We start from the raw sequence: 71,672 nt of genomic DNA, 5'->3' as shown, positions 1-71,672 counted from the left end.
ACTCAAAAAGTGTCCGTAGGTGTGAGCGTGTGAGTGAATGTGTGTGTGTCTGTGTTGCCCTGTGTTGCCCTGTGAAAGACTTGCGCCCCCTCCAGGGTGTATTCTCACCTTGCGGCCATTGATTCCAGGTAGGCTCTAGACCCACCGTGACCCTGAACTGGATAAGCGGTTACAGATAATGAATGAATGAATGACCAGACGTGCTCATCATATGATGGAGTGGCTAGACCAATGACTCCATTCAAGAAAGTCCTGCAACCTACAGCACAAACATGTTGACCAACCCTGGGCTGGTCTATCTATATGTTATAGAATATTTTACGTTAGGTCTAACAGTTTACACAGCTCATGTGTGAAAGAATGGGTCACTCTCAGAATAGGAAGACACCTGTGCACCTAGTTATGTTAGTTAGTCCAGTTATGGAATTTTCTCACTACTAAATATTCCTGTCAGCTGTCAGTGGTATTATAACAAACTAGAACTGATTGGGTACCACAGCAACTTGGCTGCGAAGTGGTAGTTGTCACGTCCTGTGTTTGTTTTTCTAGCCATGTGCTCGTTTAGCACATGGCTCTGTTTATACTTCCTGTCTCCACCCTAGTCCCGCCTTAGCTCCGCCCTCTCGACAGAGTCTCCTTTGTAGTCCTGCCCTCTCGTTATTGTCCCCGGCTGTTCCTTGTAAGTGCTCTGTGTATATATAGTCCCTTTGTTTCAGTGTTCCCTTGTTGGTTCTTGTGTGTGTACATGTTTCTTGGTCTGCCGTCTTACACATTGCCACCAGTTCACAGTTATGTCCTGTTCTAGTTATGTTCCATTGAGTTCTTGTTTGTTTTCTGTTTGTTGTGGTTGCCTTGGTTTTGTTTTAATAAATCTTCCTTGCGTGTATGTCCACCTCCTCATCCTCCTTCAACTGTGACAGAAGAATCGCCCCCACAAATATGGATGTAGCAAGGAATCCATTTGCTAGGTGTGCGATTAGGCACACACCATTCAGTTCGGGTCCTGGCACTCCAGCAGGGTATGTTGTGGAGGCTAAGGAGTTCTCCACATCCCGTAAACAATGGAGTCGGCGGAAGCAGCGTGCTGGAGTTGTCCCCTTGCCAGAGGAATGCCCCTTCAGGTCCAGGGAGGATTTTGGGGGGGGGGGCGTTGAGGGTTGGTGCTGTTAGCCTCGAACCTCAGTGCAGAAGAGGTGAGGCTAACGGGTGTAATTCATGAGGATCCTTGGTCAAGGGACTTGAATTTCCTCATGAATGTGCCCATTGGACAGCTCAACAGCTCCAGCACCTGCCTCGAGCAGCACGCAGCACAAGCCCCTGCCTCCGTGGACGTCGTCGCAGGTCCCCCTGCCTCCATGGACATCGCTGCAGGATGGTTTAACGCTGCTGCTCCAGAGTGCGCATCGCCTCCAGCCGCTCCTGTCCCTGTGAAGGTGGCGAACCCTGCCGCTCCTGTCCCTGTGAAGGCGGCGAACCCTGCCGCTCCTGTCCCTGTGAAGGCGGCGAACCCAGCCGCTCCTGTCCCTGTGAAGGTGGCGAACCCAGCCGCTCCTGTCCCCGAGAAGGTGGCGAACCCAGCCGCTCCTGTCCCCGAGGAGGCGGCTTCCTCGGCCGCTCCTGTCCCCGAGAAGGCGGCTTCCTCGGCCGCTCCTGTCCCCGAGAAGGCGGCTTCCTCGGCCGCTCCTGTCCCCGAGAAGGCGGCTTCCTCGGCCGCTCCTGTCCCCGAGAAGGCGGCTTCCTCGGCCGCTCCTGTCCCCGAGAAGGCGGCTTCCTCGGCCGCTCCTGTCCCCGAGAAGGCGGCTTCCTCGGCCGCTCCTGTCCCCGAGAAGGCGGCTTCCTCGGCCGCTCCTGTCCCCGAGAAGGCGGCTTCCTCGGCCGCTCCTGTCCCCGAGAAGGCGGCTTCCTCGGCCGCTCCTGTCCCCGAGAAGGCGGCTTCCTCGGCCGCTCCTGTCCTCGAGAAGGCGGCTTCCTCGGCCGCTCCTGCTCCAGAGAAGGTGGCATAGGCTCCTGTGATGGTGGCGTCCCCCGCCGCTTCTGTTGTGCCTGTGGCGTCCCCCGCCGTTTCTGTTCCTGTGCCGGCGGCAACCCCCGCTGTTCTGCTCCTGTGATGGCAGCATTCCTGGCCGCTTCTGCACCCGTGACTGTGGCTCCAGCCGCTTCTGCACCCGTGACTGTGGCTCCGGCCCCAAGGATTCGGGGCCGATCCTCAGAACTGTGCCCAGGCTGGTCCCTCAGACTTCCCCACAGACTTTTGATAGTCCTGGGCATCCCCCAGTTGTTTTGGTTCCCCTGTGTGTCCCTGTCCTGGTTCCTGTACCTGTGTCTGCATTTGTCCCTGTCCCTGTCACTGTGCTTGTATCTGTCCCCGTAAATGTCCTGGTCCCTGTTCCCCTGCCAAGTCCCGTCCAGTCCCCTGTTAATAATCCAGTCCAATCCCCGTTTCAGTCTAGTGTCTTGTCACCAGTCTCTTCTCCTGTTTTGTCTCCAGTTCAGTCCCTGTTTCAACCCTCTGTCCTGTATCAAGTCCTGTCTCCTGTCCAGTCCCAGCACCCAGCCTCAGTCCAGTCAACTGTCCTGTCTCAAGCCTCAGTCCTGTCTCCCGTCCAGTCCTCGTTCCCATCCAGCTGTCCGCCACATCGTCCCTTAGCCAAGTTTCCTTGAAGAACATTAAATTACAGTCCCTGAGCCAGCTCTGTGTGAGGGTCCAGATTTTTAACTCATCCAGCTTCCCCGGCAGCGAGCAAACATTCGCGAGAAAAATGCTAGGTAATGCCGGCCGGTGTGGGTTTAGCCTTAGCTTAGCACGTAAGCCACCGTGCTTACCCCGTCTTTGTTTGCGCTGCCGTTGCCGGAACATAACACCCTTTTAAGGTTTTTCCACCCCGTAATAATGGTTTTCATGCAAGAACAAGTAAACGGTTTTGTCATGGGGCATCATGCTGTTCTAAAACAGAGGGTAACTTTTTTGACAGCTCTTCGGTACAACACTGCGAAGAAAAATTTAGTCAATCACCTTAAATTTCAACATGTACAACATTCCTCGGTCCCACGTCATCATTAGCAACATCCAACATTTGGTTTAAAATCTCAAGAACATAATTGTAAAATTCAGTAAAACTATCAACATTGCCTAGTGAGGAAACGTTTACCCTCCTTCTAATTTATGTGGTATTGAATCTGTCTAAGAGATTTATGATGATATTTGGGTCTACACCATTTCCCATTTGTTCACTTTCATTGTTGGGTGAATGAGGAAAAGCATAATTCAGATCACCCTGATTTTCAACACTAGGGGAAGGGGAATTACTAGTTTCATTATCAAGCATAAAAGAAAAGAATCATATTCGTCATCACGAACAGTACTGGTTGATGAAGTTTCTGAGACTTAAGTTTACCAAGCTATTGTTTAATCTCAAAAGACATTGGTTTAGTTCAAAGAAAAAATCCTGAGACTGTACATTTTCTTTGATATCGTGAGGCGTTGGTATGAGATCTATATATTTTTTGTGTTCATGAGGCACTGACAAACTGTCATTAAGTTAGTCCACAGTATCTATTAGAAAAGGGTTCAACTGAATAGTCTGACCTTGTTCTTGCAGACTGTTTTGCAACCTTGACAGACTTTGGTTTAGTTGACTGAAAATATGCAATCATATAAATTCATCATTCTTAGTGAAAAATTTACGGTTCTTGACTGATTCTTCTAATCACAGAGAGCATTGACCTGATGCTGTCAGAATGGTTCCTGGTGGAATGCATGACTGTAATCTAAAGAAGAACAAAATATCTAATGAGGACACTGAAATATGTATAAAAATATAGAAATCATATTTAAATTTAGGGCGGCATGGTAAAGCAGCAGGTATTGTCGCAGTCACACAGCTCCAGGGACCTGGAGGTTGTGGGTTCGAGTCCTGCTCTGGGTGACTGTCTGTGAGGAGTGTGGTGTGTTCTCTCTGTGTCTGCGTGGGTTTCTTCCAGGTGACTGTCTGTGAGGAGTTTGGTGTGTTCTCCCTGTGTCTGTGTGGGTTTCCTCTGGGTGGCTGTCTGTGAGGAGTGTGGTGTGTTCTCTCTGTGTCTGCATGGGTTTCCTCTGGGTGACTGTCTGTGAGGAGTGTGGTGTGTTCTCTCTGTGTCTGCATGGGTTTCCTCTGGGTGACTGTCTGTGAGGAGTGTGTTGTGTTCTCCCTGTGTCTGTGTGGGTTTCTTCCGGGTGCTCTGGTTTCCTCCCACAGTCCAAAAACACACGTTGGTAAATGGATTGGCGACTCAGAAATGTCCATAGGTGTGAGCGTAAGTGAATGTGAGTGTGTGTGTGTGTGTGTGTGTGTGTGTGTGTGTCGCCCTGTGAAAGACTGGCACCCCCTCCAGGGTGTGTTCCCATCTTGCGCCCAGTGATTCCAAGTAGGCCCTGGACCCACCATGACTCTGAACTGAATATGTGGTTTCAGACAATGAATGAAAGAATTAATGAATGTCTAAATTTACTTACTGAAAGGATTTCTTCTTGGACAGATTTAGAAAAAGTGTCTCATCTTCTTGATTTATTTCTCAATTCTAAATTTAAAATAAATTAAATAATAAATATAAATAAATAAATACAAATAAAAGAGTTAAAACAGAATAATTCAAGACTGTTCTTACCTGATGAATGACGTTCAGTGGTCCAGTCATATTGCAGACAATGACCTGTTTGACAGTAAGTCTACAAATGTCTCTAACCTTTTTTGGTGCGTCAGGGGTGTTGTCCATCGTCTCTCAACTTTGTAGCTTATAAGCTTCTCTTAAATCACTAACTCTTACACTCATACCTTTATTCACACTGTTACCCCACTTAGGAAAGGCGGAGTAACCCTACGTATATGTCTGAATACAAAATTCGATCAATATATTTTGAATTTTAGTTGGGTAAATAATTTGATATTAGTGTTAGAGCAACTTGTGAAGTCGCTTTAACCAGAGTCTTGAGATCTAATCCACCCTGAACACAATCACCGGTTGTGAATACATTCTAAACATTCATACTTCATATCATTGAAACAAAAAATATAATAAAAGTTAAAAAAAAAAAAACAAGATGTTACAAGTCTGTTCTCCACTTTTGAAAAAAGGTACATGAAAAGTTAAGAGTTTCTAATGATTACACATGTAATGTAATGTAATGAGGATGGCGTGTATGGCAGAGATGTTATCTATTCAATACGTATGTGTGATGTGTGATGGGGTGATGGTGCTCATGTTAACTCTGTGTGTGTGCAGAGGATGTTGATGTCTCCCTTCATGTTGATGATATCTCTTCATTGCCTATGTGTGTGTGTGTGTTTTTGTATGTAACGTGTGTGTGTGTGTGTGTGTGGGGGGGGGGGGTTTGCTGGCACTCATGTTAACTCTGTGTGTGCGTATTATGTTGATGTCTCCCTTCTTGTTGATGATATCTATTTGTATGTAACGTGGTGGTGGTGGTGGTTGGGGGGGGGGGTGCTCGTTGATTCAGTGTGTGTGCGATGTATATTGATGCCTGGGAATGGAAAGTGTGGTATCTCTTCATTGCATATATGTGTGTGTGTGTGTGGTGGATGATGATATCTATGTGTTGGCAGATGGGGGGGGGGTGCTCATGATAACGATTAAGATGATGATAATTGATTTGAAAAAACAAACTTTACAAGATCTACAAATGCTTGAAATAGCATTAACACTCAAAAAAAATTCATTTTTGCTTTACAGAATTATTGTTGCTTTGTAACGTTGGAGCTTGCTTGCAGTGTGTTGCGTGAATCCAAGGCACACTTCCCTCAAAATTCACAGCGGTTTCCATAGTAAGCAGGTTGCTTCCAATGGTTACTTCTTTGATCTTTTATCACCACCCAGTCTCCTGTTTCAAGGAGTGTAACTTCCCCTCAGATGGTTAAAGCAGTGAACAGAGCGTAAAGTTCTTAGTAATCTCTCACAATAGATAAACATGTGGTCCTCCAATAGTCCCAGGTCATCCAGGTGACCTGATGGATCCAAACCCCATCTTGGTGGCTTGCCAAACAAAATTTCAGTGGCAGCCCCTGCATCCAATTGAGCCCTGTTTCTGCACAACATTTCTGTAGCTTGCTTTTGATTGTTGCATTTCCTCTTTCCACTGAACCTACACTTTGAGGATGATACACACAAAGCAATTTCACTTATATATCCAATTTCTCCTTGAGCTGAGTTAGTGCTGTACTAATGGAGACTAGTCCGTTGTCACAGCTAATGTGTCAGGGAATACCCCAATGTGGAATAATGTGCACCAAAACTCTTGCTACAGCCTGCACATCTTGCTTTCTAGTACATTCCTCCCATCTGGAGAATGTCCACTATCACCAAATAGTACATTTTTACCTCACACAAAAGTCCATCTGTAAATGTTCAAATAGCTCATTGGATGGAGCATGTGCCCCAGGTGTTACTTTAATCCGTCATGCTGCATCATGCTGGACGCAAATAAGGCACTTCTCACAATATTTCTGAATGGAAATTGAAAATTGAAAAACACAGTTTTTGTGAAAACACATCCATCTTTACATCAAGCAGTATGCATCTGAGGACTGAGAAGTGAGTTCAGTGAGAAAGACGGGCTGGAACACACACTTCCTGTAAGAGAGGAAACAATGTGTCATTTTGAGAGGCATGCTTGGCTGCTGTGTTTGTGAGGGCATTGCCCCTAACAATCTTTGAAGTGTCTTAAGTGTATAGACTATCAGTATATATTAAAAACTCAATTTACACATTAAATCCCTAAATCCCTACCCAGGAGATTAATTGAGCGAAATTTAGAAAACAAAAATGCATTTTTTTTCTGTCTGCAGACTACATCTGTAACCTTGGCCAGACACCCCTATGCTGAGGTCTAACTGAAAAACATGAAGCTTAAAAGTGGTTGCTCATGAATCTACTAAAAGTTAAATTCTATCTTTGCTACTGTCATCTTTATTCTAGACATGGCAACATAAGAAACTTTTTTTTTCAGTTACTTGTTTCCACAGAGCCAACTGAGCCCCTTCCAGTTTACACTCTTCCTTCTTCTTGCTGTTCAAAGTCTTTTCTGCTTGTGCAGCAAACTTCTCCACATAAGCAATGTGTTTCTACATGAGCAGGCAAGTCTCCCATTTGAACTGCCAACACTCTTCAAAGTTCATGTAGACTTGGACGGAAAGTCTCACAGGACTGTCTGAGGCATTTACAGATTTCCGCTTTTATTACAGAAAATGTCCAAGGCCCAAACACTTGTCCTACACATCTCCCATAGGCACTTGCAACATTGGCATGCTGAACTGCTCTATTGCCTCCATCAGCCCAGAACTTCATCTACTGCATCACAGGAATGGAGCTTCATGCTCATTGGTGAGGTTTCTTTCCTTTTTCAGTTTGGGTTGAAGTCTGTTGCAGTCATCTTTGGAAATCTTAACTGTCTCCTTGACAGCCCCTCCTGCATGCTTCAACTGTTGTTGTGGCTGTGTGGTCAGCGTCGGCTGCTGCAGCTGCGTCAGTGGCACTGGATATGCTGTCGACTGCGCTACAGTAGACAGAGGTGCAGGAGGTGGTGCAGGTGAAATTAATTGAGGACACACATCCAGGTCCCAGTCAATCTTCGAATGATGGCCATACTCAGGAGGCACATTCAGAGGAAGCCAGAGCAGGAACCAGAGCATATGGAGAAGTAGAGAAAACATAAAACACACATCAGTTTTTTCTTTTATATTCATTGCTTTTTTTCTAATTTTTGTTCTGTGTCTGAATTCTTTTTCTGACTCACCCTTCCACATCTGTAGTGCTCGCCAGTCCGCTACAAATGGCTCTGGTAGTTTTTTACAACACCCGCAACAGCTAAGCTGAATAGTCTTAGAAACTGTATCAGCCCCAAGTTAATAAACTGCTAGTTTCTCCCTTAGAAACTGCTTTCTGTTTCTCCCATAGAAACTGTTCTTATCTCTCCCATAAAAACAAATCTGACATCACCTATATGTTCCTCTCTAGTGGACTATTTCTAAAGGCACCTTACTCAATAGAATGTCCTGCCCTAGGAGCTTGTCAGCTCTGGAAACATAGACCATAAACCTTACTGCATTTGGAACGGTATTCCCTCCTGGTGTCCTGTGCCAAGTTCAATATCAGTGGCATCGGTGGACCCGCAGCGGAGCCACCTCCCCACTCAGGAGGCTTCTGGTGGTTGGCTGGGTTAAGGTTTTTCAATCCACCTTTTTCTCCACTCTGAGACCTCCAGATGCACAAGACATCCTGGACAACGAACCCTCAAATTGTTATGGCAATTGTCTAGGTGCATCCAGGAAGGAAGACCGATTCTCAGGCCCGAGGAGAAATCAGAGGAATAAAGACACAGAGTCAAGTATTCACTCCAATCTCTAGTTTATTTTAATATTTGACGCAGTATATAAAGGACCCCAGTCACGTACACCCCACCGTCATGTGCCTCTTCTGCACGTACACCAAGCATCATGTGTACCGTTTGGACATTATTACATCATGTCTCATTTCACAAACCCAGACATTCCCTTAATTGGCATGTATGCATCTCAAGCATTGGCATGAGTGACCAAAGGTTTGGCTATAGCCTCCCGGCCGTGTATACTGACCCTGTGGAGCTCCCGACAGACAGTTCTGGTGGAAATGGGAGAGTTGAGGTGCACATTTAATTCTGTCGTGATTTGGGTAGCCGTGGCTTTGTTTTTTGGATATAATCCGGGTCAGCACCCAAACATCCCTTTCAGACCCTTTTCAGTTTCCTCTTGCGTCCACAGTTAATCCTGTTGGATGTGTTTCGTCCTTCTTGGTGGTATGCTGACATTACCCTGGATACCGTGGCACTTGATACATCACAATGACTTGCTGTTTTGGTCACAGATGCGCCAGCAAGACGTGCACCAACAATTTGTCCTCTTTTGGACTCTGGTATGTCACCCACAATGCTGTGTGCATTGCAATATTTTGAGCAAAACTGTGCTCTTACTCTCTGCTAAATGAATCTTCACCTGGAATGGGAATCGAACAGGTCCCTGGATCTGTGTGACTGCGACACTACCTGCTGCGCCACCGTGCTGCCCATCATGGCCCATCATCTATTATCATTATCAATATTACTCATTGGTGTTAGTATGCATTTTCCCACCACACTAACCAGAAGGTCACATGATCAGTTGTTTTGTGATTTTTGTGAAATCAGATGTGCTCTGTCCTGAATGGATTAAAATCCAGCAGCCACACCTGCCATTTGTGGACAAGATTGCCCACCCCTGGTTTACACCCTACATGGCTCACTTTGGACCACAAGAAAGCAGGAAATATATAAAGTACCCTAGGTACCAAGTCGAGTCAGTACCATGCAGTTGAAAAGCACCATATATTTCTAACATTGTGGTGACAGTGTGTGTTCGGCCCTTTCTGGCTCCACCCCGACTGTGCCCCGGTGCACAAAGTGAGGTCCATAAGATATGATTAAATGAGTTCGGTGTGGATGAACTCCAGATTCCACACTGAACTAATCTGAGATGATGATTTGTGGCAAGCCAGTACAGTGAACTATGTCTCCATAAAATGAGCACATGGCTCTGTAAATCTGTATCACATTCCTGTCTGCACGTTATTTAAATTTTCCTGAACATTTTACATAACACCCAAGTTTATAATTATACAAAAAAAACAACGACACATTTCAAAATGGGTTCCCAGGGGCTTTAATGCCTCAATGTAAAGAACGTATGTCATATTATTGAAAGCTGCATGAGGTCATTATGTATACAAGTCAGAATATCACTATTTATCGTGATATATTTATTTCTTTTTTAATCATTTAAAAAATGATAACAGTATTATCAAAATGATACAATAAGGCACTAACTCACACTACACAAGCCATACCATGCTCTGCTTGAGGAGGTGCTCCCAGGCACAGTTCAGTTGGACTGAAGCATGGACCCTGAATGTGACGTCAGTGCGCTGATACTCACTGTAAACACACACAGTGTGTATAATAATCTTACACATGCAACATGGTTAAAGGAAAAATCTTGAACCACACAATCGATAAATCTATAAAGTGTAGACAGTCACTGCAGGCAAAACCACTCCAAATAAGCCACAAAGTACAATTTTGAACGTCACTGTGCTCCAAAACACTGTCTGATGACAAAAGCGTGTTCAGACTCCTGCACGGAAAATTTCTTTCCAAGTGTGAGTACACCTTAAATGCAACTGAAAGAGGCACTGACAAAAAACGGAATAGCAAAATAGCTATATAAATAGGGTCCATCAAGTTAAGTTAGCTTCGTAGCTACAGTGGAAATTGAAGCAAATGTCTGATAATAAACATGTCTTGGCTGATGGATTAAATATGGGGTAAAATAAGGGAAGAGATCTGATTTACTCTCCACCATCACTTTATGACACAAGAGTAGATAGGAAGGCCTTCAAAACATGATTCTTTTTTTTTAATTACAGATGTTTCTAACAAGAGTGTGAGAGTGAGTGTGTGTGTGTGTGTGTGTGTGTGAGAGAGAGAGAGAGAGAGAGAGAGTGTCACGCCCTCGTTTCGTCACCTCTGTTTTCCCCGGTCATGTGCTCTTTTTAGCACATGGCTATGTTTTGTTTATGTTCTTGTCTCCGCCCTTGTCCCGTCTTTGTTCCGCCTCCTCGTCCGTGTCATCTGTTAACCCGTCCTCCTCGTTATCTGTCCAGGTGTGTCTCATTTATGTCTAGCATTTAAGCCCTCTTGTCTCACGTCCTGTTTGTCGTTCATTTTACTTTGTATTGTAATGTTGCCCAGTCATGTCGTGTTTCTACTATGTTCCGAGTCCTGTCGTGTTGTCTCTTTCCCTCTCCTATTCCAGTCGTTTTGTTTTCTAAGTCTTGTTGTTTTGTTTCCTTTCTACCCTGAGTCTAGTCTTTGTTATTTCCCAGTTAAGTCGTTTTCGTTTTGCTTCCTGTTCATGTCGTGTGGTTTCTTTTGTTAAATTAAAGTATTTGTGTTAGCAAGTGCGTCCGCCTCTGTCAGTCCGCCCCGTGATCCGTGACAGAGAGAGAGAGGGTGTATGGGATTGAGAGATGGAGAAGAGGTAAGAGTAAAAGAGAGAGAGAGAGAGAGAGAGAGAGAGAGAAAGAGGCACCAGTTCACTCTGGGCAGCACCAACCTGGAGCACATGATGCAGTACACGTACCTTGGACTGATAATTACTGCATCTGGGAGCATCTGGAGTTTCAATACTGCAGTGAATGCACTAAAGGACAAAGCTCGCAGAGCACTGTTCGCAACCAGGAGGAAATTCTACAACACTGACATTCCCATCTCAGTCTGGTGTAAATTATTCAACAGTGTGATCCAGCCCATTGTGCTGTACGGGAGTGAGGTGTGGGGTCCACTCTGTGAGCACAGCTACACTAAATGGGACAAGCATCCAACAGAAGCCCTGCACACTGAATTCTGTAGATTGGTTCTTAATGTCCAAAGGAAAACCCCAACTAACGCGTGCAGGGCAGAATTAGGCCAATTTCCATTTCGAACAAGCCCTAGAAATCCAGTGGAGGAGGCTTTAAAAACAGCCTCAGAATGGAGTCCACGGCTCCAGCACATGCCCGGCACGGTTCCTTTCCCCCCAACAGAGGACTCGATTAGAAAATCAAGGGATTATTCCAGCGAGAAGCTAAAAGAAGTCCAGGCGAATATGATCCAGTCGCTAATCGAGTCAAGGACTTCAGTTAAGTCGACTCCTGAATTGATTGACTGCTCCTACGGGAGGAATCGAAGAAAGAAGTGTCGGCGAAAGCAACATGCTGGAGTTACCCCGTCGATGTCGGATTACCCCCTCAGGTCCGGGGAAATTTTTTTGGGGGGGGGTTGAGGGTTGGGGCTGTTAGCCTCCATCCTCAGGACAAGAAAGAGGAGGCTAACAGGGGCACATCTCTGGGGGATCCATGGTCGATGACATCCCTCATGAGGGTGCCCGTCAAAACCCCTAAACCCTCTACAGCTCCAACGCGAGCCCGACGAGCAGCACAAACTCCTGTCCTCGTGAGCGCGGCGCCCGCCTCTCCAGTCTCCGTGAGCGTGGCGCCCGCCTCTCCAGTCTCCGTGAGCGCGGCGCCCACCTCTCCAGTCTCCGTGAGCGCGGCGCCCGCCTCTCCAGTCTCCGTGGACGGCGTCACTGCAGGGCCCCGTTTCCATGGACGTCGTCGCAAGGGCCCCAGTTTCCAAGCACCTCTCTGCACTCCCTCCTGACCTCCAAGAGATGCTTGAAATCTTGGCAAGTCTGGAGGCCTCCATGAAAGCGGCGCAGTCGGCCGCTCCTGTCTCTGTGAAAGCAGCGCCTCCGGCCGCTCCTGTCTTCGTGAGCGCGGCGCCTCCGGCCGCTCCTGTCTTCGTGAGCGCGGCGCCTCCGGCCGCTCCTGTCTTCGTGAGCGCGCCGCCTCCGGCCGCTCCTGTCTTCGTGAGCGCGGCGCCTCCGGCTGCGCCTGTCGTCGTGGATGATGTCGCAGATTCCTCTGCCTCCGTGGACGTCATCGCAGTTTCTCCTGTCTCCGTGGACGACGTCGCAGATTCCTCTGCCTCCGTGGACGTTGTCGCAGTTTCTCCTGTCGTCGTGGACGACATCGCAGATTCCTCTGCCTCCGTGGAAGTCGTCGCAGTTTCTCCTGTCTCCGTGGACGTCGTCGCAGGTTCCCCTGTCTCCGTGGACGTCGTCGCAGGTTCCCCTGTCTCCGTGGACGTCGTCGCAGGTTCCCCTGTCTCCGTGGACGTCGCTGCAGGTTCCCCTGTCTCCGTGGACGTCGCTGCAGGTTCCCCTGTCTCCGTGGACGTCGCTGCAGGTTCCCCTGCCTCCGTGGACGACGCTGCAGGTTCCCCTGCCTCCGTGGATGACGTCGCAGGTTTCCCTGCCTCCGTGGACGTCGCTGCAGGTTCCCCTGCCTACATGGACGTCGCTGCAGGGCCTCCTGTCCCCGCGACTGTGGCTACGGCCGCTCCTGTCCCCGTGACTGTGGCTACGGCCGCTCCTGCCCCCGTGACTGTGGCTACGGCCGCGCCTGCCCCCGTGACTGTGGCTACGGCCGCGCCTGCCCCCGTGACTGTGGCTACGGCCGCTCCTGCCCCCGTGACTGTGGCTACGGCCGCTCCTGCCCCCGTGACTGTGGCTACGGCCGCGCCTGCCCCCGTGACTGTGGCTACGGCCGCTCCTGCCCCCGTGACTGTGGCTACGGCCGCGCCTGCCCCCGTGACTGTGGCTACGGCCGCGCCTGGTCGTATCCGTGGGACGGCCCCAAGGACTTCGGGGCCGATCCCTAGAACTGTGCCCAGGCTGGTTCCTCAGACTGCCCCACAAACATTTGCCAGTCCTGGGCACCCACCTGTTATTTTGGTACCCTTGTCTGTCCCTGTCCTAGTTCCTGTCTCTGTCCTTGTCCCTGTGCCCGTGTCAGCCTTTGTCTCTGTCCCTGTCCCTGTCCCTGTCACTGTATTCGTGTCTGTCCCCCTGAATGTCTTGGTCCCTGTTCCCCTACCAAGTCCAGTCCAGTCCCCGTATCCGTCCAGCGTTCAATCACCTGTCTCGTCTCAAGTCCCGTCTCCGGTCATGCCACTGTTTCAACCTTCTGTCCCTTCTCCAGTCCAGGCCCCATTTCAACGCTCTGTCTTGTCTCATGTCCAGTTTCCTGTTAATCATGTCCAGTCTTCTGTCCCCAAACATGTTCAGTCCCTGTATCCGTCCAGTGTTCAATCACCTGTCTTGCCCCCTGTCCAAGTCCCATTTCAACCCTCTGTCTCGTCTCATGTCCAGTCCCCTGTTAATCATGTCCAGTCTTCTGTCCCCAAACATGTTCAGTCCCTGTATCCGTCCAGTGTTCAATCACCTGTCTTGTCTCATGTCCATTCCCAGTTCTTCATTCCGTCACCTGTCCCGTCTCCTTTCCAGTCTCTTGTTGCTCCCCTTTGTCATCCTCATGTCATGCCCCCAGTCCCGTCTCATAGATCAAGTCCTGTCAAGTTCCCAGCTCCATTTCCTTTCTGTTCCCGTCCTGTCCTGAGTCCTGTCTCCCACGGTGTCCTGTCTTAGTCTGTCTTGTTTTCCGGGCCCTCTCCTGTGACAGCTCCTGGGGGTGTAGGTGTACGCGCCCCGGGAGTTGCGCGTTCAGGGGGGGGCATCTGTCACGCCCTCGTTTCGTCACCTCTGTTTTCCCCGGTCATGTGCTCTTTTTAGCACATGGCTATGTTTTGTTTATGTTCTTGTCTCCGCCCTTGTCCCGTCTTTGTTATCTGTCCTCGTTATCTGTCCCGGTGTGTCTCATTTATGTCTAGCATTTAAGCCCTCTTGTCTCACGTCCTGTTTGTCGTTCATTTTACTTTGTATTGTAATGTTGCCCAGTCATGTCGTGTTTCTACTATGTTCCGACTCCTGTCGTGTTGTCTCTTTCCCTCTCCTATTCCAGTCGTTTTGTTTTCTAAGTCTTGTTGTTTTGTTTCCTTTCTACCCCGAGTCTAGTCTTTGTTATTTCCCAGTTAAGTCGTTTTCGTTTTGCTTCCTGTTCATGTCGTGTGGTTTCTTTTGTTAAATTAAAGTATTTGTGTTAGCAAGTGCGTCCGCCTCTGTCAGTCCGCCCCGTGATCCGTGACAGAGAGAGAGAGAGAGAGGGTGTATGGGATTGAGAGATGGAGAAGAGGTAAGAGTAAAAGAGAGAGAGAGAGAGAGAGAGAGAGAGAGAGAGAGAGAGAGAGAGAGAGAGAAAGAGGCACCAGTTCACTCTGGGCAGCACCAACCTGGAGCACATGATGCAGTACACGTACCTTGGACTGATAATTACTGCATCTGGGAGCATCTGGAGTTTCAATACTGCAGTGAATGCACTAAAGGACAAAGCTCGCAGAGCACTGTTCGCAACCAGGAGGAAATTCTACAACACTGACATTCCCATCTCAGTCTGGTGTAAATTATTCAACAGTGTGATCCAGCCCATTGTGCTGTACGGGAGTGAGGTGTGGGGTCCACTTTGTGAGCACAGCTACACTAAATGGGACAAGCATCCAACAGAAGCCCTGCACACTGAATTCTGTAGATTGGTTCTTAATGTCCAAAGGAAAACCCCAACTAACACGTGCAGGGCAGAATTAGGCCAATTTCTACCCTACATAAATATACAAAAAAGAGCTCTAAATTTCTGGATGCATTTGAAGGCAAGTCCCGGAGAAATGTTGCATTTTAAAGCACTACAGAGCCAAGAACTGAACCCTGAAAAGAGCTTCCTCAGTCAGCTGGTCCTGAGGCTTATTAACCCTCTAACATCTTCTAACAAACACCAGCCTTGCACCAGCACTGTTCTACAACCAAAACTCAACATTCACCACATCATCAAAAGCACTCAGAGAGATTATCTGGAGCATTGGGAAAAAGACATTTACAATCAGAGTAAATTAAAATGCTATATGACTCTAAAAACAAAGTATAAACTGGAAGAGTATCTCTCGTCTGTCAGAGATACAGAGCAGAGACGGATCCTGACCAGATACAGACTCAGTGACCACAGTCTGGCCGTAGAAACGGGCAGGTTTAAAGAGTCCTGGCGTCCCAGAGACCAGAGACTGTGTGTTCACTGTACGACAGACGAGACTGAAACAGAACTGCACTTTTTTCTTCACTGTGAAAAATTTAAAAACATACGTGAAACTTTTACAAAAATTCATTAAAATAATTCCACAATTTGAATAACTTACAGAACTGGAGAACTTACAAATAATTCTGGGCGAGGGACACACTGCAGCGCTCGCCGCTAAATATGTAACAGCATGTCACTGCCTGAGAGACAGTGGGTAACACCAACAAACCCCTACCCTACTGAACCCCGCCCCAAAAGCCCTCCCCTACTGAACCACACCCCCAAACCCCTACCCTACTGAACCCCGCCCCAAAACCCCTCCCCTACTGAACCACACCCCCCAAACCCCTACCCTACTGAACCCCGCCCCAAACCCCTACCCTACTGAACCCTGCCCCAAACCCCTACCCTAATGAACCCCGCCCCAAACCCCTACCCTGCTGAAACCAGCCCCAACCCACATGTTCCCTGGTAATTTACTTCTTTGATACATTGTAAGCAAAAATATCAATGTTAATAAGAATGTTATTATAAACATGGTTATTAACTGTAGTTCTATTGTAGTTGGAATTTCTGTTTCTTTGATCATCTTTACTGTAATAATGCTTTAGCAAAACTGAAAAATACACAGTCATGCTAATAAAGCTTTCTGAATCTGAGAGAGGGGTATGGGATTGAAAGAGAGAGAGAGAGAGGTATGGGATTGAAGCGTGGTAACAGTATTATAATTATTTCTGCTTAATGGTGATTAACAATTATAAATTGATAATTATTATTATTATTACTGTGAGTGTGTGTGTGTCTGTGTTGCCCTGTGAAGGACTGGCGCCCCCTCCAGGGTGTATTCCTGCCTTGTGCCCAATGATTCCTGGTAGGCTCTGGACCCACCGCGTCCCTGAATTGGATAAGCGGTTACAGATAATGAATGAATGAATGAATTATTACTACTGAATTTAGATAACAACAATATTAATAACTTATCAGAAATTGTTCACACTAGGGAGTGAGTTTCAGGATTTTCAGACTTTATGAATAGACTCCATACACAGTATTATTTCAAATCAAAGAATACTTTATTAAAAAGGAATAATAATTATTTGATACATAGCATGATTATCAAATCCTAACAGGGATCAACAAAGGTGAAGCCAATCTTCTGGCTTAATAATCGGCTAGGCTATATGACTTGTGACTAAAATGTGTTGCTAAATGAAGTTAATTAATATGTAACTTTATCAAGAGACTTAAGACATCAGCTTCTGAAAATTATATTTTTATGAGCTTACGTGACGCAGGTCGACCAGCTCGGCGTCGTCACTTTACAGGGCAGGCCACTTCAAGGCGCCCTCAGAGCGTTGTGACGCCAGTTGAAGAGTTTCTGCTGACTCGCTGTCCTGGTGGGACTCTTCAGGGAGGAAGGTGCGTCAAAATAAAAGCCCTCTGCTTTCTCTAATTTTCAGAAGCTACATCTTGAAGTCAGTATCTACCGTTAATATTCTAATTATCAACTAATCTCAGCGGTGGCCCGTACTCTGGCCTAAAATAGGGTTCACCTGCTTTGATCAGCCTTAAAACAAGGCTTTGATCAGGTAATAAAAAAAAGACGAACATAAAAGTTGAGACTCGCTGACGGAGCTAGTCCTACAGGTTTCTATCTGACTCAATCACTGTTTTAAGCAATGCTAACTGGCCCAAGGCGTCCCTTGTTCGTTTCCCAGGAAGATTGGTCTCTTTTCAGAGTCTCCTTGGGAGTCGGCTCCGTCAGCTGCAGAGAGGAAAAAGAGGGAGTCGAAAGAGGAAGGCAAAAAGAAGCAAGAGATTGTTTTTCAGAGTGACTCCTGTTTTTCTATGTGGCGCCGTTACGCCCACTTGGGAGGTAGCCATTCTGTGATTGGCTACTGGGTTTGGGAAGAACACGTGACCGTCTCCAGTTTCCAGAGAAATAAAAATTACATAAGGTTCGGCGAAAATAGAACATTCTAGGATCCATACCTCGCATATACTTGAATTTAACATTGAGTATACTGATGCAATTACACCAACTATTCTAGTTATTAGAAATTAATTACCATTCTTTTAAATTGAGAAAGAAATTGGTTTTCGAGATAAAACCTTGATTCACATTACTTGATTCATGTTTAGTATACATTCACCCAAGTATAGTATATTGTCACATGATTCCACAATAATAATGATAATAATATATTTGACAATGCATAACTGGATTCAGAAAATCATAAGTGTCCAAGGTAACTCAAGAGTGAGAGAGAGAGAGAGAGAGGGATAGAGAGAGAATACTTCTGGTGGCATATGATTTCGCAAATGTCCACTTGGGGGCAACATCTCATTCACAATCTCATTCCTGAGAGACATCTGCCGATGCTGTGATAAGGTCGAGACCAAAGGTCTCCTCACGTGGTGAGTTTTATGACTCAGTTCCCAAGGTCCTGTTTTGTTATTGTTGATTAACTGGTGCTTTCTGGACATCATGAACGTGGGAGAACCACTCCGTGTCAGTGTGAGCCTCTCCAGTCTCTCGAGAGAAAAGGGGGTTTTATAGCCTTTCAATCTTCAACAAACTGTGTGTGTGTGTGTGTGTGGGTGGGTGGGTGGGGGGGTTGTTTGTGTAATGAAGGAATTCTAATTACTTATGGGTAGGTCTTGTTCAAATGCAACTTTGAGAGCTGGTTCTTTGACATTGCCCTCGGCTTCATATCTAAAATTTGAGGGGCCACTTCTCTGGGCTCTCTTGTGTCTAACAAACTTAACCATTTTATCAGACCAAGTTTCTAACCTGCTCTGTAGGACTCAAGTGCGTTTGAAATAGAACCAAGCTATACCAAAGGTCAAAGGGTATCCTAATCTTACCAGTGCAACTAGTAATGTGTCTGGAGTGAACCATGCATAGGTGACAGTGTCAGGCTTTGTAAACAAGAGAGACGCTCGCTGGGTTTTAGCAGGAAGCGATGTACTCCAGAGATGTTCACGTGCAAAGCACACCGTAAAGAGAAAGCAGTCCCAGCAAAAGGGGCAATCCAAAGAATAGTGAGGTACAGGCTGAGGTCAAAAACACAACATACTAAACAATAGCAGTCCGGAACCAAAAACACAGAGTCAAGTGGAACGTAAGCAAGGGTCATACACGGGTTGGCTTTCAGAAACAAGGTTCGCTCAGTAAGTAACATAAGGTTAGCAATACTTCGCAATTCGCAGATGCAACAGCCTGGGTTTATATAGTACGTGAATTATTATGATAAATACAAAACAGCTGTAAGTTAAAACTCAGGTGACCCGGAGCGCACGAAAGAGTTCCCATTGGTTGATGGAGTCATGTGACCATCCATTGAACCATGGGAACTGAAGTCCCCAGAGTCATTCACAGACTGAAGTGAAGGAGGAAGTGAGACGTCCACAGAGACAGGTGTGACAGTACCCCCCCCAAGGAGTCCGGCGCAGTCGGAGGACGAGGTCGACCAGGACGACTCGCACTGGAACGAGCAGGTAAGCCCTCTGAACCACTTGAGTCAACATGGGGCTGGACAGAAGAACTCCTCCCAGGACGACCCCCAGAACGACGAGCAGTAGGAACCCTGCCTGTGCCAAGTGGTTGAGACCTGGGGCGGGTTGATGGAGTCATGTGACCATCCGTTGAACCATGGGAACTGAAGTCCCCAGAGTCATTCACAGACTGAAGTGAAGGAGGAAGCAAGACGTCCACAGAGACAGGTGTGACAGACAGGCTGTACTGGCCAGAGGGGTTGAGACGACAGTTCTTTAAGGGAGTTATCAATAGAGGTTAGGTCAATGACTTGGGTTCCCTCATATTCTAGGCGAGTCAGTGTTTTGGCATCTAGCTCGATGGTGTGCTTGGAGAAGAATTCTGAAATTTCTATGTCGCGCTCATATTGGCCAGGGTTCAGATGATACAGGTCCAGGTCTCTCACATGTAGGATAGCATTTACGGGGACGTCTACCCAGAAAGTCTGGCTAGGAAGGGGTACCCTTTCTGAGGTGTCATGTTGATCATAGGTTAGCAGGGCCTCTCTAAAGGGACTGTTAACCAACCAACGGTTTCCAACAATCTCAGCCTGGGTACTGGTTACCAAACGTCGAGGTGTGACAACTACCTAGTACTGAGTATTACTCATCATAGGCTTAAGGCCACAAATCCTATTCGCGCTTAGTATAGATAGATCAGGGTTATCATCTTGGTATGCTACAAGAGGTGTTGTCTTTACACGAACATAGGCAGAATCCTGCCAGAACCCAATGTTAACGACATCATTCAAATTGTATATGTTTTCAGGCGCCATTATGGGAAGGTTAATGATGAATGCTAATTATCTGTCTTGGGGATTGACATAAATTGGGATGGCGCTACCCAAGGTATAAGCTAGGTGGGTCTGGAGATCAGTGACTACTTCTCGAGTTGCTGTAGACAGAAACTTATGTACAAAGGTTAGAGGAACCAGGTAAGGGGGAGTCCTCCCCATGGCTAAGCTATCCACAGAGGAGCTGATTTCTTTTAGCATATCAGACAATAGCATATTCACAAGCTGGATGTGGGCAAGGTCAAGTTTTACTATGGAAAGCAATGAGTTAACCGTCTGGAGAGTTTAGTTCAAAGCAACACTGTGAGCTTTGAATACTACGACGGTGCTTTGTAGGGTTTGCCCAATTGTTTGCAGATTTTGTTGCTGCTTGTTTAATTGGGTTTTAATGTTTGGAATTTCAGGCTGCAATTCCCCTACTTGACGTTTGACAGTGGCTAAGTTGACGGCGTTGACGGGGGACGTTACAAGGCTCAGTAGTGATCCCACAGTTGCAGCTGCCATTAGCAATCCCCCTATGAAATGTTTAGATCGTTTATTAAAACTACTTAATTCTGATTGTGTTATGGTAAACTTTTGTAGCTGGTGGAGCATATGAGTTACATCAGCTTCTGCATGGCTGATAGCTTTCTCAGTCCATCTAGCTCCATTCCGGCCAGTTGGCAAGGTGGTGTTATGAACCACTCGCGCTCCAACTCTCCTGAGTATTAATTAGTTACACCTGCACTACATCAGCCACACCCCATTTGCAGCCTTTAAGTTTCCTCCCTCCTCTCTCTTCCTTGCGAAGTATTGCTCTATCATGAGATTAACTCACTTGTCAATTTGTCTTCTCTGCCTTCTGGTGTTTCGACATCTGTTTTCCCCCTCAGGACCCGTCTCTCGCCTAGCCCCTCGGATAATCTCTGGACTCTGTCTCCCCGGTGTGACCCACGCTTTCCTTGACTACGCTTACTGGAATAAACCCGTCTGGACCGTTCATGTCTCTACGACTCACCTAATTCAAACCTTAAATAAAACTCCTGCAATTGGATCCTTGAGTTTCTCTGTGTTTTTTGGGACGTTACAGGTGGGTATTGGTAGGTTTTTCCTACATGCTTCGGCGGGATTCAACCGTACAAATACTCTCTGGGTATGTAGGTGACAGTTAGTGATTAGCAATCCTGGCTGGTCTTTCAGTATTATTCCAGAGTCAGGACCCGGTTCAATCACTTCAGGGAGTATGATGGTTCCTAGGGAGCCAATGATCAGGAGAATGAGCAGCAGGGCCATCCTACCGGGAGATTAGATTTGAGTAATTACGGTGGGTCACTTTTAGAAAAATTTCCACTATACCCCCCTTCTGATAAAGGTTTTATATCTAGGATAAACATTCTAAAATAATTAACGACGAGGGACTAGGACCTTGCACCCTGAGTGTCCTCAGTCTGGCTAGAAGCTTGTTGCTGCTGAAGAGTGAGAGAAAGAGGGGAAGAGAGATAGAAGATTTAAGGTTGGCAGTAGAAGGCTGTAGCTGGTTGTTAACCAACACCCTTCTTGCCTTTGGTTCTATTGTTTATGACCTAACACAAGCGTTAGTGTCCCCTACAGGTCCCATGGGGGTTTTGTGTGGCCTGATTTGGTTGCGGTGGGCCCATTTGAGATCGGCACTGCCCTGACCTTTGTTGATTTTGATCTGGTACACAACGGGGGACAGTTTGTCAGTGATCTCATAGGGACCTGACCATCGGGGTAGGAATTTGTGGGCCAAATTCCCCCTATTTTTCGCAACCTTCCAACAGATTAGACAAAGATGTAGTACCACACCTTGTCCCCTATTTGGAGTTCGTCATGGGATGCCTTGTGATCATAGTACGCTTTGCGACCTTCTGCACTTTTTTCCAGCTTCTGTTGGGCAAATGCAAAAGTGGCTTTGAGGTGTAAGCTACTGCTATGCTAGCTTCACCTGGCTGATATAACAGATGTAGAGGCAGAGTCATCTGTCTCCCTGTCATCAACTCAAAGGGTGAGACCCTGACCGCATCATGTGGTGTCGCACATATAGCCATCAGTACGAGGGGTAGCTTGACATCCCAGTCTCGCTGGTTTGCTGCTACATACTTTTTCAGTATGCTGCCAACAGTTCTGTTGACTCGCTCTACCTGACCTGAGCTTTGAGGATGGTAGCTAATGTGAAGGCTGGCTTTTACTCCTAAGAGCTGCTAGAGTTGCTGCATGACTTCTGCTGTGAAATGTGTCCCTCTGTCAGAGTCGACACTGTAAGTAGGCAGTGGTTAGCACTGTGTCATTTGGTGCAGGGAGGCATTCTACCTATTTAGTGAATGCACACGTGACTGTGAGGAAGTACTTGTTACCTCTCACCGTTTGGGTGAGTGGTCCAACCCAGTCTATCTGGAGGTTTGACCAAGGGAATGATAACCGTTTCTTTTGCAAGGGGGCTCTATGAAGAGGATTTGAGGGTTGAAATTGACAACATACCAGACAGCCTTTAATGTAATCAGTCACATCATTTACCTTGTGGGGCGAATATGCCACCTGCCGGAGCGCATGGTGTGTTGCTCTGACCCCTTTGTGTCCTGCAGATGGGGAGTCATGGGCGTGCATCAGCATCACCCCCCTGTGGCACTGAGGAACCACGAACGCAGGTGGAGTGTGCGAGTCAGTGGCATGAACAAGCAAGCCTTTGATGACCATTGAGAGATGCTCTGTCAGCATAGGTCTATAGGTCTTTAAGGCCTGGTATGGTGTCAAGATCTTCAGCCGAGATGGGACACGTAGATGGGTCAGAGACATGCATAAGCATTTTGGAAATGGATGGGTCCAGAACCTGGAGGGCAATTAAGTCGGCGTCAGAAAAAGCAGGATTAATGGAGACAATAGTACTTTTAGCATTGTCAGGTGACACTGTCGCTACTGTTCGAGATAGCTAGTGTAGTGTAATAGCTAGGACATCAATGTCGGGTGGGTTTGGATAAAAGGAGGGATCGAATGTCCATGATGTGCCTTCGCGGGCCCCTTGTTTGGCTAAGCTATCTGCCTGGTCATTGAATTCTTTGTCATCTTCCGGGATTCGGGAGTGTCCTCTCACTTTCTTCCAGTAGATCTGCAGGTCTGTGTCTACCAAGTGTTCACACGTCGCGAAAAGCTCTTTGTGCTTGACTGGCTTTTTGTTTGATGTGGTGTAGTTGTTGGTTTTCCACAGTTTCAAGTGGCATGGGAAGCTTAGGCACGCATTGTTGGAGTCAGTGTAGTTCACCAACATTTTTATGCTTTTCTGGACCGCAGACTGAATTGTGATGAGAATTCCTGCTATTTCAGCATATTGGGAGGACTGAGCACCCAATTTGAAAATTAGGGGTTCGTGAGGCCACCCGTTTATTCCAACAATGCCCACCCCTGCCATTAGTGTGTGTTCTCGGCGGAACAAACAACCATCTACGTATGCAGTGACAAGGTCTTTGTATGTGTTAGAGTCGAAATAGTGGTGGTTAGCCATGGTAGGTACGAGTGTTTCCAGAGTCTGTGGCACTTGGGAAGGAATGTCTCCTTCGCATCGCCTGCAGGAGGCAAGGCCTGTGCGTAGAAGGCTTCTGTACTTTTGTGCGTAACGTACCTTTGAAAAGCCATTAGCCAGGAGGCTACTTGAGCGTTAGTTACTACACCCTCTCGAATTCATTGGCTGTTCAGAAAAGTAAGTGGCTGATGATGAGTTTCACCTTCTGACCACCTAGGTAGTTGGAGGAGTGTTTGACTGCCCACACTGTTGCTAGTAGTGCTTTTTCACAGTCACTATATTTGTGTTCAGCAGCCAGCATAGTTTTACTAGCATAGGCTATGACATGTTTGTCTTTGTCATGTAATTGATACAGACCAGAGCTGAGACAGTGGTCAGAGAATCCCACTTCTAGGTAGAATTCTTTGCTACTGTTGGGATAGGCAAGGCATGGAGCCGTGCACAGTTTTGATTTCAGTGCCTGCATGGCTTGTTCCTGGGGTTCGCCCCAGGTGAATTGGGTATCCTTTTTTAGTAGGTCATAAAGTGGACAGGCTAGATCTGCATAGTTTTCGATGAACTGGCGTGAGTAGTTGCATACTCCTAAGAAACTACCTTAAAAGTTCCTTAAGGTTGGTTGGTGCTGCGAGGTCTGTTACCCCTTGAACTTGACTCACTTGTTGTTCAACGCCATCAGTGCTTATGAGTAGACTGACATAATTCACCTTTGTTCTGCACCACTGACATTTGGAGAGAGATATTTTCACACCTGCTGTTGTGAGCTGGTCCACAACATGATCAATCTCATCAATGTGTGCCTGTAGGGAGTGGTTATGCATGAGGATGTCATCCACATATATTAGGGTGCCTAACATGACATTTGGAGGCCAAGAAGAGACTGTGGTTTCTAGTGTGGCCACCATGGGCTCAATTTCCTCCTCCTCAATGTAGGGGGGGCCGACTTGGTGGACCTTCTATAGATTCAGGTCGGATTTCAAGGCGGCAACTCTGAGCTTCCTGGTGGTGTGGGGTGCAGATAGGCAAGGCTCACGCACTTGTGCCCAGATTTTTTACCTTTTGAAGTCAATCAGTGATTTGAATCAATTGAGGAGGTCTTTGCCGATGAGGAAGGGAATTGTTTCAAGAGGAGAAATGTGAACTGGATGCACCAAAGTCATCGGTCCGATGGCTAAGTGTATTAGCACCATAGATTGAGTTGTGAGGCCTGCATGTGAGTACGGCTGAATTTTAAGAGAGCAGTCTTGGAGCTCACGATTTTCACGCCACGCAATGGCTCGAACCTGGTGGAACAAGGTGGAAGACATTAGGGTGACATCTGATGCAGTGTCCAGCAGGGCCTCATGCACTAACCTTCCTTCCATAATGGTGGACAAATAGAACTTACGTGCAACCACTTTTTCAGTTAAGTGTCCCATGAATTTTTGGACGGGTGTGTTGCCTTCAATGACCGAAGGGTCATCTGCCGTTAAACCTTCTCTGCCATCTAAATGAACAACCAAGACAGCACTGGAGGGTGTTTGTGTGTCACCCCCCTGTACCATTTGGTTTTCAGCGCTTGTCTGGGTCACACGGTACTCTAGAAAATGTAGCTTCGCTTGTCACCTCTCCTACATAACTCTCTTAGAGGATGGCTCTAGGTCAGATTGCACAGAGGTGATAGAGAGAACGTCAGGTTTTTTCTTTTTCTCTTTTCAAATCATTGCAAGCATTCGGCAGATTTCCTTTAACTCCTTAGAGTTAGATTCCTTGCCTTTAGACTTGTCTTTGGCATGATTTTCTTTATTTTGATACCAGTATTTCTCCTTCTTTTCTTTAGTAGAATCAGAAGGCTGGTTCTGAGCTGTGCACTCATATCCCTTATGGGGATATGCTGGTTTTCCACGGCCCGCACCGCGGTTTTCTGCAGGGTAATAGTCACGACCATACCCAGACCTGTCCTGAGGGTTCCAGAAATCTTTGCCTCGATTTCTGTTTGGCCTGCGAGGAGGGTAGCGTTTGTAGTGGTGTAGAGGGAAGAGGAGATTTCCCTCCCTGGACCACAGAGTTGGGGAAGGGTCCAGGGCGGATCTTGGTGGATCGGCATGGGTAGCACCCTCCAACTGTAAAGGTGGAGAGTTGGAGTTGACATTTAAGACTAGGGGTACTTCAGGCCATTTATTTGCATTTTGTTGGGATTTTAGGAAACCTCTAGCTAATTCAAGTCACGCAACTGTCTGCTAGACAGGGTGCGAGGGCAAGATGGGACTCCCAGCTGATGACTAGTGTGGGGGTGGAGGTTTTGGATAAATAATGATTTAAAATTTAACTCTTCCTCCATTCTGGAGTCATTTCTAGGTCTGAAATATGCCTGCCTGAGTCTGTTATAATACTGCTGAGGGGATTCCTGGCGTTGCTGTTTTACATTCAAAGCAGCGGCCAATTCTGTCTGTGACGGGTAATTGGAGAATTCTTCCTCCAATGCTTGGCAAAGCTCTTCATATCGTGCATTCATATACTCTGGCTGGCGTTCAATGAACTTACTAATGTCTCAGCTAGAGGTCAGTTCAATCACATAAAATTTATCTACTGTGATTCCAGGGAACAGTTGTAGATAGAAATCAGCATGTTTCAGATAAGAAAAGATATCATTAGAATCATCTGGTTTGGGATCAAAGCATGTTATATTGCATGCAATTGTGTCCAGGTCCTTGTATGAGGGACCGGGAGAGTGTAGAGTCTGAGGGGGCCAGGCACTGGGTTGCAGTGATCTGGGCTTAGCAGGGCGTTGGAATGGACGGCTGACAGGGGATACAGGGGCAGGCACAAACCTGTTGATACCAGAGAAGGTGCTGTAGCAGCTCTAAAGGTTATGGTCCCTGTGTCTGGTTCCTGATCCTCACTGTCTTACTGCTGGTCCTGTCTTTCGCTAGCGGCACTAGGTGGCACATTAGGAGTGACTTGTTGCAGGGTGTTCCCTTCAGCCATTTCTTGCTGAAGCTGACTTAATTCTGCCTCCACCTTTGCCCGCTGTCGCCGTGATACATCAAGTTCACGTTCACGGGCCCTGAGCTGTACTACAGCTAGGATGGCTATTTGACCTAATGCCTCAGTTAGGGGCTTGCACTTGAGTATGTCTGTTAAGTGGTCATCTACCCACTTGGCCACCATGTGTTCACGACTAACCTGTGAGGCTTTCTGCACTATTTCTGTGAGTCCAGGTATCACATCACTGGTGAGGCTGGTCAGGACAGAGAATGCCTCATTCCACATGCTATCTCCATATACATCAGAGGGAGAGGTCCCTTCTGCCGTGTTACCTGTGCCTAACTGTGAGGTGTACTTTAATTCTATTTAATTAGGATTAATCTCGTTAATCCCTTTAAAATTAATCTGAATTAAAATTCACCTGTACTGAGTACCTTAAGGATAAATGCTAGTCTGTATGGTGTTCAAGTTCACTCGTGAATTTCTAAAAGGAAGACTGTTAGTGGTAGAGTGAGGAGGGGAAGTTGCTATACACAAGTGAGCAGAAAGGGATCAAATTTTATATATTTTTTCAATAATATAATTACAATGACAATCTCTAATTACTGCACACTGTATGTTAGAGCTGTATCAGCTTACTGTGCTTCAAAGCCTTATTCACAGTTTTTCAGATATGCAATGCAATGGCACAAGCAAGAGCTCTTCTGGCCAGATCACACCTATGGATTTTCGACGTTGTAAAACTTAGATTAAATACAACTTAACCTCAGGTTCAACCTGGAAAACCGTTTTTAATGATTCACAAACGCAAAACAGAGTAAAACATGTGCTTTTCCAGCGCTTTTCATATTCATTTCAACTGTGTTTAAGAGATTTGTAACTGATTTGCCCGTATCTATTTAGAATTTAGTACATTATGAAGCTCAAATACTCCTATTTACACTTACAGAATGATACATTTGACCATGAAAAAGAGAAAGAAAAAAGTGCAAGATCATAAAACTAAGACCTGCTGAATTTCTCGTACAGCTATACATTACTTTTCAATGTTTCGTCTGACCATGTGTTAAAAATAATAGCTGGTTGGAAGGTTTTAAAGATGTGGTTACTTTTAATATCGCAGATTAAGAAATCACTGCATTCACAAAGTTACAACTTAGAACAACATTTAAAAATCCACACACAGAAAAAAACAGCCTGGTGCATTTCCAACGCAAATAAAACCAGTATTAAGTTCAATAAACACGTTAAATCTGTGGCAATTTAAACACTAGATGGTCGTTTAATGAGGAAAATACTTAGCTACATGTCCGAGAGGGGACTGGGCTTAAAGCTGCAACTCTATTCTGCCGTTGTTTTCTCAAAGCAACAGCACAGTTTGGTCGAAAACTATGTTTAAACGCAGTAAACCGAGTCAGAATGCGCTTGTTTTTAATTCTCTGTGAAGTAACAGCAGATTTAAGCATGTCCCCGTCCTCTCGAGTGTGGTTTAACCCCGCTTTCTGCAGTTTTCCTGCAGGTCTCCTGCGGATCTATGAGCAGCTCTGATCTTCTTTGTGCAAACGCTATTCTCCGCTGTTCTCGCCGTTTAACCGTCGTTGAGTTTAAACGTCATTTTGGCGCCATCTGGGGGTCGGGCAGGACAACAGCACCGTGCTGGACACAACAGACCTGGAGGGTATAACACAATTCGGGATTCTCTCAATTTAGCCCGATGATTTTATTAATAGAAATAAGTGAACACACTTCTGCACTTTTGAATTCACAGTTCACAAATAAATATGTATATATATATATATAAATCGGGGGCGGATGCTGGTCTATCAAGGAGGGGAAGCTCAATTTCGGCCTACATCATAAAATGTGTCAGTTTATTTATACGTAAATTCTACCCTCCGTTCCTTTTTAAGAAAATGATCTGTGCCCCTGTCGTACCAACAAGGTACAATGGCCAATGGCCAGCAGAGCTAGGCTGCTTAAACGGCCTTGGCCCATGTGAAGTGTGTCCGCCTGTGAGTGCTTTGTGACGGTGGAGGGGCTCAGCAGCACCCGCTGGACAGAAACTGCGATAGAAGTCAGAAAGAGTGATAGAAGTCAGTCTCCAAACACAAGCAGCTACAAAAAACCCACCAGAAATAGAAGCTCAATTTGTCACTAGTCGTTTTTAACAAAGAAAATCTCGCTAAGAGGTTTCGGAAAGTCTCCGGTTCAACTCAGAACAGAATGAAAATGTAATGCTCCCACGGATCTTTACACCAAAGGATCGCTGATTTGCTCATTTCGCTGTCTTGTTTCGCCGCCCTTCGCTGCTTCGCTATTGAACTCTGTGGACGCTCAGCGTCTACACTGTACAAAGCACTGTGAAGCTGTGGGAATGATTGAGAGGAAAGCCGTGTCTTTACCAGTGATAAGAAGCTGATTCTGAACAAAAGTTGAGCGCGTTGTAGTCCATTTTTATCTAATGACATGTACACACAACAGTATATATTTGATCACTTATTTTTTTGACATTTTAGGGGAAGCTGAGCTACCCTTGCAGTCTTAGAGCAATTGCCTCTGATATATATATATATTTATATATATATCCACACACACACACAAAGCAATAAAAAAGTGTGGCAAAATGAGACTGAACATGTTATACAAGAACCACTGTTCTGGAGCATTCAGCCAATAGCAGTTTAACTGGTAACAGATGAGGTCTTCAAGACTGAATCTTAAAGGAACACCCACTGAAGTCCTAGGCTTTGTGAGCAAGGGTGGGTCATGGTCCACCACTTTGTGCCAAACCCAGAGCTCAGTGGACCCAAGCTCAGCTCAGATCCAAAGAGAGACAATAGAAACATGTGCCATAGTCAGAGGAGTCCATGTTGTTCTTTGTGCTTATGACGAAAGGAGACATGAGACTTATTACTACTGAAAGGTGATAAACTCTACCCTCTGACACATTCTGGAGTGAAGGGGGCATCGGAGCACATGCTGTGTTTGACTTGAATATATGTGAAGGTATAATTGATGTTGAGGTGTATACTGGGATTTTGAAGAGACATATGTTCCCTTAAAAAGGATTAACTTTTCCAGGAAGTCCATGGATGTTTCAGCAGGACAGTGCTAGGCCTCATTCTGCAGGACGTACAACAGCATGGATTCATAGACAAAGAGTGTGTGTGCTTGATTGACCCTGCCACAGTCCAGATCTGTCCCTCCTATGGTGTCATTATAAACACCATAGTGACAGACAACAGTGACCAGATTTTTAAAAATTCCCAGTTTTTCCAGAAACTGGTTTTGTAGTTTAAAATATGTCCTAACATTTTTGGGTTTTTAATTTGTTTGTTTGTTTCTTCTTTTACATTTTTGTTGATTTCAAACCACTGAAGCTTTAAAACAAATCCAAAACTATTTTAACTGGTTGTGTATTATTAGAGGCTACAAATAATACTAGCAATGGATATTAATTAGTTAATTATTCCACTGCTTTATTTAGGTATAAACACAGTGGCTTATATTCCTCCTTCCTGTAATCAACACTAGATGGCACACATGTCACTTTAATTTCACAGATGTATAATAATTCTGTAAATTGGTGGGTACCTGCTCATCCCATTTCTGCTAAAATGAAGAGCACTGATCAAGTTCCTCTAACACAGTCAGAAAACCCCATCCTGGTCACCCCCTGGTCAATCTCCCGCTCTCTGGAAGGTGTTACAGGTTTCTCTCTCTGGGCCATACTCCCAACTCCACACATCTGCACATGATACTAGCAGGTGGTACAGGTGCATCAGAGGCAGGCAGACTGAAGATCAGCTCATTTTAAGAACGCCTTAAACACTTTAAGGACAGGTTAAAAAGGTAAAAAAAAAAAAGTATAGTTAAATTGTGCTAATGTACTACTAATCTACATATTAAAATATATTAATTTACAGTTAATATGTACTGAGTATATTAGTCTTTTTTGTCACTATTTTAATACAGTTATAATATATTTACACTTAATATACAGAGTGGGCCATTTATATGGATACACCTTAATAAAACGGGAATCTTCCCATTGAAAAAACAAAAGTTCGATCCAAAATGGCCGATTTCAAAATGGCCGTCATGGTCACCACCCATCTTGAAAAGTTCCCCCTCCCATATACTAATGTGCTACAAACAGGAAGTTAATATCACCAACCATTCCCATTTTATTAAGGTGTATCCATATAAATGGCCCACCCTGTAGTATGTCATATAATTCTAATTTACATGTATGTCTTTACATTTCATGTCAAATCTTGTCTTACTGGAATTCTGTGAAGCTGCTTTGTGACAACATCAGTTGTGAAAAGCGCTATATAAATAAATTTGATTTGATTTGATTTGATGTATTGTAATTTGTAATAGTGTACAGGCAACATATATTTGCTATAGCTTTTTTTGTGTGACTTTTTAAATTAATGATTTTTATTTGTGTAATTTATTGCTTATTAAAAATGTAAGCACAATTATATTAGAACAGTGGCAAAAATAAATTATGGAAAGTACACTGTATATTTTTAGTTTAACAAAATATAATTTAAATTACACATCACTAGCTATTTAATACAAATTTGTGGTTCCAAATGGACATAAATTTAAATCTATTTAAGCACAATTTAATTCTATGTTTAAAAAAAAAAAAAAAAAACCCAGATGTAGATGCACTGTATGAGGCCAATCTGCTGAGTCACTGTAGAAACAGTTAATTTAACAATGCACCATTTATTATTTTAAATGGTTCAATATTCCCAGTAAACATTTAGCCGTTGATTCAACGTTGAAACAACGTAATGACTGCCGTCTAATCAACGTTCTCTTAAGGTTGAAAATGAAAGTTGAAAAGACGTCCAAACACAGACATTGAAAAGACGACTATTAGATGTATTTTGGACGTCCATTGACGTTATTAATTGGTCCTGAAATAAATTACTTGTATAAAACGCATTTGGGATGTCCACTGACGTTATCGATTGGTCACCACTTAACTAACTTATTAAGATGGATTTTGGACGTCCATTGACGTTTAAAATATGTCCTTGACGGACAGACTACTTTTAGACCTATTTTGAACGTCCAGGGACCAGTGGCCATTGCTCTAAGACTGCAAGGGAAGCTCAGCTTCCCCTAAAATGTCAAAAAATAAGTGATCAAATATATACTGTTGTGTGTACATGTCATTGAATAAATATGCACTACAACGCGCTCAACTTTTGTTCAGAATCAGCTTCTTATCACTGGTAAAGACAAGGCTTTCCTCTCAATCATTCCTGCAGCTTCACAGTGCTTTAAACAGTGTGTACGCTGAGCGTCCACAGAGTTCAATAGCAAAGCAGCGAAGTGCAGCGAAACGAGACGAGTCATTGGATAAATGCTGGGCTTTGTCCCGCCCATCGAACGCTCAGCGTCTCTGGGGGTCTATGGGGCAGTGGGCTGTCCTTGACTGGCCCGGACGCTCAGCTTCTGCATGATGATTGGATGATCTGTCTAAGGCTGAATCCCTTTTTGATTGACAGCGAAATGAGCGAATCAGCGATCCTTTGGTGTAAAGATCCGTGGGAGCACAGGCGGACACACTTCACATGGGCCAAGGCCGTTTAAGCAGCCTAGCTCTGCTGGCCATTGAGAGGACACTAGTCAAGTCCCTGGAAAAGACGCCTTGTTGGTACGACAGGGTCACAGAGCATTTTCTTTAAAAGGAACGGAGGGTAGAATTTATGTATAAATAAACCGACACATTTTATGATGTAGGCTGAAATTGAGCTTCCCCTCCTTGAAAAACCAGCATCCGCCACTGCCAGGGACGTTCCTTGTTTACTGGGTTATCATTAGTGCAATGTTCTTCTAAATGCTATATCCATGTCCTTTTATTAACCTTAATCTCTTCTTTGGTTTGAACTAGATCAGGAGTAGCACTTTATTTATTATAATTACTTTTTATTTTTATTTATTTATTTATTTTGTTAAATTGTAAATTGATTAGTTTTGGATCTCACCACTCCAACTCATCCCCAGTGTATGAAACGGAGGTGGACTCACTCGTATTGAGAGGATAAGGTTAGTCCGTGGCAATTAACAGATTCAAATCATTTTTAATTTTATATTCCACTGTAGTAACAAAGCTAATATTGTAATGACTTCGACTGAATTTGTTTATGTTTTTAACTCTACATTTGTTCAGCTAGCGCAGAGCTAGTTATGCTAGTACTTAGCTTGCTGTACTTTGTGCTTTTTGCTCCTCTTTTTTTATATATATATATTTATGTAGTTTTGTATATAATATATAAAAACGTAATATAATATGTAGTATTTCAGTTTTATATCCATTTGTTTAATAACACTTACAAATATCTATTGCTCCAAGAAAACCAAAAGCTATATGTTTGGGGTTTTTTAGGGTTTTTTTTCTTCATAAAAATACATGCATTACATTGCATGCATACAGTAATTTAAGGTATTTTTATAACTATGTATCTTTTGCAGAAGAAACAATAAAATCTACAGACAGAAGAATTATAAAAAATTAATGTTTATGCTCCCATCCAGTCTCTCAAATGGCTTTTCAGAGCAAGTCAGAGCAAGCTGTTCATGTATTTGTCCGTCAGGGTATTTTTTGTCTGTGTTTTCTTTTACAAAGCATTTAAGTGTATACAGCTTGTGTAATAAATCATAATGCCTCAGTTAGCTGAAAGGTCAGGGGACATACAGACCCGAATCAAAGATGTAGACAAGGTGGCGCAGGCAGGAGTCACTCGGCCGTGTGGTCTACAGTCTTAGCTGAATGTGTGAAGTCTGTCTGTGCGTTTTGTTGTTAGTTATTGCTTGACTGTTTTGTTTCCCCTGACTGCAGTTCACAAACAGCACAGTGGAGTGAATGGGAGAGATATATAAGATTATTCTATGAGAGAGAATTTAAGGCCTTTTGTATTTATAGCGTCATTTTACAGCCAGAGCAATGACATATTCAATGTTCAATATCTGCTATAAATGATTCAGTATGTACTGAGAATTATTCAGTATCTACTATGAGTTTACTCATTATTCTTTTTTAATTATTTAGTACCTTCTACTGGTTTATTCATTTTTCAGTATGAATTGACTAATTCAGTTTCCTCTATATTTTATTTAGTATTCACAAGGAATTATTCAGTATCCACTACTAATATATTAAGTATTAATATGAATTATACAGTATCCACTATACATTAATTCAGTATTTAGTATTAATTATTCAGTATCTGCTGTTCATTTATTCAGTGTCCACCATGAATTAATTTAGTATTCGTTTATAGATGTGATTGTAAAGGTTACTTTAGCCTGAAATGGACATTTGTTTCCTGTAATAAAGACCAGTGTTGACCCTCCTTTACAGGTTAAGCAGAATTACACGGGTTTATATTTTCCTCTTCCTCCACAATGAAGCCCTGAGTATTGACTTAACACCTACACACTGTGAAAAATACTTGTACTTTTAAATGTACTAAAGGAAGTTGCATGGTTTTCTTAAACATTTCAAGTGCAAATAAGAAGTCAACATAATGTAAAACTACTATTAGGAAGGCTCAAATTTCAAGACAATCCCACAACACAGATTTTGAATTTAAAATATTGACTCATTTTACAGTTTGTTGAAATCCAGGATGTAGCAGTAAATTCTATAAATTATTATTTTTTGTCTTTTGTGTTTAATTTCATAAAGTGTGCTGTCTGTTTTCCAAGGGTTTTAATAAATTAACAAGATGTAAATAATTCTACTGATAAGTTCAATCAACTTCTTATCTTTCTTTTTATAAAGTTAAAAAGCGGAATCACTGCTACAGTGCAGTGTACATTTAAGATCACTGTAGGTGTCAGAAAGTTGACGTCTCAACAACTGGGGATTTTGTTATGTGCATAAAAGTCTGTATAGCACCAGGAGTTCAATTTAGCCACAGCTGAAAATGTCACGTCGCTTTTACCATAAAGAAGGGCAGGGTTGCAGGTCATCTGCCTCTTCTCGCCTTCTTTTTTCTTCACCACCTCCCTGTGGTTTACATCAAAGGAAAATAGACAAACAGGCGAAATAAACACCTGCCTCAGTTCTGCACTCATGGATACTTCTGTAAAACCAGTTTGTGTGGCCTCCCTGCTCAGAGGAAGAGGTTACCAACGTTAGACCTGAGTTATACTTTCATATATTGTGTCAAGTGTTATACCCTTCTAAACCAACCACGGTCTACTGCTCATTAAATTCTTGCTTAATGGTTAAAGATTTATAACTGGATGGTGAATGTTTCTTATTAGATAGACACTGAGAAATTCAAAACAGATTCCAAATAATTCAGAATAGATACTGAATATTTCACATTAGATACAGAATAATTCAAAGCAAATACTGAATATTAGATAGTAAATACTGAATCATTCGTAATAGATACTGTATAATTCATACCAGATACTGAATAATTAATAGTAAATACTGAATCATTCATATCAGATACTGAATTATTAATAGTAAACACTGAATCATTCATAATAGATACTAAATAATTAATATCAGATACTGAATAATTAATAGTAAATACTGAATCATTCATACAAGATACTGAATAATTCATATCAGATACTGAATATTTAATAGTAAATACTGAATAATACAAAGCAGGCACCAACTTATTCATAAGTTTAATTATTCATGCATAATTAAAAGATACCATATAATTAATAGTAGGAATGATTCAAAGAACATACTGAACTATTTATAGTAGATTCTGAAACCCATTGTAGATACTGAAATATTAACAGGAAATCAATCATATCAAAAATTGAATAGTCTTAAAACAGACTGAAATGTATTCTGCTGTGATGTCCTCTGTAAAATCTGTCATCTAAGTAATATGCTGTAAAGTATGAAGTATTAAACCCACACTGGCTGAAAGTTTGTACGAGTGTCCCGCTTCAGTGTGCGCTTATCTTTACACCAGCATTGAAACTGTATGTGATGGAAAAATGACAGTCTTGTACTGCAGTTTGTAGTATATCATTTCAACCAATATGGTGATAAGTAGAGGTTAATAAATCCATTTTTGAGAACACAACCATCTCAGTGTATGCAGTGTATTTAGGAAAATCAATCAGAAATAATCAATTTCCTCTTTTATTTTGTGCAGCTGCTGTACTATTATTATCATCATAACAGTCCACTGTGTGAAGTGTTGGTTACCCTTCGTACTGTGGTTTATTGCGGTCCGTTCTGCCGTATAAAGTAGTGTTCTGTTTCCTGTGTCGTCCAAAGTATCCTGCTCAATAGTCATCACCTTTACCAGGGTGTGTTTCTGTGGGCTGAAGGACGCGTGGCTTTTGTTGAGATGATGAAAGTCTCCTTTAAAGCTTTAAATCTCTTTCGACATGTCTCCAAGACTCCTCTTGTTCTGTCTGTTCACTTTTAAATGTAAGTAGATTCCTCCTCCTAGGTAATCTAGATCTGTGGAGTATTATTTAGTGTGATGGAAATATTAGAAGACGTTCATCCGTGTGCAACAGTTAGACATTATTAATCCAGCTAATGTTATAAACTATGTTTATCTGGAAACAAGGCAAAATAATTGAATGTAGTCTCTGCTCATGTTAAAGCACAGTTACTGTTAATCCGCTGAATGCAACAGATTTGGGAGAGTTTATCTTTTATATTTATTATGAACATTGCAAATTATTAGAAATCATGCAGTGATTTTCAGTTCCCTTTGTATGGAATTGCTGCACACAACAGTAGATTCATAGATAGATTGATATTATGTGAGTTTTGTGTTTGTTGTATTATTTATGTTTCCCTAAAGTGTGAATGTGTTTTCCAGCTGTGTGTCCATCCATCGTCCAGTCTCCCGCTGTAGTGAAGGTTCTTGCTGGTGAAAGAGCTGTACTGAAGTGTAACCTGGTGGATATTATGGCACTTTGTGAACATGTCTCATGGTATAAGCTGCATCCAAGAACCAAAGAGCTGAAACAAAGCAGTGTCGTTATTAATGGTCCAGGGGAGAAAAAGGGACTGTGTCTGGGGATCATCTACAACACCACTGGGGAAGATTCCGGCATATACTACTGCAGTGCTGCTCACAGCATTATTTTATACACTGGCAATGGCTCCAGACTCATCGTGAAAGGTCAGTTTCTATCTATTAGTGCATTCTGCATCATAAAGATGGGCCAAGTTCTTGCAGTCAGTGATATACTATTACTATCACACAGCTGCACTCCACAAAGTTTGTCCATGCTCTTATACTATTGCTGTCTGAGCAGTAATATAAAATATAAACTATTTTTCATAAAAATAAACAGATGGACTGTGGTCTGTAGTTGTAGAACAATAGGAGAACGGACAGTGAGTGTAGATACTCACTCCTCTGTAATTAGAAAAAGCACAGGAAAGCTCCTGTAACTCTATTCAAGTCAATGAGCTGATACTGCCAATGGCATGAAGACTAGGCTGAAAAATGCTCGAATGTTTATTTAGAAATACACACAGTGAGCTCAAGGAGTTCAAGGCATGAGAAAATAGGACACAGTCAAAAAGAAACAAGCAGGCAAAGTCTGGCTTTTCTATAAATTAATAATTTTACAGTACATTGTGAATAAACCTGACATTTTAACATTTTGAATTAAATGATCTTCTAACATAGGCTTAGTATACATTGTGGACATTGGGGATGCAGGGGACATGTCCCCACCAGTTTCTGAAAGGCTGATGTTGTCCCCACGGTTTTTAAAGGTTTAGCATAGAAAAACATTGCCAATAAGAACTCCTTGTGAATTCTGCCCACGTAGCTGCTCAAGTCCAGTCCAGATTCTCATCCCAAGAGGTTTTCAAAGCAAAGTTAATAAGTTGACATGGGGACTCCCAGGTGGTGCAGTGGAGTAAGTGCTGCCCCTGTTACCTGGAAATCACTAGTTCAAATCCAGGTGATTGGGCAGCACAGTGGCGCAGGAGGTAGTGGCACAGTCACACAGCTCCAGAGTCTTGGTGTTGTGGGTTTGAGCCCCACTCCAGGTGTTTGTCTGTGAGGATTGTCCATAGGTGTGAATATATGTGTGTGTGTGTGTGTGTGTGGCCATGCCAAGGACTGGCATCCACTTCAGGGTGTGTTCCTGCCTTGCGCCTAATGATTCTGGGTAGTCTCTGGACCAAATGCAACCCTGAACTTGATAAGAGCTAACAGGCAGTGAATGAATGAATGAAATCCAGGTTAAGCCGAATCTATACGCACCTCTGTGTATCGTTTTGTACTGGCTCTGGTACTGGTCCAAAGTGAATCACCTTCTTCTACACGTCATGCCAAAATAGTAGAGCTGTGAATGGTCTTATTGTGTGCAAGTTAAATTCCTTTTCCAGCAGTAGTAGGTGGTTCTTGGGCATGTTAATTGGCAAAAGGCAGCATACTCTCCCTAGAGAGTCAGACAGTGTGAGACTAGGTGATATCTCAGTTATCTGAGGCCAGGAATCCTAGAGAGAAAAGTTGGCCCCACTGTCTAAGGTCTAAATGGGTAGGACGGCCCCTCTCCCCCAATTCTCTGCTCAATGAGTTAGCCGGCATTGGCCTCTGTCAGGTGATGTGGCAGATCTGGGCAGTTTACATTCTACTCTGGGGTCTTAAGCTGTTTGTTGGAATTGCCTTAGCAGCAGTTTAATAAGAAGTAGTGGATTGTCTTCAGGTAACTTGGAGGAAGCACCAGCTGAGGCAGTTCTGTAAATGGAGTATCAGGTTTAACTGTGGGTAAGAAAAAGAAAAATGCAGCACATAATAAAAAATAGAATAGAACACATAAATCCCAGATAACTGTCTGTGAACTGATTTGATGATAGTAACGTGAACATACTGTATTATGTCTCTCAACCCCAGAGCCCAGTTCCCAGCCCACCGTGGAACTGTACGTCTCAGAGGAGAGAGACAATCAGGACCTTTCTCTGCAGTGTGTGGTGATGGGGGTCACTCCTGTGGAGGTCAGCGTTCACTGGGTTGTAAAACAGTCAAAAGTGACTGGCTGGACAGAATCTGGCTGGACAGATGACAACGATTCAGCCTCAGAGTTCACCAGGGCTCATATCACGTTTACCCCTGAGAGAGGAGTGGATGAAGTTGAGTGTGTTGTTGAACTGGACGGCAGAACATTCTCCAAGTCCCTGAAAAGAGGTGGTAGCCGGTCATTACTTCTGAAATCAAAATTAACAACAGTAAATGACTCCTCTAAGTCATTACTGTCGGCACAAAACCTATTAAAACATCAAAACACTTTACAATATTGGTCCACAAATAAGCAGATATTATATGTAATGCTCCATTATTTCCTGATACAGTGGTGTATTAATATATATTTAATTGTGCACCAATATTGTAAAGTTCTACCAAATTACTTTGCAGGAAGGGAAGCTTTCTTATCTTCCAGCAAGTGTAAAATGATTAAAGTGTAAACTCCCCCAGGTCAGGAGTCGGGTTACTGAGGTCCGCTGGGTCTAAAAATCGAGCACTGGAGGAGGGTGAACAGGTCGTGGGACTAAATATCCTCACAGCATCTCCCCAGGCTTAGGCATACCTCATTCGTCATCATCTGCTCAAGATTAGTACAAGGCTAACACTGGTGCCCCTCCACTTCACTGCATCACTGTCGTTGTATCACCCACACACACACATTTGCTACAACATGCATTTTTATATATATTTTTTCATTTCTACTAAATGTTTAGGTTTTGTTTATCGGGGGTGCCACTATTTAAACAAAAAAAAAGACAGGTTTTGTCTCGACAGCAATGCTATTGAGAGGAATATATTTAAAATAGAATTTCCACTGAATATTCACTTTTATTCCCAGGTTCCAGTGATATTTGTACATGGTTTGTGCTATTGGGCTTCGGTGGGACATTCCTTCTGATTCTAGTGGCCTGCATTATTATTGTTTTTTCACGCTCAGGTATAACATAAATATAAAGCTACTGAAAATATTTGGCTTTAAATTGGCGAAACTCTTTGGTAATAATTTTAACTTCCTTTGTTTTTGATTTAAATACTTTCAGTGAAGAGAGACAGCGTGACTTTCAGGTTTGTGTTTCATTTTATAAGAATAGAGGCTGCTTTGTATGTCTGTGAAAATCCCTGTAAACCTCTCTGCATCATGGCGCAGGCAGAATACTCAGGTTCTGAATAGAAGCCAGCCAAAGTACTTTGAAGTAACCTGAGCACTACAACAGCATCTACATCAGAACATGCAAAAATGAGCAGTGAAGAAGGCAGTCTCGTGCCCTGCTTTAAAGAACTGAAGGATGAGAACGGTTTGTTGAGAATGACAAGCGGCAACATCTTGCTGTACGTCTGAAAAACAATTCGCAAACTCCTCCATGCTGTTTTCAGTGTAGTTCGGTGGTCAGGTATTGCTTGGGTCTTATGATCATGGCAATCACAGAGATCAATGAGTGTGCACAGGATACACAGCTCTGCAGAGCCACACGACACATGGAGGTGTTTGCGTGGATTAGTACCAAAGAATTGCCAGTTTTAAGAGTTTATCACAAGTGTTCTTCCTCATTCTAGTATTTATGGTTAAAATACTTCTGAATTTTCTTCATAGATATGAAGCTCACTTCAGACGTCAGAATGGTAAAACCTCCTTTTCTTGGTTTTATTTTTAACATCAAGCCACTACGGTGGCCGAGAAGGGCTAAACTAATGTACAAATATAAAAACACATTTACAAGCTATGAAACACTTTTACAAACATCCGAAACACTTTTACAGATGGTGATTCAGACTGAAAGGGTCGGTACAATACACAGGAAGTGCTGCTGATGTTTGTCAGCCAAACTGCTTTGTGGGGAAGAAGTGAATGGCGTTTTGGAGAGTAATTCTACTTGTCTATAGCTAGCGTTTACAGTCCACTTACTTTCGTTAAGATTTACAGGTGGTTTAGACATAGCCTGTGCATCTTCTACTTTCTTCTCTTTTAAAAACTCTAAAGACTTCCCACATGAAAATTAAAGCATGCCACAAATGACTCCCAGAAAAATGGACAAAACATGGTTTGAAATTACCCTCTCAAACTCCATTCACTTCTTCCCTGCAAAGCAGTTTGACTGACAAAGGTCAGCAGCACTTCCTGTGTATTGCACCCACTCTTTCCGTCTGATTTTCATTTGTAAAAGTGTTTTGGGCTGGTGAATTTGTTTCACAGCTTGTAAATGTGTTTTTAATTTGTAAATTAAAAATTTGTTTTGCCCTTCTCAGCCAAGGTAAAGTCACAACAAGGGATTTCAGGAGAATAATAAACAGAAGCAGAAGCCCCACCTCTGAGTATTTCCCTAATCACTGTAGAAGGTGTTGTACAATGTAAACATTTAAAATCTTTATAATTAAACATTTTTGGTAAAGTCACGTTCATTGAATCTCATGCATTTGTTTCGTTTACATTCAGTAAGTCTCTGGTCACTTGCTCACCCCCCGTTACACCTTTTACACAGACGAGGGCCATCTCGCCAAGGGGAGGTTCACTCCTCTGGTATCGGCTGGGATTCAGTGAGAATCCTACTATGGATGTTTCACATGGACCATATAAAAATGTGTTAACTGTGTTTCCAACTTTTATTGCATTTGTACACTGTTAACAGTTTCACCATGACATACCTACTTTATATCGTTGGTGTGATTCAAATCTCTAAGCACTGTCCCTATCATCAGGATTTCAGTCCCTAGTGATGCCACAGACATCTGTAACCAAGAATACAAGAGAGGATATATGTGTCTCACTCTCTGGGTGTCTAGAATGATCCTCTTCCTTCCTTCAACACAGTGATAGACAAAGCGGATGTCTGTGAGTTTACATAACAGACCTGTGCAGTTAGTCTCCCCTCCAAGTGTGGTGAGCTCCAGTGATGTTAGTAGCAGTTAGAGCTTCATGTTTTGGAAGAGGTTTTTCTGAACTAACAGGTGGCACTAGCAATAAACTGGGTGACGTTCTTAATTATCGAATTACAGCAGACATGTTAGATTTGTGCCATTGTCAGAATGATTAAACTAATTTACAACTAAGTTACAGTAAAGCTGTGAGAGTAGTCCTGTCAGAGATTGAAGACATTGCATTTGGTTCTTGTTCTCAGGTAAACGAAGGAGGCAGAATGTGGAGGAATCCTGTATAATGGTACGATGGACAAACCACACATGACAAATATATATATATATAGTGGTCATCACTACTGAGTACTGAGAACACAACTCCTTTGCTCTACAGCCTTGCTTAGCATTGGGCATGGTGCCATTAGGTTCATGTGCATCTGCTCCATTTCATTTCATGCTATATAGAAAAATTCATTCATTCATTCATAGTCTGTAAGCACTTATCCAGTTCAGGTTCGCGGTGGGTCCAGAGCCTACCTGGAATCATTGGGTGCAAGGCAGGAACACACCCTGGAGGGGGCGCCAGTCCTTTAGTCCTTCACAAGGCGACACACACTCACACATTCACTCACACCTACGGACACTTTTGAGTCACCAATCCACCTACCAACGTGTGTTTTAGTACTGTGGGAGGAAACCTATAGAGGAAAAAAAAGGGATGTCTGCAAGCCGTTGCATAAATAAAGGCTATACATCAGTGAACAATGGGTTACTTGTTGAATTTTTTGTTTACAGGAACTTCAGTATGCAAGCGTCGACCTCATCAGGACTGAGCAGAAAGACAGGACACTTCTGAAGCATTTTCATTAATATTTGGTTTGTCTGTGGCCACTGAGGGACTGAGCTGACACTGTTAACACTTGTTGGGACTATGAGAGGAAACCCACGCAGACACAGGGAGAACACACCACACTCCTCACAGACAGTCACCCGGAGGAAACCCGCGCAGACACAGAGAGAACACACCACACTCCTCACAGACAGTCACCCGGAGGAAACCCACACAGACACAGGGAGAACACACCACACTCCTCACAGACAGTCACCCGGAGGAAACCCACGCAGACACAGAGAGAACACACCACACTCCTCACAGACAGTCACCCGGAGGAAACCCACACAGACACAGGGAGAACACACCACACTCCTCACAGACAGTCACCCGGAGGAAACCCACACAGACACAGAGAGAACACACCACACTCCTCACAGACAGTCACCTGGAGGAAACCCATGTGGACACAGGGAGAACACACCACACTCCTCACAGACAGTCACCCGGAGGAAACCCACGCAGACACAGAGAGAACACACCACACTCCTCACAGACAGTCACCCGGAGGAAACCCACGCAGATACAGAGAGAACACACCACACTCTTCACAGACAGTGACACAAGGCAGTGACGGATCCCACAACCTCAGCTGTGACTGAAACACTATCTGATTTTTTGTTATGCATGCTCAGAGACATTCACTGTAAACTGTGATTCTTTAGGTCATGTGGACTGCGAAAATTATAACTTACTAAGTCATTTTAGAACTTGTGAATATATCTAATATGTTTCATTATGAGATTGTTGAAATATTATTAAATATTTCCAACATATTTCTGCAGTTTTTTGCTTGTTTTGATCCTTTGTCTCGGGGGAAAATGTCTTAAATAACTGGCAGATATTTTTGACCTGTTCTTCTTAAAAAAATTAGAAATGTAAGAGAATGATCTGCTCAAGAAAGTTCTAAAGATCAATAAAATATTTGTAACTTCAAAATATTTTGAATTATTTATAATATACACACAACACACTTTTAATGAAATCATAGAAAGCAAAATCTTGTATAACACCAATTTTAACCTTAAAAACACACACACACACACACACACACACACACACATATATGGGGCCAGCCATGGCCTGGTAGGCAGGTCATGACTGCAGGTCCCCGGGAGCCGAGGCTAGAGCTGCCCACTGCTCCAGCCATGTGTGCTCATTAACCCGTAGTGTTCACTAGTGTGTGTAAATATGTGTTTCACTGCACGGATTGGCTTAAATATGGAGAATATATTCCTGTGTGCAAGCACAGTGGCTGTATTATAAAAAGTGATTGTAATTCTGATTCTTCTAATTCATATACCAGTATCAAAAACATAAAACGTCCAATAAATTGTATAATATGCTAATAATATGAACCTAAATACATTACAAGGGAACATTCTGAAGCTTCAGGGTTTTATTTTATATCAAAATAATTCAGAAAGAAAAGAAGAGAGTGGTAGAGTTACAGATTTATTCCTTAAAACACTTTAAACCAGCTTCCTTTAATTTGTCATCATATAATTTTCTTAGCGTCAGTGCGATGTACGTACTTCTTTAGGCGCAGTAGAGTCTTTGATGTTTTTTGCATTAAAAAAATGGTTTTGTGTATACAATCTGTTAAAATTAACAGGCAGCTTATGTAGGTTTTTTTCATCTTAATTTTGAAATGCTGAATTAAATAACACTGTAAAATGTGACTTGTTTATTACTGACAACATGTGAAACCTTAAAAACCTTCAGAACATGTTCCCTCTTCCAGTTTCACAGAGCTGTTACAGACCAAAATCCCCCTGAAGTCATGACTTTTCTAAAGTGACAGCAGTGTGAGTGAGAAATGGGGTCTATTTTCATAAGGGGTCTGAAACCGCAGCGTGATGTGCCTGTGTGGAAGCGTAGGTGAGAAGTGGCCCCTCGCCGCTCACACTGCACCGCTGAGGTTAGAGCACACGCACACACACACACACACACACACACACACACATGCTGCAAATGTGCAGAATCAAAGTAATGTCAGAGATGGACTGCTTAACGGATAACAACACACACCTGCACTGAACCTGCACTGAATCTGATATCACCCACACGGCTCTCAGGTAACACACACAGCTCGGACTGCGCACTTTGATTTACTGGTTTAACCCTTTCAGATTTAAAGACAAATAATGTGGGTCAGCACTACAGATATGTTCAGCTGGTGCTGTGGCTGTGTTAAAAATGTATTAAAGAACATTGTATAATGAGAAACAATATGAGAAACAAACTGTATAATGAGCAAAATATTAGGTTTTTTTTTATTTAGGAAATGTAACACAGGATAATCCCAACAATTCTCATTCATTCATTCATTATCTGTAACCATTTATCCAGTTCAGGGTCATGGTCCCTACAATTCTTTAAATTCTTAATGCACCATTTCTATGTATTATTTGTTCACAATATTTTGTTTATAAACGTATTGGAAAATATTGGAAAAATGGCATGCGTTTAAAAAACTGCACAGGACACTTTATTTATTATTTATATTATTGCCATATTATAAATGCAGAACTTATTTTCACTTAGAAGTGCGACAAATCTTGGTAGAAATGTAACATAACATAAATATTACTTTCCCAGAAATAACTGCACAATTCACACTAATAGCCACTGATTCAATCTCAAACACTAACACATAAATCATAAGCAGTGATTTGAATGTGATGCCAGCAGCTCTCAAATCCTTCACAAGTATAACATCACATTACCATTGTGCTGACACTTCTCTCAGACGCCCTGTGATATACAGTGAAGGCAGGATAATGCTAATATGGCAAATATGGGGCATGTGTTCATGCAGAAATATTTAATGTTTATTAGAATCTGACTTGTAGAAAAGCAGATAACAACAGGCATATATTTCCCCAAGATGCATGGTTTAATGCGTGAATTGTGGATTTGGTAATAACAGATGGCTAGGGTACTGATTTATGTGTTTTATAAATACATGCAATACTTTTAATATCTGTTGGAGTCTTAGGAATAGAGCACACTTTGAGCAGATTATTTCACACTTTACATAAGCACTATTTCACTGGGTGACATTTCAGTATCCGCTGCCAGAATGGGACTAACTTAAAAAAGGGGGAAAATCTATACAAATAATTAAAATCTCTACAAAAGTTCAATTACCAACCAGTAACCAGTGAAAAATAATGCATATTAAAAGTTGATAATTTATTTTTGTTTGAAGATAGTAATATCAGACATTGAGAAAGAAAGAGCAAAGTTGACTTGAAATTTGAGTTTAAATGAAGTAAAAGTAAATTTTCTCTGATTAAAAGGTGCGCCTACAAATGTGTTTAATTTTCATGTCAGTTTTACTGACTTTTTAAGTAATAGAGACTTGTCAAAAATTACCAAGTGCTGGATGTGAATCTGAATGTATTCTGTCTTTATCTGAATAACATTTTTCTCTTTTGTGCAATAACCTTGTTCTTTTATCGTGGCCGGTGTTGTCCTGATCATTGGAGTGTGTTTATATGAGTCCACACTGAAATATAAACTCTCCTGTAGACTGTGTGTTTGAGTTGTTTTCTATAGTTTTGTCCTCCTGCTGAAATAAAAACAGCAGTAATACTGTACAGTTTGACTATAATATTCCTAACTAGGTTTTTATTAGTTGCACAGGTTTGTAAATAGTCTGTAAATCTAGATTATTTCATATCAGTTACTTTCACACAGACACAACAAAACCTTACAGAAAAGGAAAATAATTTTGAATCTTATCTGGTTAAAGTGAGATTTACACACGTAAGAAGCTAGAGACACATTCCTCAAGTGTTCGAAATAGAAGCTTGCTGCCTGATCACTGATCACTGAACACTGTCAGATAAATGAATACATTCACAACTGCAGTCAGCCGTCAAGTTCAGTTTTACTGACAATGTAATTGTAGAATATTAGAAATAGTAGTTTCAAAAAACAATGCTGTACAATTTAATGGCATCCAAATAAAATCCATTCTCTTGTACAGCAACTTTTACTTAAAAGTTTCTTAAAAACCTCTTAAGGGGTTTGTTTAAGAGACATGAGTGTGATTAACCTTTTAAAAACCCTAACCCTAACCCTAAATCTTCAGGTTCTTTACAGATTTACATGTTACAATAAGTGAACATTAATTGACGTTACCCAAGGCAGTAATAAGCATTGCTGAATAGTTAGGTGGTATCACAGTTAATCTTCCTGCAGAGTTCAGAGCTGAAACACTGTGATGCTCTAGGTGTAGAAGTCAATGTAGCTACAGATATAGACAGAGCGCACACATTTGCCTCTTTCAAACTTCCATCATGTCTCTCTGGCCGCTGCTCGTTTGTTGTGCCTTCACTTTCAAAAGTAAGTCTTTGTATTCTCCTCTAAACCATTGTTTTCTACTTTCCATGAGAAACTACAGACCAGATATTACCAGAGTTTAAATATAAATTACAGTTTCATTGGGTGTGTTGGGAGTGTAGTGTAAAACACACAACATAATTAGTTATTAGTTAACAGTTATTAAAAACAATGAGCTTGTCTGGTCTCGTTAGTATTAATAATAACTTTAACATGCTTAAAGTTTCCTTCTTTCTTTTTTTTTTTTGAACCTCTCGACATATACACCTGGTGTGGTTATATTTCTGGAGATACAAATTTTGTTGGGAATTTAACAGAGTTTATCTATTTGTGCTGTAGATTTGACTATTTTCTAAGTGTTTCTTGCTGTTTTTACATCTTAATTATTGCTTGGTTTTGTTTTTTCTCCTGTAGCCTCTGTCTCTTCTGTGCTGCTGCAGTCGCCTGAAGTGGTGCATGTGTCTGTGGGGGACACCTTTACATTAAACTGTATACATGAAATGAAAGTTAAATATTGTTATTCAACTACAACGTGGCACAAAGTGAATCCCAGAACTTGGAAACTCTCAGAGGTCAGCTCCTCTAGTCCTGACCTCAACAGACAAGCAGCTGACACTAAAATGTGTTCACTGACCGTCTCTAAAGCGACTCTTCAGGACTCAGGAATATACTACTGCGCTGGTGGATATAACCTAATGGGTCTGGTTGGAAATGGCAGCCGAGTCATTGTCACAAGTGAGTTAATGAGAGTAATTTAGATTACAGCCACATTACTTTCACACATGGGGCAGTTACTGCAGAAAAAAATATTCCAAACACACTTTTTTCCACTTTTTACAGCATTAGAAATACATTGGCACAAATGTAAAAATGCCAAAGAATAAAAGTAATGGCGTGAATCATAAATATGTAATACTGTAAAGCATATCAGACGAGTATATCCTTTTTTTTTGCTAAAAGCAGATACCCTGTGGAAGCTGCATTAATGAACCTAAATATCTTTTTTGGAAGTGTAAAATTCCAAAAAATGTTTTCTAGTTTTTTGCAAACGTTCAGATTTCGCTGAGCAGTTAGGAAAAGGCCACCCCTCGTCTATAATCAGATTGTAGTAAATGTTCCATAAGTGGGATGAAATTCTAAATTCTGTACAAACCATGGCTCATGAACACAATGTCATTAAGTTTGTAAAACTATATATGTGAATATTTCCAGTGTAAACAAGTCTGAATCCATGTCTCCTGCAGAACAGACCTGACTCTACTTTGGAGTTGAATGTTGTGTGGATAATGAGCTGTGTGTTGTAGATCCAGGTCCACTGGAGTTGTCCATCGTCCCGTTCTGGCCATTGGACGTGTCCAGCTCCAGTGTTCCTCTGCAGTGCTTGGTGATGGGAGCTGTTCCCTCTCAGGTCCAGATTGTTTGGATGATTGATGACAGGAAGCGCAGTGGATGGACGGAGTCGAGCTGGACACAGGACCGTGACTCACCTCTGGAGTTCACTCGAGCCCACATCACACTTTCTCAAGCAGAGTTTAAACAAGCGGCTCAGATCGAGTGTGTGGTCAATTACAGCAACAGGAGCCTCTCCAAAACTTTGAGACCAAGAGGTAAGAGGCAGTCAACAGCAGGCCTTTTTTTAAACTATACTTGATAAAGTACGTAAATATTTACTTGTTTGTTTGGTGGTGTGGTGTACTATAGCTTTTAGTTACTTAAAATGTAACTGTAGCTCCTTTGCTACTTTACCTGGTAACAAGCAAATTAACAGTTATATAATCAATGTGTAACGTCACTAAATCAGGTACCGAGGCAGATGTGTGCTCCTTGCTGCTTTACATGGGCTTCACAGCTGTGTTCCTCACTATTGCTGTCACTGTCACCGTCACTGTGTGTTTACGCAGAGGTGAGTGTATAGCTGCATTCCTGCTTTTGTACCATTTGAAAAAATCAGCCAAGTCCTTCACATCAAAATATTATGTTTTATGTTTTTATTTCCTTCAAATGTTGAATTAACATACTACTATGGAGTGCAGTAAGGAATTTTACAGGAAGGGATCATTTATTCATCCATTGTTAGAGAACTAGGAAGAAGTGAATTAATGCCTTTAATTTATTTTTCTTACTTTTGTACCATGTGCCTGTAGTTCCAGTTCCAAACATATTACTGTATTACTGTCAGGAAATATTGCCACTGATTTAGACATATCCTCTGTACTTTTAAATATGTCACCGTTTTGAAATGTGGATATGTTTAATAAGCCAGAAAATTTAATCAATAAAATACTAAATGTGTAATATTTGAGTTTAGAAAGACATCAGGGCGTGTATCTCATTTGTTTATTCAGAAAATCAAAAAACATTTGAGCACCTACGGTTTTGCGCACTACCATAAATATATGTTCTCTCAGCTGTGGCTATTTTTCACAAAAATAATTACAATTATTATTAAAATAATAAATGTTTGTAAATCAAACTGCAGGTCAATGGTACAAAAGCAATATAGGTTTTTGGAATATGAAATATTTAATTTATCATTGGAACAAAAACATTTTTCTTCAAACCAACAATTTCACAGAAGAAGGAAACCACATTCTTATCTTTTAATATGAGTTCATGTTAAATAATTGTATTGTGGCTAACTTTTTTCTTTTATTGTGGTTAATGGACAGGAGTGTGTTTTATTAACAATGTTACACAACTTGGTTTTTGTTTTTAATTAAAATTAACCTGTTTTTTCTCTCCTCATAGAGAAACGTAAAAACGCTACAACTAAAGGGTCTGTGTCTCATTCTCTATAATCCACTATTAAAATAATACATATATTTAATAACATATTTAATATTTACTATTGCCTGTTTTACATTCACCACCGTTGTGAACGATACTGACTCACACCAAACAGGACCAACCTATCATCACTTTTAGTCAAGGTTTTAATTATGCACTTTTGAGTATGTGTGGATATTGTTTTTTTAATAATGTACATTTGCTATTGTAGGAAACGTGCCAGAAATACTCAAAACCAACAACAGAACCAGGGTAAAAACTTCTCACACAGATGATATAGTGAGATCATTATCAGTGTGTCAGTGCAGTTCAAAGTAAACCATTCATACATTTTTATTAACCATTAATTTGTTTCCCAATTTCCATTGTTCTTCATCATTTGCTCTTTACACTGTAAAATGCTATGGGCCAAAAGAAATTATCCAAAATGACCTGGAAGTTCTTTACATTAACTTTTATTTAAATTCAATAATAATTTTGTCTTCTTCTGTAAAGTTACCCTTTAGGAAAGATGTGATTTTCTTTGAACTGTGAAAATGACTTTTAAAATGATGTTTAGTCAAATCTCTTCTACCCAACACAGGGAAACGAGAAACATTTAAACCAGCTGTGGAGAGACCACCCAGGACAGTGAGTGGACAAAAAAATAAACAACATAATTTACTACTACACATTTAAAAAAAAATAAATTACAAAACAAAGATATATCAGTGCACATTTATATAAAAACATTATGCGTTTTCAGCTGAAAGATTTACTAATAAAAATGGTAAATACACAAATTTAAAAATATATTTAAATACAAAAAAAAATAATATCAATAAAAACATTTTTTTTTTAATTATGAAAAGAATTCAACAGAAAGATTTATCAATTAATGCCATTTTTCATTACATTTTAACAGACATTTACTAATAAACAACATTTTATTAAAAATGTAAATACAACCGACATGTTTACAATGAACCACATTAAATAAATTTTGAATTGATATATTTACTAATAAAAACTATTTTATGATTAACTGACATATCAACACTGTGCAAATACAAACATATATCTCCTGAAATAATTATTTTACAGGAGTAGGGAAAAGAAAATATTTACCAACAAGCAGGATTTTAATTGATATTTTATCAGACATATTTATTAATAGTCAACATTTTATTAAAAATGAATATACAGGGTGAGTCAAAAGTCACAAGACCCTCTTTTTTCTGAATACCCAACAAGTAATGGGTGAGGGGCCTATCTTTTAGGCAATGTTTGGTCATATTTGGTCAAGGGCAATTTTTTCCAATGGGAGGGAGGTCATGGAGCAATTAAAAAAAATAAAACGGTGTCCTGTGACTTTTGACTCACCCTGTACAACATAAATATTTACCAATAAAACACATACTAATTATAATTTTTAATTGACATATTTAATAATAAACATCATTTTATTAAACATTATTATACAACAAAAATATTTACCAATAAATTCAGCGTGCTACAGAAAACTTTACCAACAATCGGCATTTGAATTAAAAATTAACAGACATATTTACTAATAAACAGCATTTTATACACCTTTACCAGTGAAGAGAAATGTTTGCAAACATACACCGTATTAAAAAGTGTTAATTCAAAGAGATTTATTCCATATATAGTATAAATTCTGTATAATTTACAATTATAAAATGTTTAAAAATAACTAATCTTTTCTTCTATCGCTGTTTTGCAGGAAGTGGAGTATTCCTGTCTGAACCCTGAGATTCTGAACCAGAATTTAAACACACTTCCTCAGACAGAGTTACAGTAACTACCTGTAATTTTATGTAAATACACTGTAAATACAACCAGACCAAAAATGGCAGTGGCAATAACACTCAGTGTGGTAAAACTGATTAAACCATTTACATCAGATCCACAACAAATGAGTGGAAGCTTGTTTCCAACATTTAAACAACATATGTAGTAATTTAGTAAATCTCTAAAACTGAATAATGAATTACTTCCTCTTGGTATGTCTCATAAAATAGATTTTATATCGAAAATCTGATTTCTCATCTGGCTGTTCTGATTTGTGTTAATAATAATGGATTAGTTTCTTATAATAATCAATCAGTTTCACATATGTATGACTTAAGATTAGATATGACTTTATGATATAATTATAATAATAAAGGCGTTATTTCATTTGTATTAGATTCTAATAAATGTTCATTAGATAATCAATCATAATTATTAGGTACCGATTTAAAATTATACGGAAATGTCCTATTGTGATCAATTTAGGGTATATATATATATATATATATATATATATATATATATTTTTTTTTTTTTTTTTCAAGTGGTAAAAATAGGCCATGCGAAGTGGTAATGGGGGAAGATATAGACCACAGCTCTCAGCTCTTCTTCTTTATGCCTGGTCACATACCTTTTGTATTATATTTCATTCTGTAAAATTACTGTAAACATGGATCTTTTCACAATCATTTAATCTATATTTCAGGCAAACACTGCCCTCTACAGCACACTTGGAAACAGCATTGTTTGGGACTTGTTTCATTTAATTTCAGAGTGAACAGAATGAATGTGAAACTTGAGTCTCCACTGTATCATGTTTCACCAGGAGCAACTAAAGTGTGATATCAACCACCGTCCAAAGCAAAAAATAAAAAATAAAATAAAATCACATTTTTAGGCAGAATTCCCTCTAATTTAGATCAGACAGTTCAATGTGAAACAGGTCGAGTCACACATACACAGCTGAAGGTTTGTGGTTTCATACCCCCACCTTGAGTCACTGTATGTGAGGGGTTTGTTGTGTTCTCTTCATGCGCCGGTTTCCTCTCACGGTTCAAGAACACATATTGGTAAGTGGATTGATTGTATGACATTGTTCACGAGTGTGAGTGTGTGTGTAAGTGAGTGAGTGTGTGATGCCCTGTAATGGACTGGTGCCCTGTCCCAGGCGTGTTCGTACTTGCCTTGCACACAGTGATTCTGGTTAGGGTACAGATCAAGTGATCCCAAACAGAATAAGTGATTAGTAAAAAACAAGTGCTTACAAAAGAGTAAATATATGGAAACGTATACATGAGTAAAATAAATAAAATACATTACGTACATTTAAATAGAAACAAAATGAATTATAAACTCATGCTCATACAAGTAATTTGTCTTGGCTCTATGTTTTTGGAAAGACACAAAAAAACAGTTGTGCTTGAATATAAAAGGTGATATAAAATATATATCTTAAGTTTATTATTATTATTATTATTTACACTGGAAAATAAGTAAAGAAATGCGGTATCTGCCTGTGTTAATAAAATCATTAAGTTCATGAGAAGCATTGTGTGCTATAAGGAGCAATTACTCTGCTTTGTGTTTAAGCGTTAATACTTCCGGCTCTTGTACGTCAGCAGTTTTAAGTGTTAAAGGTGGTAAGGGGACCTGTGTGTGTAAATGTGTTTGTTGTGTTTTCTGCTGAAACATCAGAAATGGACTTCACTGAAACAAGCTGTAACCACAAGAAAATGAGGACAAAGAAATAAAAAAAAACAGAGTGGCCCTCTGAGAAGTGCAAAATCAACCACTTCCTGTCAACACAAAGCATCAAGACGACTGTAGCACGTTCAGCTACACCATCAACTCACACTGCACATAATCTCTCTGAAACTGTCCGTTACATATGAGATTTAGATCTAAAGTGTAAAGTAATTAAAGCTAATGAACACACTCACATTCCTATCCCTACACCTGCTGAGCACAGTACATCAAACATAGAGCACAGTAATAACACACTACCTCCCCCATGTTTCACAGCTGGTATAATGTGATCACTGGTATTTAGACCAGGTTTACACAGTCTTAGTTTTTCTGTGGAGAGTATGTAATGCCAGCAATCATCAGGTGTCTTCAAGTGTCTTTAAAAATGTCTTGTAGTTTTATATTTAGTTGTTGTTTATTCTTTGACACTGTTTGAAGAACTGCAGGCATTGTTCTACTTGTTTCTGTGCAAGACAATGCAAATAGAGTACAGTGGTTGTGCCTGGGGCTGCTGGTACTTTGGCACATCCAGTAGTTCCTAATTGATCCCCTGGTTTTTCTGTGAGTTAAGGTCAGGACTCTGTGCTGGACGCTGGACTTCCTCCAAACTAAACCCATCAGATCAGGTCTTTATAGAACTGACTTTGTGCCCAGTGGCAGTGGGACAGGAAAAGAGCCTTCGGCAGTTTTGGTACAATGTTGGAAACATATAATCATCTCCAATGTCTGTTATAGCAAAACGTGCCTGTCCTAAACCACAAAAATCAGCCACAGAACAGTATCCTTCATCCATGATCCACCAAAGTAGATGCTTCCTTTTCACAATAATAACACATACAGCCGAAAAGGGCAGCTCCATCAGGACAGAAACATCACAAACTGACTTAAAGGAAAGGACGCATTCTAGACCACATTTTAAAGAAACTGCTACCCGTTGCTGTTTGTTGCTTTCTGTTTTCAGACCTTTAACACTGTATGAAAGTGAAAACCCAGCCTGCAGTAGCACAGGATGATTATCTTTGGGTTTTTAAGTCTGCTGTGTTGACTTTGTGCTCCTCAGCTTTGTGATTTTAACTTAGTTGTGTCATCTTCATTGGGGAATTGTTGTGTCTGTGGTGTGCCAGTGTTTATAGTGAAGGATAATGGGTTTATGTGAAGGAGGTATTGTTGTTGATGTCCAAAACACAGATAATCCTACCCAAAATTATTATTCCACATACATCAGTATCTTATAGAAGTTTGGTCTTCTTTCAGTGTTCAAAGCAGAGACAGTGATGCTTCTGATGTGTGTTAGATAAGAGAGCACTCACACCTTAGTATCATTCACACCTTCACCATGGGACCATTTCAGCACGTGCTGCTCTTTTTTTGCACCTACACTTTCAGAAGTAAGTCTTGTTTTGTCTTTTCTAATGTATTTCTTTTACCAGAAACTTAAAAACATGAGTTCTCTAAACCGTTTCTGAGGTTGAAATACAGAGAAAGTAATAACTTTTATCATATTAACATGGTTTTATAGATGATTTTAGATTACGTTAAATTCAAGACACATATCTGACTTATGGCTCTTCCTCATCCCTGACACTCATCCCAAGGGGTGAGTGTGTGATGTCCTGTGATTAACGGCGCCTAATTCTGGGTTGACTCCGGACCCAGAACAGGATCAATTCTTTTTAAAAATAAATGACTTAACATTTTGAACATTGTTTTTTTCTTTTTTTGTAGCCTCTCTCTCTTCTATGTTGCTGCAGTCACCTGAAGTGGTGCATGTGTCTGTGGGGGACACCTTTACATTAAACTGTGTACATGAATTTAAAGTTAAATATTGTTATTCAACTACAACGTGGCACAAAGTGAATCCTAGAACTTTGAAACTCACAGAGGTCCGCTCCTCTATTCCTGACCTCAACAAACAAACAGCTGACACTAAAATGTGTTCACTGACCGTCTCTAAAGCGACTCTTCAGGACTCAGGAATATACTACTGCGCTGCTGGATATCACCTAATGGGTCTGGTTGGAAATGGCAGCACAGTCATTGTCACAAGTGAGTTAATGAGATCAGTCTAATCCTCAACTGCATTACCTTTCAGATTATGGATTGTATGAAAAATGATCACTGTTTATTATCAGGAAAATAACACGGTAACATCTCCAACTCTGTTTTTTTCTTTAATATAACATGATTTTACAGAGTGTTTACAGCGTATACTTATGTACACTTTTAGAATCAGATTTTTTGCTCGGTTGTTAGTACACCACATGTGCAAATGAGTGTCCACACCTCTTTCTAATTAGTGAATTCAGCAGGAGAGTAGAAGCTGTTACTGCAGCCCACGGGGAACACATTTCTGATTAATCCCTTTAATCTGAGAAGAAATGCTTGTTGTCTGTGGATCCCTGGTCAAATGACAAGTAGTGTAATTAGAGCTACTGTTGACATTAGTGTGGTCTATGTTTAGATTTAGTTGTTGCCTTATTTCAGTGTCTGTGTGTTATGCCCTGTGAAGGACGTAAAAAATCCAGTAACTTCTACATGAGTTGCACTGTAAGTTCTATGTCTCACACACTATTTTTAATTCATCAGATAAACAATAATTATATATGATGTGTAGGGATTTGAGCCCTGTAGGTAGTGGGCAACCGTTTTATTAATCAGAAAATCCAGACCTGTTAGGGATGTGTGTTTTAGATCTGGGTCGGTTAAAGTTGGATAATGAGTTGTGTGTTGTAGATCCAGGTCCACTGGAGTTGTCCATCGTCCCGTTCTGGCCATTGGACGTGTCCAGCTCCAGTGTTCCTCTGCAGTGCTTGGTGATGGGAGCTGTTCCCTCTCAGGTCCAGATTGTCTGGATGATTGATGACAGGAAGCGCAGTGGATGGACGGAGTCGAGCTGGACACAGGACAGTGACTCAGCTCTGGAGTTCACTCGAGCTCGCATCACACTTTCTCAAGCAGAGTTTAAACAAGCGGCTCAGATTGAGTGTGTGGTCGGTTACGGCAACAGGAGCCTCTCCACAACTCTGAGACCAAGAGGTTAATTTACCTACTGGGTTATTTGATTTTTTATTCACCTTGTTAATTTGGACAACTTTTATTAATTTTTATACCTACCTAATATTTCTTTATTTGTCTGTTAAAGAATCTTCTTTGATTCTTTAATATTTTCTAATTTTATTTGCATATTATTTATATATTTAGCCATCGTGAATATTGGATTACTTGGCTAGTTATTATATTTATATATTTATCTATCTCGTTAATTTGGATTATTATGACATTTAAATATGTAGCCACACTTATTTTATGTTACTTATAATGGTTTCAGTATAAATTTGTGTGTGTGTGTGATGTCTGCTCTGTGTGTTTTGCATTGGGTACATTTCAATGTAATTAATTCCATTATTGTATTTTTTAATCACCAGGAAATTATCAACATGATATCACCTATACTGCGATGTTCGGGGCTTTGTTCTTCCTCACCATCGTCGTGGTCACCTTCACTGCTTGTTTACTCAGAGGTGAGCATAAAATGTTTGTTCCATTTAAAAACAATAAAATATGTATTTAATCCACATAAGGCTTGCAAGAGCAAAAATGTGTGATATGTGTAATAACTCATATTTAACAAATTAAAAATATTATTTAAATATTGCAAAGTTGTTGCACAGGCCACATTGTGTATTTTGCACATTCATAAATCTTTATTATATATCGGTGTCATTCAAAAACCTAATTTTTTCTGTTATGTAAATATTTTTACATAATTTCAAAAAATAACATTCCATTCAATGAAAGTAAAGTTCACTGTAATTTTATAAAAATATGCACAGGCTCTATTTGATGTTTTATTCAACAAGTAAACAGCATTGTTAAATGTGTAGGAGTGAGTTTGTGGACTTTATTTCACTTGTTTTCAAAAAAAGAAATTTCTATAGATTTTTAGTTTATTCCACTGTAGGGAGAAAGGACACCCCGATGCCCTCTGGCCAATCCTCAGCCTGGACGGTCAGTGGACACAGCATCAATACTTCTTCAAAAAAGTTCAAAAAAGTGCATTTCTGAAATGGATAATATTCTTTGTTTTGCAGGTTGTGGAGTACTCCTGCTGTGATCAGCGGTGTGACCAAATTACAAATGCAGAATCAGGATTAAATTATCCATTTAAACTCTGTAAAAGATCACTTAGAAAGGAGAGCTCACACTTTTAACAGAGTGAAATAATAAAAAACATTTTTAAATAAACAGATGTAATTAAATTGCTCATTGCTTAACAAAATCTGAACCACAATTATTATATTTAACTTTCATTTGCATTTGAAGAATTTGCTTTAGTTTTTATAATGTTGTATAAATTTTTATTACATATCTTATGTTGCTGTTTTTTCTACTTTTTAACTACATTATAAGTTAAGTTTGTTCCTTCTCTTGCAAAATTATAATTTCAGAGACATAAGCAATTGTTCCAGACAGCAGTGATATACAGATGTTTTTGATGTTTCATGTTTTCACTTCATTTTGTCGTATAATACATGGTGTAATGGTGCAGCGTTTGTGAACAAAGAAAAAATTAAAGTTGCTTTTATAAGTTACTTTTATAACATACAGTGAGATTTTTATGTATCTATTAAACAAAAAGTTATCTCCAAAATTATTTAATAATTGTTCTTGCCACTTTTCAAAATTTGTATTCGAAATATAATAATCAACAAATGTGATGTTAGTAGAAAACTCTCTGCACAGAATCTGTTCCTCTACAGATTTTTACAGATTCATTTCATGGCACTTACTAAATAAGTTAGAGATATTTTAAATTATTCATAATATATCCAATATCATTCATTCATTCATTCTTTCATTGTTTGTAACCCTTATCAAGTTCAGGGTCACTGTGGGTCTGGAGCCTACCCAGAATCACTGGGCACAAGGCAGGAACACACCCTGGAGGGGGTGCCAGTTCTTCACAGGGCAACACACACTCACACCTACGGACACTTTTGAGTCACCAGTCCACCTACCAACGTGTGTTTTTGGACTGTGGGAGGAAACCGGAGCACCCGGAGGAAACCCATGCAGATACAGGGAGAACACGCCACACTCCTCACAGTCACCCGGGGGAAACCCACGCAGACACAGGGAGAACACACCACACTCCTCAAAGACAGTCACCCGGAGGAAACCCACGCAGACACAGGGAGAACACACCACACTCCTCACAGACAGTCACCCGGAGGAAACCCACGCAGACACAGGGAAAACACACCACACTCCTCACAGACAGTCACCCGGAGGAAACCCACGCAGACACAGGGAAAACACACCACACTCCTCACAGACAGTCACCTGGAGGAAACCCACGCAGACACAGGGAAAACACACCACACTCCTCACAGACAGTCACCTGGAGGAAACCCACGCAGACACAGGGAAAACACACCACACTCCTCACAGACAGTCACCCGGCAGAAACCCACGCGGACACAGGGAGAACACACCACACTCCTCACAGAGAGTCACCCGGAGGAAACCCACGCAGACACAGGGAAAACACACCACACTCCTCACAGACAGTCACCTGGAGGAAACCCACGCAGACACAGGGAGAACACACCACACTCCTCACAGACAGTCACCCGGCAGAAACCCACGCGGACACAGGGAGAACACACCACACTCCTCACAGACAGTCACCCGGAGGAAACCCACGCAGACACAGGGAGAACACACCACACTCCTCAAAGACAGTCACCCGGAGGAAACCCACACAGACACAGGGAGAACACACCACACTCCTCACAGACAGTCACCCGAAGAGCAGGACATGAACCCACAATCATATATATGTATTTAGATACTAAATGCATTATAGTAGAGACAATAAAATAAATGGGAGTTGTTCAGCTTTGTGATAAAAGTGTTAAAAGAGAAAAGCTTAACTGTGCAACACTGCCTCTCAAAAAAGAGTATAATCAACCACTTCCTGTCCACACACAGGCCCCACCTGACTGTGGCTCCCTCTGCTACACCAGCAACTCACATTTCACATGCATTACATACATACAGGCAGCCACAAGATTAAAACCACAGACAAGTTCATTGAGTAAAACTGGTGGGTCCCTGTTAAGTCACTGAACAACTGTCTGACACCTTTAGATGCAGAGAGCAAACTGTGCTTCTTTTAAAACTGGTAAAGAGCCCATAGGCTCTGTGTCATAATTTATGTAAATGAACAAAACATTTTTTTATCTTAAAAGTACAGATTCTAAATCATAGCAATGATTAACTGAGCAGTATTAATGAGAATAGAGCCTCTATGGTTGCTGCACTATGTAACTAGGGAACAATCTCCTGCCTCCTCCCTCTTGTCTTCAGGACAATGTTCTAAAAGTGAACTACACTCTGCAACTGTAGGTGGAGCCCAGTAGCAAAAACACCAAAAATTACTTAGTGCTCTTTTATATAAATCTGATTTCAATACTGTGTCTTTATGCTGTACATAAATGTGATCTGGTCTGATGTCTCAGGCTGAAACACTCCAGATGTAGCACTCTTAATGTTTAACACCCTATTTGGACGGAAATAGTTTTGTGTGGAACTGTGGTAAAATATTTATCACCAGAGTATCTCAGTAATTTTAGTCCTGTCCGAATATACCATTTTAGTCATTTTTCCAGAAGGCATACTTTAATTTCAGGAAAGATTCTCTAGCCTTTTACCTCTGGTCTTATAAATAAAGGTGCTACAAAGGGTTCTTTGAGCAATGACTCTGGTTCTATAAAAAATTTGTTTAAGAGATATGTGTGTGTGTGTGTGTGTGTGTGTGTGTGTGTGAAGAACCTTTTAATGCTTAAGAAAAGTTATAGTTGGTTCTTCTATGGTATTCCTCAAAGAATCATTTGTAGCAACTTTATTTTTAAGAGTGTACTGTAAATGCACAAAAATAACCCCAGGTTACATTAATCCCATGCAAATCGACATGTGAGTGAATATAAAGCAGTTTGTTGTGGGTTTTCTCAGGAAAGCAGACGTTGGAGTAGGCGTTTAGTAAAGAAATAAATAACACAAATCAGACGAGTCATTCAAGTATGTGGTGAACCTCAGGTGTTGAAAATAACTCCAGAATCAAATCTATAAGATTTCCTAAAGGATCACTTAGAGCAGAGAAACTGACAGCAGCCGTCAGGAACCTTTGTGCACAATAGTAGCTTGTATACGTATGTGTTTTGCACTCATTAAGTTACACCCATTAAATTATTTATTGCAGCAGCTACAATACGCATGTGAAGGATTAAGGCGTTTTTTTGTCATCTATTCTCTCCTTATCTGTGAAGGACTAGAAGATAAGGTCGTTGAGACCTGGATATTTTTGGCTGTTGTGCTGTTCTCAGAACAGTAGTGACAGTCTAAAAATTCCACACTGTTTAAAACATGCACACAAACATTCCACTGTCATGTCTGTGTCAGTGCAGTGCTGAAAATGGTGTGATGGCAATGTGTGAAACAAGCAGACACTCCCATCTCTGTTATTTATATATTTAAGATGTCTTATCCTGTGCAAATATATAATAAACAATACTGACCTCCTGTGGCGCAATAAAATTACCTCAGCTCCCCACGGTAAATGAATCCCATCTAAATAGGACTTAAGTGTGGTTTCAGTCCATTTACCTCCTATGCTGTGACTGGGTGAGTATGTGATGCCCTGTGATGGACTGGGACATGGTCTGGGCTTTACCCTGGAAGGGGTGGGGCAGTTGCAAAATGTGAATGAATGATTGAATTAAAACAAAAAAAAAAAGCTTAAAAAATGAAAGCACTGCTGAAACTCAAAAGAAGGCCATGCGTGACCTGGCAGTCTAACACAGACAGGACGTATGAAGTCTGGACTTGTCGTTATGATGCTATATTATTAACTTTATTAACTGCCCAAACTGGTGCAAATGTGCAGAGAGTGAGATTTTACCGCAAGTTTCAACAAGCCCCAGAGAAAACACAGCTTGGGAAATCTAAACCTGTGACAATGAGTCTCTGACTTAAACCCCCTCTTCTCCACAGTGGAGCACAGTTCTGTTTCTTAATGAAACGTCTGTGACCAGCTTTGGTCCAAACCCCACAGCAGTGTTCTCCCCCTGTGTAAACAGCCCCTGTTCAGAACGTCCACTTTCAGCACCTGTTCCTTTAAATGATAATGAGCCGCTCTCTGTTCACCCCGACCCCGAGCGCACAGCAGTGAGGAGCGAGGAGCAGAAGCTCTGGATTTTAGCCGCTCTTATATCTCCGCGCTCATTGTTTCACTTTTCCTGCGTTTAACGTCGTCTTTGTGCTCTCACGTAAATGCGGGTCCAGTGCTGTGATTGGACAGACTCAGACAAAAGGTCTCTGCACAACATGTAAAGTGCAGCACAAAATTAGAACGACTCATTGTAACCCATGTTTTTTGATGTAGAAAAGCCACAGAAACTGCCTTGTTGGTCTTGTTTCACAATGTGTGGGTTGGTGGGCTCCAGATTACCACATTAATGTGAACATGCACCAATCTGTAAGGTCTTTGCATCTCTGGCTTCCACCTTCTAGACAACAGATATCAGCCAGAGGCACAAGCTTAATATTCTCCTGAAGAGGACAGAGTCAGCAGTGCATCATTAAAAAAAAAAGCAGTCAGGCTGAAACACCACTTATAACTTCGGCGTGAGGTGGGCGGAGCTAAAATGCTGTAAATGATTGTCAATACATTTAAATGTCTGTCCATCCACTGTCTGTAACTGCTTTAACCAGTTCAGGATCACGGTGGGTCTAGAGATAACCCAGAATCACTGGGCGCAAGGTGGGAACACACCTTAGACAGGACACCAGTGCATCACAGGGCACCACACACTCACACATTCACTCACACCTATGGACACTTGCAGAACCCATCCACCTTTTAATGTGTAATTTTAGACTAAAGACCTGGAAAAAACCCATGTAGATACAGGGAGAACATACTAAACCCTTCACAGACAATCACCTGAGGTGGGGATTGAAGCCACACCCAGGACCCAGGAGAGTGACATTAGCTGTTGCCCCACTGTGGTGCCCTGTGCCTCAGTCTGCCCTCTCCATTCCATCTCATCCAGAGTTTGTACATGACTCACATTCGTAGTTATGAGGCTAGAAACATTGGTTGAGGTCCATGGGACACATGTAATGTGACTGTGAGGAGTGTAGTGTGTTCTCCCTGTGTCCGTGCGGGTTTCCTCCGACCTTCCACAAACATTGGTAGGTGGATTGGCGACTCAAAAGTTCATAGGTATAAGTGTCTGAGAAAATGTGTGAGTGTGTGTCGCCCTGTGAAGGTCTAGTGCCCCCTCTAGGGTGTGTTCCCGCTTTGCACCCAGTGAAGTTATTGTTTTATATTTATGTATATACCATATGCTGCTCACTATAACAGTGGCCATAAAAAGAACAATGTAAAGAATTAAATGGTGGGCTTTTTATTAAATGAGAAATCAGTGATTTTCTCCAGTGTTTCTACTTCGTGTCACAAAACAGACATTACACTGACACACAGTGGCCTGGATGTGTCAGAGTCCCAGTATTATATCTATTTTAATCATGTGCACAATCCACACTGTAGAGCATAAAGTGGTATATTCAGAGACGGAAAAGAACAATTGGACACTACATGTCAATAGGAGTACCTTAGAGTGTAAATTCAAGCCTTAACTGTGAAACGTTCATAAACTTTTGAAAATGCTTGTAGATAACAGTGTGTCAAATAAACACAACAGCAGCTGTATTAGAAACTTCACACAGTTTGAGATGTGTGTGATTAGGACTGCAGCCTGAGATCAAGGAGACGGCAGGTCCACGGTTGGTGACTGAGGGCAAAGTTAGAAGTCCACTAGTGTTTTACACAGCGTTTTCTGGGCGGACCGCTGCTGATTAAACAGAATTTTAGACAAAATGCCACATTTTAGCACTTTTCCATTCACAGTCCAATTGAATAATTTTTCATTCATTTGGTTCTTTTTGTTATTCTTTATAAATAAGATTAGTAAATAATTATAATCAGCACAGTATCAATATTTTTATCATTTAATCATTTTATATCAGTCTTACACTCATTATTATATCTCTCATAGCTGTTGGTAATATTTGTATTAGTTTGTTTTTCAAAATAAAAGTCTCTGTGAATGTAAAATCTGTTTGAGGAGATTATAAATGAGTTCTATCCGGTACAGGACAGTAATCTCAGTGCTCCGATGGTGGACCAGCAGTGGGCTACAGTCAGTGGTGTGCCAGCCTTTCCATGCCAGTGGACTGATACACGCTCGCTGTCTGGGTATTGTTGAATATAAGCATCCATTATTTGTTACCTCCAGTGCAGCACTAAAGAAGTAAATGTACACTGTCTTAAGTCCTTTTGACATAAGGAGGCTTTTCTGCTAAGCTGTGCCTTTAACAGTACAGTGTTTTATTTAGCTCTAATCACTGGCTGACTTGGGCTAACCAAAAGCCAAGGCCAATCAGAAGGGTTTGTATTATCCTGTTTTGTGCCAATTTCTGTGCATACTTGTGGGATGAGGAATACTTGTGGATAAAGACCACGGGCTGAAAAATAATTGTTATTTGGATTTTAGTCATGTTTCCCCAATGGGATTTTGTTCTGAATAAAGGGCATTAATCAGAGTTTGTTCTCTTTTTACAGCAGTAACAGCCTCTATCTTCTGGATGTAGGAAAATGACTGAGGATTAGATTGCACTAGTGAGACCAACCACTGATGTTGGATGGTTTTTATGGCACTGAAACTCATCTTAAAGGTACTTCACAGGGCTCCATGTCTCCAGAGTACATAGTCTCCCTGGTCCACAGCCCAGTGTTAGGAGTTATAACCCTCTTGCCCAGGCTAGGCACTGAGCATGCTGAATTTAGGCTCATGTGCAGCTGCTCCAGAGTGCCCCATTTCATTGGCAGTGTTTTTTTTTTTTTTAAACTGTGGAGAAACCATGCGTGTGAAACGGAAAGTAGCTGAATTTATGAAATGGGACGAGTGTCTGCAAAGCTTTAAAAAAAATAAAAACACAGGCTGTAAGTTTCTTGGTAGCGTTGTCTAAGCCTTTACCTGAGCTGTATCTTCACAGGTTTTACCTGCTGCAAATGTACAGGTGCAAACTTGAGTCTGAAATTACAAAGTTTCTTTGTTTTTATTTCTCAGTCAATACATTACACCTCAGAGAGACTGAGTGCAGTGTGGCGTCCAAAGAGTTTGTGGTATGTGAGGAACGTGTAAGAGCACTGGGTCAATTACAATCCCCCTGGAGCAGCAGAGACCAAGCAGAAAACACTCTGCTTCTGGGAGGAATTTGGACCTCAAGTATGGGATTTTCATGCCTGAGTTTGGGATTTTTATTTTAAATAAATAAGAAGAAATAACTGACACAGGAACTGAATGGTGGGATTACAGAGCAAAAAGCAATCAATCAAATCCTGGTAGTTTCTCCAGTGGTTCTTCTTTGTGTTGTAAGTTACACTGACACCTGGTGTCTGCTTTTATCAGAGATTCTGATCTTAGAGGGATGCCCCCATGTGGGAGACCCTCTCAATAGAAAGTAAACTGGTTCTTAAAGGGACTACAAGTTTGAATCTCATGTGTGCTGCACTATATAAAGTTAAGGTAAAACTGATGAATAGTCATTATTCATAATACTTAATGATCCATTCATATGAGCTACTCAAAAATCAGCTTCTTTTTGAGGCACCTGCTGATATTTACTTGCAGCTTGTATCCTCCGTGCTTTGTGCTATTAAATACAGTTTTTACAGTGATTACTGTATTATAGTGAAGACTGAAGAATGGAAGTATGTGGATATTAAAGGGTTAAACTCCAGAGCACTAGACTGGACACATCAAAGACTTAACTACGGTCTGAGTCACTCACAGCAAAGAATCAGTGACCACACAAACAGCTCAGTGACTCACATCCTTCAAATATAATACAATGAGCATTTCTACAGAGAGAGAGAGAGAGAGAGAGAAAGAGAGAGAGAGAGAGAGAGAGAGAAAGAGAGAGAGAGAGAGAGAGAGAAAGAGAGAGAGAGAGAGAGAGAGAGAGAGAGAGAGAGAGAGAGAGAGATTTTCCAGTGAAAGCTGAAATAAATCTAGGCTGTGTTCTGGGAGGGTTTGTTATCAGACATGTCCTCTCTGTGGAGGGAAATTTTCCTTAGATGAAGCGTCATCTTTCCCCAGTGCTGAGGCAAATAAAAGAACGCTTCTCTGCTCAGGGCCTTGTGTGATAAAAACCTGTCGCAGCATGACCGTCGAGTCTGACGCCTGGGAGCCGTAAGAAAGGAGGGAGTGTTTCTGTGTAACTTACTGATCCAGGTAGAAGCTGATGTTGCACAAGAGAGAGCCTCATTCAATCTGTACCAGACCTTCAGGTTCTCACTGGATGAGCCTCACAGAGAATGGTTTTAGCAGAGAGAAAGAAACAGGGAGAAAAAGAAGGGGATGGGTTGGGGGGGGGGGGTGTGGGGTGAGATGTACTGAAACACACCCTGCCCGACTGCAGTGCCACTTCCTCTGAAAAACGAGAGAGAGAGAGAGACATAATCACTTCTGGAGACTGACCACAGTGGAAAGTGTCTCAAAAGTGCAGTGAAATCTGACTGAAATTGTAATTGAGGATGGGGCACAGTAACACAACAGGTAGTGTGGCTCACTCTCTGTGAGGAGTGCGCTGTGTTCTCCCACAGCCCAAAAACACATACTGATTGGCTGATAGGGTGTGTTTCTGCTTTGAACCTAATGACTCCAAACCCACCATCTTCCTGAACACAATTAAACCGTTACAGAGGATGAATGAATAAATGAATTAACAACATAATTGGACTCAATACATTTAGAGGTGAAGCTGCAGACACAGATGAATTTAGACCTATAAACCAACATAGTGGAACTGGTCAAAAGGGGGTGTATAACAGTGGCCAGTGAGTGTACCTAGAAGGGGGGTGTTTCTGATAAAGTGGCCAGTGAGTGTACCTAGAAGGGGGGTGTTTCTGATAAAGTGGCCAGTGAGTGTCAGTAGAAGGGGGGTGTTTCTGATAAAGTGGCCAGTGAGTGTCAGTAGAAGGGGTTGTTTCTGATAAAGTGGCCAGTGAGTGTCAGTAGAAGGGGTTGTTTCTGATAAAGTGGCCAGTGAGTGTCAGTAGAAGGGGGGTGTTTCTGATAAAGTGGCCAGTGAGTGTCAGTAGAAGGAGGGTGTTTCTGATAAAGTGGCCAGTGTGTGTCAGTAGAAGAAGGGTGTTTCTGATAAAATGGCCAGTGAGTGTCAGTAGAAGGGGGTGTTTCTGATAAAATGGCCAGTGAGTGTCAGTAGAAGGGGGTGTTTCTGATAAAGTGGCCAGTCAATGTCAGTAGAAGGGGGTGTTTCTGATAAAGTGGCCAGCGAGTGTCAGTATAAGGGGGGTGTTTCTGATAAAGTGGCCAGTCAATGTCAGTAGAAGGGGGTGTTTCTGATAAAGTGGCCAGCGAGTGTCAGTAGAAGGGGGGTGTTTCTGATAAAGTGGCCAGTGAGTGTCAGTAGAAGGGGGGTGTTTCTGATAAAGTGGCCAGTCAATGTCAGTAGAAGGGGGGTGTTTCTGATAAAGTGGCCAGTGAGTGTCAGTAGAAGGGGGGTGTTTCTGATAAAGTGGCCAGTGAGTGTCAGTAGAAGGGGGGTGTTTCTGATAAAGTGGCCAGTGAGTGTCAGTAGAAGGGGTTGTTTCTGATAAAATGGCCAGTGAGTGTCAGTAGAAGGGGGGTGTTTCTGATAAAGTGGCCAGTGAGTGTCAGTAGAAGGGGTTGTTTCTGATAAAGTGGCCAGTGAGTGTCAGTAGAAGGGGGGGGGGTGTTTCTGATAAAGTGGCCAGTGAGTGTCAGTAGAAGGGGGTGTTTCTGATAAAGTGGCCAGTCAATGTCAGTAGAAGGGGGTGTTTCTGATAAAGTGGCCAGCGAGTGTCAGTATAAGGGGGGTGTTTCTGATAAAGTGGCCAGTCAATGTCAGTAGAAGGGGGTGTTTCTGATAAAGTGGCCAGCGAGTGTCAGTAGAAGGGGGGTGTTTCTGATAAAGTGGCCAGTGAGTGTCAGTAGAAGAGGGGTGTTTCTGATAAAGTGGCCAGTCAATGTCAGTAGAAGGGGGGTGTTTCTGATAAAGTGGCCAGTGAGTGTCAGTAGAAGGGGGGTGTTTCTGATAAAGTGGCCAGTGAGTGTCAGTAGAAGGGGTTGTTTCTGATAAAGTGGCCAGTGAGTGTCAGTAGAAGGGGTTGTTTCTGATAAAGTGGCCAGTGAGTGTCAGTAGAAGGGGGGGGGGGGTGTTTCTGATAAAGTGGCCAGTGAGTGTCAGTAGAAGGGGGTTGTTTCTGATAAAGTGGCCAGTGAGTGTCAGTAGAAGGGGGGTGTTTCTGATAAAGTGGCCAGTGTGTGTCAGTAGAGGGGGGTGTTTCTGATAAAGTGGCCAGTGAGTGTCAGTAGAGGGGGGTGTTTCTGATAAAGTGGCCAGTCAATGTCAGTAGAAGGGGGTGTTTCTGATAAAGTGGCCAGTGAGTGTCAGTAGAAGGGGGTTGTTTCTGATAAAGTGGCCAGTGAGTGTCAGTAGAAGGGGGGTGTTTCTGATAAAGTGGCCAGTGAGTGTCAGTAGAAGGGGGGTGTTTCTGATAAAGTGGCCAGTCAATGTCAATAGAAGGGGGTGTTTCTGATAAAGTGGCCAGTGAGTGTCAGTAGAAGGGGGGTGTTTCTGATAAAGTGGCCAGTGAGTGTCAGTAGAAGGGGGGTGTTTCTGATAAAGTGGCCAGTGAGTGACAGTAGAGGGGGGTGTTTCTGATAAAGTGGCCAGTGAGTGACAGTAGAGGGGGGTGTTTCTGATAAAGTGGCCAGTGAGTGACAGTAGAGAGGGGTGTTTCTGATAAAGTGGCCAGTGTGTGTCAGTAGAAGGGGGTTGTTTCTGATAAAGTGGCCAGTGAGTGTCAGTAGAAGGGGGGTGTTTCTGATAAAGTGGCCAGTGAGTGACAGTAGAGGGGGGTGTTTCTGATAAAGTGGCCAGTGAGTGACAGTAGAGGGGGGTGTTTCTGATAAAGTGGCCAGTGAGTGACAGTAGAAGGGGGGTGTTTCTGATAAAGTGGCCAGTGAGTGTCAGTAGAAGGGGGGTGTTTCTGATAAAGTGGCCAGTGAGTGACAGTAGAGGGGGGTGTTTCTGATAAAGTGGCCAGTGAGTGACAGTAGAGGGGGGTGTTTCTGATAAAGTGGCCAGTGAGTGACAGTAGAGGGGGGTGTTTCTGATAAAGTGGCCAGTGAGTGACAGTAGAGAGGGGTGTTTCTGATAAAGTGGCCAGTGTGTGTCAGTAGAAGGGGGTTGTTTCTGATAAAGTGGCCAGTGAGTGTCAGTAGAAGGGGGGTGTTTCTGATAAAGTGGCCAGTGAGTGACAGTAGAGGGGGGTGTTTCTGATAAAGTGGCCAGTGAGTGACAGTAGAGGGGGGTGTTTCTGATAAAGTGGCCAGTGAGTGACAGTAGAGAGGGGTGTTTCTGATAAAGTGGCCAGTGAGTGACAGTAGAGAGGGGTGTTTCTGATAAAGTGGCCAGTGTGTGTCAGTAGAAGGGGGTTGTTTCTGATAAAGTGGCCAGTGAGTGTCAGTAGAAGGGGGGTGTTTCTGATAAAGTGGCCAGTGAGTGACAGTAGAGGGGGGTGTTTCTGATAAAGTGGCCAGTGAGTGACAGTAGAGGGGGGTGTTTCTGATAAAGTGGCCAGTGAGTGACAGTAGAGAGGGGTGTTTCTGATAAAGTGGCCAGTGAGTGTCAGTAGAAGGGGGGTGTTTCTGATAAAGTGGCCAGTGAGTGACAGTAGAGGGGGGTGTTTCTGATAAAGTGGCCAGTGAGTGACAGTAGAGGGGGGTGTTTCTGATAAAGTGGCCAGTGAGTGACAGTAGAGGGGGGTGTTTCTGATAAAGTGGCCAGTGAGTGACAGTAGAGAGGGGTGTTTCTGATAAAGTGGCCAGTGTGTGTCAGTAGAAGGGGGTTGTTTCTGATAAAGTGGCCAGTGAGTGTCAGTAGAAGGGGGGTGTTTCTGATAAAGTGGCCAGTGAGTGACAGTAGAGGGGGGTGTTTCTGATAAAGTGGCCAGTGAGTGACAGTAGAGGGGGGTGTTTCTGATAAAGTGGCCAGTGAGTGACAGTAGAGAGGGGTGTTTCTGATAAAGTGGCCAGTGAGTGACAGTAGAGGGGGGTGTTTCTGATAAAGTGGCCAGTGAGTGTCAGTAGAAGGGGGGTGTTTCTGATAAAGTGGCCAGTGAGTGTCAGTAGAAGGGGGGTGTTTCTGATAAAGTGGCCAGTGAGTGACAGTAGAGGGGGGTGTTTCTGATAAAGTGGCCAGTGAGTGACAGTAGAGGGGGGTGTTTCTGATAAAGTGGCCAGTGAGTGACAGTAGAGAGGGGTGTTTCTGATAAAGTGGCCAGTGAGTGACAGTAGAGAGGGGTGTTTCTGATAAAGTGGCCAGTGAGTGACAGTAGAGGGGGGTGTTTCTGATAAAGTGGCCAGTGAGTGACAGTAGAGAGGGGTGTTTCTGATAAAGTGGCCAGTGTGTGTCAGTAGAAGGGGGTTGTTTCTGATAAAGTGGCCAGTGAGTGTCAGTAGAAGGGGGGTGTTTCTGATAAAGTGGCCAGTGAGTGACAGTAGAGAGGGGTGTTTCTGATAAAGTGGCCAGTGAGTGTCAGTAGAAGGGGGGTGTTTCTGATAAAGTGGCCAGTGAGTGACAGTAGAGGGGGGTGTTTCTGATAAAGTGGCCAGTGAGTGACAGTAGAGGGGGGTGTTTCTGATAAAGTGGCCAGTGAGTGACAGTAGAGAGGGGTGTTTCTGATAAAGTGGCCAGTGAGTGACAGTAGAGAGGGGTGTTTCTGATAAAGTGGCCAGTGAGTGACAGTAGAGGGGGGTGTTTCTGATAAAGTGGCCAGTGAGTGACAGTAGAGAGGGGTGTTTCTGATAAAGTGGCCAGTGTGTGTCAGTAGAAGGGGGTTGTTTCTGATAAAGTGGCCAGTGAGTGTCAGTAGAAGGGGGGTGTTTCTGATAAAGTGGCCAGTGAGTGACAGTAGAGAGGGGTGTTTCTGATAAAGTGGCCAGTGTGTGTCAGTAGAAGGTGGTGGGGTGTTTCTGATAAAGTGGTCAGTCAGTGGGAGTAGAGGGGGATGTTACTAATAAAGTGCACAGTGTGTGGAAGGGGTGTTTCCTCTTAGACCAAAGTAACTTACACAAGGAGCTCCCTCGCCACTGTTTTAAAGGACTAAGTCCACGCAGCCTCTTGAGCTGGGTTTCCAGGGTTTACTCTCATGCCACGAGAGATCCACTCATATAAACAAAGGCACGCCAGAATAAAGGAGAGTAAACTAGATCAGCATGTCGCTGTTTACAGAGCAGAAATCATTCACAGAAAGCTATGGGTTTTAAAGGATTGTGACACGCTGGACTCCTTAAAGGGGTCATCTTATTTTTAAAAAAAATCCCTTGTTTAGGGCATGTTCACATTAATGTGTGGATCAGAAACCCACCAACCCACACACTGTGAAACAAGACCACCCAGTCAGTTTAGTTGTGATGTTCCAAAATCAGAAAACCTGGGAAAAACGAGCCATTGTTTGAGTCTGTCCAATCACAGCCCTGGACCCGAATATATGTGAGAGTGCAAACACGAGGCTAAACACAGCAAAACAGAAACAATGAGTGCAGAGAAATAAGAGAACTGAATAAAAGCAGAGAAGAAAGAGAATTAAGTGGAAACAGCTAAAAACCAGAGCTTCTGCTCCTCGCTCCTCACTGCTGTGCGCTCGGGGTCGGGGTGAACAGAGAGCGGCTCATTATCATTTAAAGGAACAGGTGCTGAAAGCGGGCGTTCTGAACAGGGGCTGTTTACACAGGGGAGAACGGGACGTGTGCAGTATAACTAGGGTGACCAGATCTGAGATGGTGAAAAAGAGGACACGTATCCGGGGGTGGGGGGGGGGTTGACTACTGACGTGCAGACTGACCAATTAAATGTTTACAGGGAAGGTTATCGACCAATAACGGTAGCTCTACACTCAGAATCAGAAGATTTTAGGCTACTTCACCACGCCCCCTTCTCACTTAAGCGAACCAATCGGAGTAGGGGAGGGCGGGACTAGTTTGTGAACGAAACACTTCTCGAAGTTCTATGTAAGCTCTAGAAAAACAAAGTCCCAGATGTTAGTAAAATTCCCCCCGGACATTTTTTTAAGTCTAAAAAAGAGGACATGTCCGGGTAAAAGAGGACGTCTGGTCACCCTAATATAACTACACCAAAATGGTTCTGGAGGCTGTGTTGCCTTTGAGGGAGAAGGAATGTAATAGGTTACCAGCCCAAAGGCAGGAATGAATGTAATTGCTTAAAACACACTGGGTGGAGATTTTCAAATCACTTTTCTTCTGCCTTTTTGCAATTTTGAGTACTGCTTTTACACAAGAGCAGGCTGCTGTGGGATTGTGCAGTTTAGACAAAAGCAGGTCACAGACGTTCCATTAAGAACTAGATATACGCTCCACTGTGGAGAAGAGGGAGAATATATGCACTTTAAAGGTGCAACAAGTACAGTTGGCTACAAATGGTGGTACAAATGACAGAGCCTTTAAACAGCCACAAAAAAACAAATCTCATTAGCTTCAGAATTCCTAAAGGATACAGGTCACCAGGCCACTTTATTAGAGTCAAATGTTGGGACAAGTAGTTTATACAACTACAGAGTATAATTAACAACCGAATGTGAGACGTCTATAAGCCTGTAA

General features: G+C 42.2%; 3 protein-coding genes across 3 annotated transcripts; all 3 read left to right on the top strand.

Annotated features, from left to right (window-relative positions):
• The first annotated feature begins 35,739 nt into the window (after positions 1–35,739).
• Positions 35,740–42,342, top strand: LOC136700508 (titin-like). Its single transcript, XM_066675893.1, has 8 exons — positions 35,740–35,878; positions 36,282–36,587; positions 38,322–38,612; positions 39,289–39,387; positions 39,491–39,515; positions 40,042–40,070; positions 41,564–41,604; positions 42,096–42,342. The coding sequence occupies exons 1-8, from the start codon at positions 35,836–35,838 to the stop codon at positions 42,168–42,170; spliced, it is 909 nt and encodes a 302-aa protein (XP_066531990.1). The 5' UTR covers positions 35,740–35,835; the 3' UTR covers positions 42,171–42,342.
• A 1,854-nt stretch (positions 42,343–44,196) lies between these two features.
• On the top strand, positions 44,197–51,383 carry LOC136700429 (uncharacterized). Its single transcript, XM_066675781.1, has 9 exons — positions 44,197–44,270; positions 46,405–46,548; positions 46,960–47,280; positions 47,850–48,152; positions 48,347–48,448; positions 49,294–49,321; positions 49,544–49,584; positions 49,916–49,962; positions 51,059–51,383. Exons 2-9 carry the CDS (start codon positions 46,503–46,505, stop codon positions 51,134–51,136), a joined length of 966 nt encoding a protein of 321 aa, XP_066531878.1. The 5' UTR covers positions 44,197–44,270; positions 46,405–46,502; the 3' UTR covers positions 51,137–51,383.
• Positions 51,384–54,208: 2,825 nt separating this feature from the next.
• Positions 54,209–57,083, top strand: LOC136700230 (immunoglobulin alpha-2 heavy chain-like). The gene is made up of 6 exons (XM_066675513.1): positions 54,209–54,260; positions 54,598–54,918; positions 55,606–55,908; positions 56,298–56,393; positions 56,834–56,880; positions 56,964–57,083. Exons 1-6 carry the CDS (start codon positions 54,209–54,211, stop codon positions 57,081–57,083), a joined length of 939 nt encoding a protein of 312 aa, XP_066531610.1.
• Positions 57,084–71,672: the final 14,589 nt, after the last annotated feature.

This window comes from Hoplias malabaricus, chromosome 6 (assembly GCF_029633855.1).
Source record: "Hoplias malabaricus isolate fHopMal1 chromosome 6, fHopMal1.hap1, whole genome shotgun sequence".
NCBI lineage: Eukaryota > Metazoa > Chordata > Actinopteri > Characiformes > Erythrinidae > Hoplias > Hoplias malabaricus.
The sequence above is the reverse complement of the archived record's forward strand: the minus strand, read 5'-3'. Positions and strand labels throughout refer to the sequence as shown.

Excerpts from the sequence above, each read along its gene's own strand:
- LOC136700429 (XM_066675781.1), top strand. The coding sequence starts at position 46,503 with ATGTCTCTCTGGCCGCTGCTCGTTTGTTGTGCCTTCACTTTCAAAA. Across the intron at positions 49,585-49,915 it reads AAACCAACAACAGAACCAGG|GGAAACGAGAAACATTTAAA; the intron begins GTAAAAACTTCT and ends TACCCAACACAG. Across the intron at positions 49,963-51,058 it reads TGGAGAGACCACCCAGGACA|GAAGTGGAGTATTCCTGTCT; the intron begins GTGAGTGGACAA and ends GCTGTTTTGCAG.
- LOC136700508 (XM_066675893.1), top strand. The coding sequence starts at position 35,836 with ATGTCTCCAAGACTCCTCTTGTTCTGTCTGTTCACTTTTAAAT. Across the intron at positions 36,588-38,321 it reads CTCCAGACTCATCGTGAAAG|AGCCCAGTTCCCAGCCCACC; the intron begins GTCAGTTTCTAT and ends TCTCAACCCCAG. Across the intron at positions 41,605-42,095 it reads TGGAGGAATCCTGTATAATG|GAACTTCAGTATGCAAGCGT; the intron begins GTACGATGGACA and ends TTTTGTTTACAG.
- LOC136700230 (XM_066675513.1), top strand. The coding sequence starts at position 54,209 with ATGGGACCATTTCAGCACGTGCTGCTCTTTTTTTGCACCTACACTTTC. Across the intron at positions 54,919-55,605 it reads CAGCACAGTCATTGTCACAA|ATCCAGGTCCACTGGAGTTG; the intron begins GTGAGTTAATGA and ends TGTGTGTTGTAG. Across the intron at positions 55,909-56,297 it reads CACAACTCTGAGACCAAGAG|GAAATTATCAACATGATATC; the intron begins GTTAATTTACCT and ends TTTAATCACCAG.